The 72,089-nt window shown below is 34.6% G+C and overlaps 2 protein-coding genes across 6 annotated transcripts in view; both read left to right on the forward strand.

Annotated features, from left to right (window-relative positions):
• Positions 1 to 2,204, forward strand: part of LOC111052109 — a 23,833-nt gene extending 21,629 nt beyond the window's left edge. The window contains exon 7 of the mRNA XM_039425490.1: positions 2,082 to 2,204. The gene's annotated coding sequence lies outside the window, so the exon portion shown is untranslated. The remainder of the gene's footprint in view (positions 1 to 2,081) is intronic.
• An 8,855-nt stretch (positions 2,205 to 11,059) lies between these two features.
• LOC111059491 lies at positions 11,060 to 49,125 on the forward strand. Of its 5 annotated transcripts, none has more exons than XM_039425495.1 (7): positions 11,060 to 11,219; positions 18,301 to 18,400; positions 21,830 to 21,857; positions 30,454 to 30,552; positions 35,141 to 35,234; positions 46,650 to 46,776; positions 48,933 to 49,125. In XM_039425495.1, the coding sequence occupies exons 2-7, from the start codon at positions 18,320 to 18,322 to the stop codon at positions 48,960 to 48,962; spliced, it is 459 nt and encodes a 152-aa protein (XP_039281429.1). In that variant the 5' UTR covers positions 11,060 to 11,219; positions 18,301 to 18,319; the 3' UTR covers positions 48,963 to 49,125. The 5 variants fall into 5 exon arrangements, with proteins under 5 accessions (XP_039281429.1, XP_039281425.1, XP_039281426.1 ...); XM_039425491.1 differs by lacking the exons at positions 46,650 to 46,776; positions 48,933 to 49,125 and adding exons at positions 36,437 to 36,564; positions 39,277 to 39,469 and having other exon boundaries at positions 11,064 to 11,219; XM_039425493.1 differs by lacking the exons at positions 18,301 to 18,400; positions 46,650 to 46,776; positions 48,933 to 49,125 and adding exons at positions 36,437 to 36,564; positions 39,277 to 39,469 and having other exon boundaries at positions 11,086 to 11,219.
• The last annotated feature ends 22,964 nt before the right edge of the window (positions 49,126 to 72,089 follow it).

Consider the following 72,089-nt stretch of genomic DNA (forward strand, 5'->3'; position numbering starts at 1 on the left):
CAATTCTTTAAAATGATTGGGGAAGTACTAACAGCACAGCCCAAAACTGTTTGTTTCACGAATTTTGAATTATACACTATAAATAGTCCAGAAAGTAGGTTATTTAACATACACTTGAATTCAGGTTCAATTTTCTATTCAAACATTTGAAAACAAAACATTCATAATTTAGATTATAAACAAACCAAATTGAATAACAAAATAACACTCACTAATCACTTGAAATTGTCGAATAATGATCAACTTTGGAAATTATGATATACTCTAATTTAGGAGGATTATCATGTCATGTCAACAAATCAGATTATTGACCGAACGAAGTGGGGTCAAAGATTCAAGTCGACGGTTTGTAATTTCTCTTAATGTTTAAATGTTTATATGTTTTTATGTTGCGCATTTACGACGAAACGCGGTAATAGATTTTCATGAAATTTGACAGGTATGTTTCTTTTTAAATTGCGCGTCGACATATATACAAGGTTTTTGGAAATTTTGCATTTCAAGGATAATATAAAAGGAAAAAGGAGCCTCCTCCATACGCCAATATTAGAGTAAAAATCAGACTATAGAATTATTCATCATAAATCAGCTGACAAGTGATTACACAGATGTGTGGAGAAGCCAGTCTATTACTGTATTTGTATAAGGTATATAGTTTCAATCAATGACATTTAAGAGGTATGCATCTTCAAGCTGGGTTCACACCAAAGTTATTAACAAAATGGTTATAACTTGATCCTTAGAGATTCTATTAGATTGAACGGAAGTTGACAAACACATATTTTCATCATGTGTATGATAAGTTATGTTCAATCTAATTTAATCTAAAAGGATTGAGTAATTATCATTTTTTTAATAAATTTGGTCTAATCGCAGCTTTAAGGTCTTTGGTTTCAATATTTTGTTTGCAGTTATGGTATTATTATGCGTGCCCATCAGTATCAATATTCTCACATTCGAAAAAACTAATTTAATAGGTGAATAAAAATAAACAAATGAACTAAATAATGCTGAAGAAATTATAATATTTTTGATCAGATAGAAAGATCATCACGGAACTGGATAAATTATATCATATGAAATACAAATTCAAACGTGAACTGAGTTTGTTAACATTCAAAACAGTTGACATCTGGTACTTGTGGATGAGAATACTGCGTGAGGTCTACTGTTCACAGAACTACTAGTGTTGATCAAATCGATTAAATTGTTTAGCTAGATAAAATTTCTTGCTGATTGATTATGATTACACAGCTGGAAATAGTTCTGTCTCTTTCCCACACAGACACACGCATCTTCTGTTATCGAGAGACGACGAAATTATCATCTGTTTTCCAAGGATGAATTATCCTTTTAATGTCGTTCAGCGAGTTTTCCAAAGAATGAGACCTAGAAGTGCAATCGAACCTTTATATCATAAACCTACTATGTTCCAAATTTCGTGAAAAACGTTAGAGCCGTTTTCGAGATCCGTAAAACATAAATAACCAGATATAAAAATAACCAGATATATAAATATAGAATTTGCTCGCTTAATATAATAGGATAAATGTTTAGTAATCATAAGTGAACATTTATTTTTATAACCTGACGATCGTGTGATCACCGAAACTAGTAGTTACATTACAACTTGTATTCTTAGTTTTCAATATTTTATTAATTTTTAAGTGTATCATAAATCCATTTTATAAATACAAGAAATTAGCTCTGAATTCATACATTCTAGAAAAATTTAATATAATTTACATATTTAAATTATAGTTTAACTTGATCATTATAACTTCCAATGTTACTAAGGAAGTTAATTTAATGCATGCAATACACTTACCAGGAAGAATATTGTAAAAAGACATAATTTGAGAGGACAATCCATATAGGAGATGAATATTTTAATATGTGATTCAAAATCCATGATAGATGAAAAACGTGTAACATTTGCATTGACTGCATTGATTTGTTCTTTGAATGTCTTCCGGTTTTTATAAATGTGTAAATTGACAATCATTTAATGCACTCATACATTTTATGAATAAAAATTATTCAATTGATTGGAAGTGACCGTAATCGTCTGAATGTTCCAGATGCTGTTGAAAAGATCGATCACCTCTTGATAGATCATTATTATGAAACTGGGATTATCGCTTTGACTAAAGCAGGACAAATACCGGTATAACTCCATCTTCAAGCTTTTCATTCATGTAAAACAAAATTTTCTATTATCAGAAATCATAATATACTATGATCAGAGAATCGATACTTTATGATAAATTAAGCATGAATATAAGATACATTGGTTATTCTAAGCTATGGTATATATAATTTATTATTATACTGATAAATAATACTTTTACCCGCCAACTTATGTAAACCAACTTATGTCATAGTCCTTTAATAAATATCATATACAAAATTCCTAAACTGTTTTATTCTTTATTCTTGACGTCTTGATTGCATCATTACAGTAATGATATGAGAAGAAGGAGAAAAATCCTATGGAAGGAGAAATTTGTTGAATACACTATCAGTGTATATTTTGTCCATTCAAATTCCAACGGTACACACCACTTTTACAAATAATAGATATTCAAAAGAGAAATTACGTGCAAAAATTACGTGCGAAAATTACGTGTAACAATATAAAAAGAATCATATATCATATAATCAGTGTTCTCTTACGGAAGGCATATTAGTGAAGTGAAGTGCTAATAATGATAGTTATAAGATTGCTACCCAAGCTGGAGCGTACTACTGCCCTAAAACGAAACTATATAAACGAATGAGAGAGATAGAGATAGATTTTTATTGATTTTTATCAATTGATTTTTATTGAGTGCTAGGTCTAGTAAGACCCATTGCACTTTACAACAAAATAACAAGAATGGAGATAGATAGATAGATAGATAGAGAGAGAGAGAGAGAGAGAGAGAGAGAGAGGAGAGAGAGAGAGAGAGAGAGAGAGAGAGAGAGAGAGAGAGAGAGAGAGAGGAGAGAGAGAGAGAGTGAGAGAGAGAGAGAGAGAGAGTGAGAGAGAGAGAGAGAGAGAGAGAGAGTGGGAGAGAGAGAGGGAGAGAGAGAGAGAAAGAGAGAGAGAGAGAGAGAGAGAGAGACAGAGTGAGTGTGTGTGAGAGAGAGGGAGTGTGAGAGAGACAGAGAGAGAGAGATAGAGATAGATCGAGAGAGGCAAATAGAGACATAGTGAGAGTGAGTGCGAGAGAGAAAGAGACAGAGTGAGTGTGTGTGTGTGTGTGAGAGAGAGAGCGTTAGAGAGACAGAGAGAAAGAGAAAGAGACATAGTGAGTACGAGAGAGAAAAAGAAGCATAGTGAGTACGAGAGAGTAAGAGAGAAAGAGAGAGAGATTGATTGATTGAGTGCTTTATCTGGGGCCTAGGCTATGCCGATTACAATAACTGGTTTATACACTCGTATGAAATATCTTTTCTTAATACATTTTTAGATGAATAAACATAATATAAACTGAAGTAATAATAATTATTGAAATGTATATGATAAGAAAAAGAATGCATTAATTATTCAGAAATTTCTTTAAGAAAATATTGTTTTGTATCCTATAATATATGGTGAACTCCACGTTATAATGGCAGTAGAGAAAGATAGGGAACAACGTTGCCGATCCTCTGTCTTGTCAATACCTTCTATAGACGATAGCTGATACAGGTTTATTGATGTAATATTAACTGTTCATTTTCGTTTAAAATGATCAATTATATTTTATTAAGCAAGAAATTATACTTTTCAATAATTTCATAATTAAGATGAAATATTTTGTTAATTAATTATCAATTCTACATTGTTAAAAGACGATCTGGCAACAGAGCAAAGCGGGGAAGAGATAGCGCTATCCCCTTTGTTGAATGATAGACAAGTATAGCAATATCATTGCTAATCAAACACTGCCATTATAACGTGGACCTCACTGTAGGTGAATCCATTCTACCTGGATTCTATAGACCTTGAAATCAGATAGTACAGCCAACGACATCTATCAGTGAACGGCGGAACTACTACAACTTTGGCGGCCAATTTGATTTGAGCAATTTTCGTAGAGGTGAGCCGTTCTCCTGGTGACAATAATGATTTTGTCGGAGAAGGCTTAAGCTGCGTACACATATTCGCGCTTCCAACCCGCACCGAGCACGCTCCTCCATCGTACCGCCCTCGTACCACCATCGAACCACAGTCGCTCCGCCCATGCACCCATCATGAACGTTATGGAAGATGTTAGATCTTCTTGCGTTCCCCGGTCGAACCACTCTTGTTCGCCGGTCGATCATCAATCGCTCTGCTGGAGTGACGTTCGGTTGCGGAGCAGAGCGAAAGTCTGTACGCACCTTTAGATGTTGAAATTGTGCTAGGCCCTGAGGTCTGCGGACTTGAATCGTATCAATAAAGTGATCCTAATTCTAGTAGTTTGAGGGACTTGCGGTTGACTGACTGCTCTTTTAATAATGAAAATAATATAGAACATATTAAAAACACACCTTTACATGAATAATCAAATAATAATAAATCCGTCTTTAAGAGACCAACACAATATGTCTTTAAGAGTCCGAATACTCATGTTTTTAAGAGACCAAATTTACGGGGGGCACATCTGATATTGTAGTGGGGGGTATCAAGTACTTATCTAAGATCTGTCGTCCTCGAGTCCGGTGTCCAAAGGGTGATGGCCTCCAGGCAACGGGCTAGTGGCGTCAGATCGAAGATCGTCTTTCAGCCCCGCACGGCAAGGTCAGATGTCCGATATCACCGACCATCTCGGTCGGCGAATTCGTAAGCCCTCGTTCGACAGCAAGGCATATTTACAGCTCGATCCTCGAATGAGTATTCAAGAATACACATACACAAACAAAAAAAAAACTGCAACACAAGTCACAACTACTTAGTAATGCTAGAATGAATAACATATTCAATGAATGATTTCTCATAAAATCATCTAATGGATACAATACATAAAATTTACATTGAAAATTAAATTAACATCAGAAGAAAAATTATAGGTTTTAATTGTAGAATTTGAAATCTAAATTACAGAGTTGCAGTTGATGTACAACCAGTGAGTATTTCAAACTTTACTCACAATTACAAAATGCCAGAGATATAAAAATGACTGTATCAATAAAATAAAGAATAGGAAGATACTCCATTAAGTATAACTTTCTTGTACATTAGGATATCGTCATACATCTCAGATGTAAGACTGCAAAATTGAGTAAAATTTGATCATAGTATAATTGATTAATCCATTAAAAATAAAGATAACGAAAAATCGTTCAATCAGGGGCTTTTTCCTGATACATACAAGTAAAATTATTAAAATAAAGACAATACAACAATACTATAAAATATTCATTACTCACCCTTAAATGGGTTTTCGACTGTTACTAGTCCATAGCCTACAATAATAATAAAGTGCAGCAGTCAACCGCTCTGAATTAAATAAAATACTTCATAAATAAGTTATTGAAGAAAAGATAAGCGATTAAAAACTGATGGAATACATGATTCTCGATTATATAATTTTAGTCTTCAGGAGAGAACGAAAAACAAGAAGAGTATGTCATGATTCAAACAGACAAACATTTAGCTCAAAAACATTTCTGTACTCTACAGAATCTAAAAGCGGTCTCCTGTTCAGGTCTCCAAGTCGACCGAATCAGGTTCAAAAATAGGTATCAGGGCTAGCAATATTATAAATTAAAAATACCAAGTTATAATGGACGTGGTGGGGACGACAATAATTTCCCTCAATAGAATGAGAAAGGAATACAACTAACAAAGACAGAATACAGGAAAATTCCCTTAATCAAAGTAGAAGACTCAGCAATAGAATGGACGTTCATCTGATTTTTTATGATGATTTTGCGTCTACAACAATTCTAAATACTCAAGGAAAACGTTGGAAAACAATAGAGGAAATATTAGAATTTAATTACGTAATGCGCGGAATGTCATCATGAAACTACTCCAATTCCGTGAGAACCACAACGTTAATCCAGCACTCTAATAAAATTTTATCTTGGAAAAGTTATATTTTTGAAATTAAAATAAATTTCGGCACAGAGGACTTGAATCTACATTCATTAATTTTGAATTGAATTATTATGAAGCCTATTTTTGATTACCCTGAATTTTATGGTGATGAAATTATCATAAAAATGCTTATCATGATCTATCGACACTTGAAAATGCCATCAATACCCGAATATCATAAAAAACAGATAAATTCTCAGTGATATAATTCAGCAGTGTATTACTATCATTCAATTCATATTTACACGGCCTATTTCTTTAAAAATCAATGAGAAAAAAAGTATAGTGATGCCCACGTTATAATGGCAGTGTTTGATTATTTATTTATTTATTAGAACAGTCACAAACACGATATTTGGAAAGGGAAACAGGCAATTGCCCAAAACTTCTCCAATTCCTTGATTTTGGCACATAAATAGTAAAATAAATATTTTAAAATGTGGAATGGAACTGGCAATAATTGATATGAGGTGATAATCTCAGCTGAACCATTTGATAAAATTGATATTATGTTGAATGGAATTGATAATTAATCAATTAATTAGCAATGGTACTTTGCTATCCTTGTCGATCATTCAACAAAGAGGATAGGGCTATCTCTTTCTCGCTTTGCTCTGTTGTCAGATCGTCTTTTAACAATGTAGAATTGATGAGTAATTAACAAAATATTTCATCTTAATTATGGAAATTCATTATGAAATGATTGAATAATTTAATTTTCTTGCTTGATAAAAAATATAATTGATTATTTTAACCTTTCGGTAGTCGCGCCCTTCTCAATCACATGAGCAGTCGCATGTTGTATTTTGTACAACACCCAATTTTCCAAGTGTTATGTACTCTGTTTACTGTTTACTGTCGAAACATATCAAATAATTGTATAATTACTTTTTCCATCTTCATGGATCATTTTACGCCTATGAAAATTTGGATGATTACCATTTCATAGCCCAATAACGTTCATCAAGCAAAGCCATCAATTTTGTGTTATTGGTTCGTTTACAGTCCCCGTATACAGTCTTTCCCTATCTTATGCACAGTGCGACTCATGCACTGTGGCGACTAAATGGCACCTAAAGACTGAACCATTGCTCGGTTGATACTGCAACTCAGTGGAGTGATGAGGGAAAGTTTTGGAATGCATAGGTGACTCATTCACTGACACCACTCCATTCAATAGTTTTGTGCAGCAAAAAAATGACACTGTTGTACTTTTTACAACAGCACGACTGCCGGAAGGTTAAACGAGAATGAGCAGCATATATTACATCAATAAACCTGTATCAGCTACCGTCTATAGAAGGCATTGACAAGACGGAGGATCGGCAACGTTATTCTCCTATCTTCCTCCACTGCCAATATAACGTGGACCTCACTATTGCTATTGAAATTCTGCTCAAACTGAACTTGATTGAGAAAAATCAGTTGACAAATATAGTGGGTCGATTTAATTGATGCAAGACAAATCATCAGTTGTGAGATCTCAAAATTTAAAATTGAACAAAATCAGTTAACAAACAACATACTTATAATAGATCAAAGACATCTTTGTCGAACCATATTATTTAATTTTCAACATAAAATCCAAATTGAATCAGACTGCTATGTTCTAATTTAGGTACTATTCAAAAGTGATCATTAACAAGTAGTTAGTATTGGAAAGAAGCATTGAAGAGTATTATATCCATTTTATTAGGAAACAGGTCGTTTTGATAAGAAAATTCTCAAGTATAAGAAAGATAGACATTAAAATTATTTGCAAGCTAAGCTTTGATTGAGCAAAATCGATGCACATACAGCAGAGTTATGATAGTATAAATACCTCATATTATTGAGAAGACAAGAATACTCTTACATTGGGAATTTGGCAAAATAGTGTGAAAGATAATAAGGGAGATTGATCCAGTTTTCGATCATAACTTTTGAACGGATCAAAATAAATAAATTTTTCAGAGAACGTTTCTACCTAACCTAATACCTAATACGCGGGTTTTTACAGCCTTCCCGGCCGTTTCCCGCACTCAACACGCCATCTGCCTCTATCTCTCCATACGTCTTGTTGGATGCCCCTTCTCTCCATGGCCTCTTCTATGTTTTGCTGCCAAACCGTTCGTGGTCGTCCTCGTTTCCTCCTCTCAGCCGGAATCCACTCATATACCTTCCTTGGTATGCGACTGGGGCTCATTCTTCTGAGATGTCCGTACCACTGCAGTTGTTTTTCCTCCACCTCATCCACCACTGACCTGTCCAATTTCATTTTCTCCCTTATAACCTCATTTCTCACCCTATCTCTCAAGGTCAGCTGGCAACATCTTCTCCAGTAATTCATCTCCATAGCCAATAATCTTTGTTTTAGTCTCTTGGTTAATGTCCATACTTCCGCCCCATAAGTTACACAGCTCATCACAATTGTTTTGAAAACCTGTTTCTTTACTCTTTCAGATATATCATCCGTCCAAAGTATTGAATGTAGCTTCCTGGTTAAAACTCTCCCCTTTGCAATCCTGTATCCAATCTCTCTCTCATCCCGTCCATCATCTTTTATTGTCATACCTAAGTACCGGCATTCTTTGACATTTGCAATTTCCGTGGTTTCGTCAATGTTCAATGAATTTCCTTCTCCTCCAACCACCATATATTGCGATTTCTCTTCACTGATTTCCAGGCCACATTTTTTATACTCCTCTATGAGTTGCCTTGTCATATATGACATATCCTCTTCATCTTCAGCTAGGAGGACCTGGTCATCTGCAAATAGTAGAGTATATATATTTTCTTCATTTAGTAGTACACCCATACTTCTACACTTGCGTGACCACACCTCCAAGGCTTGGCTTACGTATATCTTGAAAAGCGTGGGTGAGATGGGGCAACCTTGTCTAAGGCCTTTATTTACAGTAAACTCTTCTGACAGCTGGTTTCCAATCTTTATCCTGCTACTACTATCCTTGTAAAGAGTTTTTATGGCATTGATGAGGGGAGTACTAATTCTCGCTTTTTTGAGAGCTTCCCATATCTTATTCACTGGAACACTATCATAGGCTTTTTTCAGATCCAAAAACAAAACATGAAGTTCTCTTCCTCTCTGTAATTTTTTCTCCATCAGATGTTTGATACAGAATAGGTTATCGGTGCATGATCGACCAGCACGGAAACCACTTTGCTCTTCTATTTCCCTCATTTCCAGTTCAAGTCTTTGTTTCAAAACACGTCCGTACAGCCTACCCATAGCTGCTGTTATGCTTATCCCTCTGTAATTTGAACACTCGGCTCTGTTCCCTTTCTTGTATATTGATGTGATCCAAGCCTCTTTCCACTCTCTAGGCACCGTTGTTGTGGAAATACATCGATTGAACAACTTTGTCAGGTATTCTAAAATGCCGCTTGGAGCAAATTTCAGCAATTCTATAGGTAAACACGTCGGAAGAAAGAAATAGAGGTTTCTTTCTCTTCTGGTTTTTTCTCCTACGGATGCATTGGAAGGAAATGAGGAATCAGCTTTGCAGTCTTCAGTAGTGCAGGTGTCTGTTCTCAAACCGCCCGAAATGTAAATTGAGCAAGATTTGCAAATTCGGTAGAGGACTTTGTGAGGAGGAACTGGAGAGGAGATTTGATTCCGACCTTTTTTTTATCTTCACAGTCTTCTCCTTGAGGAGATTAATTTCACGAGAACCAATCAGGTAAGGCCTTTTTGATAAGACGGCTTCTCTGATTGGTTCTCGTGGAATTAATCACGGTTAAAATTTAACCGGCTTTTCTGCAACCGGGCCTTACAAATCACACGGAGTACCACAAGGATCCTTCTTCGGACTTGGGCTTCAAGAATGGAACAGTATAGGGATTATTATATTGTATATGATATTTATTACAGGATATTATAGGATGAGTTGGAGTTGGGTATCCTATAAGTAATAATCTATATAAATATAAAAATCTGGTGTGGTGCACTCACACAACTTTCCTTGCCGTTATGAAAATTGATCACCTGACGCTAGTGTTCCCACGCATCTCAAGTCTAACTATTCAAAGATTTGAGCCAGCTGGTGACAGGGCAATAACGCTGGAGACATACGAGGTCTGCTATCTCTTCATAGTGAATCATTTAATAGAATCAACAGTTGCCAACAGTTTGCAATAATTGGATAATCACATTTTCTCCAATTTCGAGCTCATTTTCAATTCTATGTGAAAATGTTACTGAACATTAATAGTAGAGATTCTCATGCTCAATCTTTTCCACTCGAATGTTTCTGTTTAATTGTATCTGAAGCCTGATAATTGAGAATCTAAAATCAAACTTTGCATAGATGGGGCGGAGCTCCTGAAATTTTTACAGATATGGGACTTGTGGCAGTTGCTAGAGCTTATCGATGACTATTCTAGGTATAACTTTAATCAAAATCGTTGGAGCCGTTTTTGTGAAAATCGCGAAAAACCCTGTTTTTGACAACATTTTCGCCATTTTAGCCGCCATCTTGAATCGCATTTGATGGAAATTGTTCGTGTCGGTTCCTTATAGTGTAAGGACCTTGAGTTCCAAATTTCAAGTCATTCCGTTAATTGGGAGATGAGATATCGTGTACACAGACGCACACACACACACACACACACACACACACACACACACACACACACACACACACACACACACACACACACACACACACACACACACACACACACACACAGACCAATACCCAAAAACCACTTTTTTGGACTCAGGGGACCTTGAAACGTATAGGAATGTAGAAATTGAGGTACCTTTATTTTTTTCGGAAAGCAATACTTTCCTTACCTATGGTAATAGGGCAAGGAAAGTGAAAATCTATCTAGAAATTCCTTCAAGATAATATTTTTTTGTATCTAACTATAGATAGAACTCATTTTTCTCAACCTTCAAAAACAACACAATGACTTGAGAGGAACGTTTCTCGATCATTTCATGATACTGAATTTAGTTTGCCTAATTTGAATCCATTTTTGTACACAACTGACAACGTCAATGTTTGAAACAAACAAATCGTGTTAGGACGGTTAGAAATCATCTCAAGTAATAGAGTCGGAATGGTGACATCCAGTGGTCCTGAGAAGAAGTTGAGAGGTCCTTCCTTTGTCTGTCGATTTGCAGCCTTCAGCGGTTTCACTGCTACATCATCACCGTCCTACTGTGAGTAGACATTTATTGCTATTTTTATTTCGTAGACATCTTTGTTTCCTATTTTTGCTCTTGGTATTCTTAATTGCTAATATCGGGGCACAGAGCTTCGCTCCGGACTACAAAAGCATAGCAGCATGAAAGCATAGTTTATAATATTTATCTATTGATACACAGAACACAATTATTTCAATTGATTGGAGAAGGACCAACAGGTACAGCCTAAAACTGTGTCTTTCCCGAATTTTGATGTGTATACTATAAATACGGTAGTCCAAAAGTAGGTTACCTAATGTTCCATATACTTTTGAATCCCAATTCTCAGTTCAAACATTTGAAAGCAGAGTAGTTCGAATTTAGATTTTTCACATACCAAATTTAATAACAAAATAGGTAACACTCACTAATCACTTAAAACTGTGGAATAATGATTAGCTTTGAAAATTTTGATGTAGGTACTCTGATCTGATAAAATCTGGTGGGGCACACTCACAGATCTTTCCTTGCCGTTATGAAAATTGATCACCTGACGCTAGTGTCCACGCGCATGACAGTCTACTATTATTCAAAGAAATACGCCAGCTGGTGACAGGACAATAACGCAGAAGACACACGAAGTCTGCTATCTCTTGATAGTGAATGATTCAATAGAATCAACAGTTGCCAACAGTTTGCAATTGAAATAATAACATTTTCTTCGAATTTCAAGCTTATTTTCAATTCTAGGTGAAAATGTTACTGAAAATTAATTGTAGAGATTTTCATGCTCAATCTTTCACACTTAATTTTTTTTTGTTTAAATTGTATTTGAAGCCTGATAATTGGGAACCTAAAATCGAACTTTGCATAGATGGGGCAGAACTCCTGGAATTTTTCAGATATGAGACTTGTGGCAGTTGATAGAGCATATTAATGACTATTTTAGGATGAATTTGATCAAAATCGTTGGAGCCGTTTTTGTGAAATCGCGAAAAACCATGTTTTTGACAACATTTCCATCATTTTAGCCGCCATCTTCAATTGTGTTCGATTCAAATTGTTCGTGTCGGATCCTTATATTGTAAGGACCTCAGGTTCCAAATTTCAAGTCATTCCGTTAATTGGGAGATGAGATATCGTGTACACAGACGCACATGCACTCATACACACACACACACACACACACACACACACACACACACACACACACACACACACACAAACACACACACACACACATACAGACCAATACCCAAAAATCACTTTTTTGGACTCAGGGGATCTTGAAACGTATAGGAATCCTTAATTTTTTTCGGAAAGCAATATTTTCCTTACCTATGGTAATAGGGCAAGGAAAGTAATAAAAAAATATGGATCTTGAATGGAGTCATATCGTTGGTATATTCAACAAATCAGATAAGGTTGATTAAGTCGGTTTATCTTTAATTGCCAGATAATATCAGGACCTCCTAAATACCGGACCTGAGCAAGATGGCCGCCGTAGGTGGTGGAATAACTTACTGCCATCAACTAGGTTCCAGCTTTCTCAAATAACTTATTCCTGTTCTAAATCATTTTTAATAATAATTTAAATAAAGTTCTTATCAAAGAAGTAACTATTTGATAGGGTAACTGGACAATTTATTCTCATGCACATAAAATTCAAGTGCATTCTCATGCATGTGAATTCACATGCACATATAGCTTATAATTATCGTTATCTTATTCTAGCCAGAGTATTCAATGTTCTCAATTCTCACGACTTTGCCTGCATGGGCAACTGATTATTATTCTTCATGTTGCTTTAATTGCTCAGAAATATATTGCCCAATACCTTTACACACGACTTAATTGTGTTGTAAGGAGGCTGATTTGGAAAAATTGTAGGGAAGGCACCATCACATAGTTTTACTTTTTTCTTGGAACAGTCACATAAGAACCATCTTCACGCAAAAACTTGTCTTCTTTAATAATGTCTGATGCCAAAGCCACCTCTATTACAAGGCCCCGGCCTACGATATTGCAACGTCGCAGTGTAGGCCTAGAATCTAATAACATGATTGGTGCAAAAAATCAGCTGGTATTTTTTAGAATCTTTTCTACCTATTATGCTGATGCTCTAAAATGATTGATACACACGGCCCAATTGGTAGTGACTTTATAATCTTTCCTTTGAATTCATTGAACACTTACTAAACACTTTGGATACTAAAAAAATCTAATTTGAATCTCTATTACATCTTAAATAATCAATTATAGATTGATAATTGATCAGTTATAAAACTTGCAGATATTATAAAGCCCGTGACATTTGTAAACAAACTTCACTTGACTACAACTAAATACTAAAAACTGATGACAGCATATCAGTGTCAGCTGAGTTGAGACTCCACCACATATCGGCGCCATTTTACCTAGATTTTTACACAGGCAAGATTTAGTAGGTCCTGATGATACACTTCTCATGAGATCCGCTGATTGATTGCAAAATTTCAACAGCTGAACATAATTCTGTATCTCTCTCTCTGAGAAACACATGCACTCGCATCTTCTATTATCAACAGACGACGAAATTATCGATTGTTTTTCCAAGGATGTATAATTTTACCCTTTCATGTCCTTCAGCGAGTTTTCCCAGGGATGAGACCTAGTGCAATCGAATTTTTATATCATAAGCCTACTATGTTTCAAATTTCGTGAAAATCGTTGGAGCCGTTTTTGAGATATGTTGGACATAAATATATAACCATATCAATAACCAAATATATGAATATAATATACAGAAATTGGTCACTCGATATAATAGGATTCCAATCCATTCAATCAATCAATCATTTATTTCTTTCCAAAACATACATGAAAATGTACATGAAAAAGTCAAAAACTAAAAACTAACTTAAAGCTAAAGAGAAATTAGTGACTGTATAAAATTCATTTTTTTACAGTAAACTCGTCTATACTGTAGCATGCTAAATCAATCAAATATGCTCTCAGCAATTCCTTAAATTTTGATCTATCAGGTTCATGTCTTATGCAACCTGGGAGACAACCAATAAATTTTATTCCCATGTACGTTGGACTTTGTTTATATTTTTCCTTATTGTGTTTCTTTATTGTAAAATTATTTTTATTTCTTGTGTTGTAATTATGTATATCTACTTGGAATCTAGATTCGTTAGTTCTTATATATAATATTGTCCTATAAATGTACAGGCTGTACACCGTCATGAACTTTAACTTACTGAAGAATGGCTTGCATGATCGCTCTCTATCAAGATTTAGAATTATTCTTATTGCTTCTGTAACCGCCCTTGATGGGGGTTGAAGATATCTTATTACTACTTCAAAGGAGTCATGGGAACTCGATAGACAACAACATGGTATTACCTAAAGAATTTCTCATTTATTAGGCTATGACAATTACTTGAAATTTAAAGAATGAAATATGCAGTACATTTTATCCAAATATTATTACATCAAAAACTACCTTCCAATACGATTCTGCTAACTAGAAATTTACTACAACAATGATTTTATTAATTAGGGTCTCGGCCGGGTGAAAATGTTTTATAAGGAGCTAGAAATTTTGGCACTTACCCACAGCTATCACTCCCACCGTAATCCCAAACCACAGGACACTCACGTATATCATAATGCCGGAAAATAAACTTAACTTTTTGCAATACGGTTTGGATTTTTGATCCGCTCGATACCTCGGTTGTTTAACGACTGGAAGTTCTCTGTCCGGAAAACTTCCCCCTCTCCACGTCAGTGTGCCAGAAGGCCTAACTGCTGCTATTGGAAGAGTCGGTTCTCACGAGATTCGGCAAGTGGGTACTTGCCAGGTCTGCAGTATTCCTCTGTGAAAATATCTACAGGCTACCAAACATCCGCCTTGTCCTTGCCTCGTGGAGCCGCCTCATCCGTGAGAACTAGCAAATATCCCTGAATTTGCTGGTTCCCAGAGTCGTTTAGACATAAGTGAGCAGAATCTTATTGTCGCTGCAAAAATACTACTTACTCACTAAATTCTATATTTTCTCACTAAAGTCCAACTACAAAATTATTATTCTAATATCAGAGTCTTTTCTCCTGAAAAAAAATCTTAAATCTAAAACACGAAAAAAATTCAATCAATAAATAAGAAATCAAATTCTATCCATGTCACACTTCTTTTTGTAATAGGAGTATTTTATTCAAGTTTGAGATGCTTGTTCCTCCATATATTTCAACTCCATATGAAATGTGGGAGTGGATCATTGCAAAGTACACTGCTTTTAACGTTTCTCAGTTCAAAATTTTTGCTAGTCGTCTCAGCGCGAAAATTCCTGAGCTTAATTTTTTGAATGTGAACGGACCAACTAAGTGTGTTTTTAAGATATAGACCTAAAAATTTGATTTCTTTCTTATTATTTATGGAATTAAGCTGTTTTACCTCTGAATTTCTACAAGTAAAATGGAGGAACTTTGTTTTGTTATCATTACCTAAGTAGCAGATGTCTATGATTTAGGTACTTTTTAGTTAATGATATAGAACTGTTACATTTAATTTCTGTTGTGTTCCAGTCCTTATCAGCAATGCACATACTTATATCGTCAGCGTATAAGCATAATTTACTATTTCCAACTAAATCGCACATATATTTAGGCAACCCCCCTAAGTAGCACAGAAACAAAAATGGACCTAACACCGATCCTTGTGGTACAGAATAGTTATTACATTTTAAGTTTGATCCAATATTGTACTAATTTTTATTGCTTGTATACTTTATATTTACATACTGTTGCTGTCCTTCTAGATATGACTTGATCCAGCTAAGCTCTTTACCTCTAATTCCGAAATTTTGAAGTTTATTTAATAATAATTCATGATTCACACTGTGAAATGCTTTGGTTGAATCCAGGAATGCTCCTACAGTATTTAATCCCTCATCTAAGTTTTCTAAAATGTTTTCTATGAACTCTATCGAAGCAGTAATGATTGACCTGTTTTTTCTATAGCCATTTTGTTCTTTGTCAAGTATACCATTAGTTTCAAAATAATCAATAAAAACTAGTACACACTTTTCAAATATTTTAGATAGGGCAGTTTGGATGGCCAAAGGTCTGTAGTTGAGAGTCTGTAGATGGATCTCCTTTCTTATATGCTGGTATTACTTTTGATATTTTTAATTCGTTTGGGTACACTCCAGTTATAATTGAGGCATTGATTACGTGCAAAAGAGGTTTGATGAGTGATGACTTAGCATAGTTGATTATTTTTATTGGTATGTCATCATAGCCGGCTGACCACTTTGGTTTTATCGAATCTATTATCTTACTTAGGTCCTTCTCTTCAATTGTATTACATCTGAATGATAATTTTGTAACTTTTTCATTTTTCTCATGTTACATCACTTTTGGTTAGATAAGGGATGACATGAGTGTCAACCATCCCTACAAAATCATTGTTTAGCATGTTTGAAATTTTATACGGATCATCTATGTCTATACCATTCTCTTTAAGTACAATATTTTTAATAACTTTCTTGTCCTTATTGTTTGTTGTTTCATTGTTAACTATTTGCCATATTGTTCTGTTTACATTTGTTGATTTTTCTATTTTTGAGTCAATATAATTATTTTTTTTGTAGAGGATAATTCTTTTTAGATGCTTTTTATGTGCTTTTATAGTTTTCTTTAAGTTTATATTACTTTGGTCTTTCCTGTATCGCTGATGCATTTCAATCAGCCTTTTATGTTCGTCTTTTATGTTCCATTAATCATCTGATTTGTTTGTTTGGTTTTGTGTTCATGAGATCAGCGGGCTCGCTTTGCTAGCCTGCATTTTTTATTTGAGCATGCTTCATTCCATCACGAAGTCAAACTACTGAGAAAACGCAGAAAAAGCTGAGAAAAACGTTGGAAAAACGCTGATTTGGAGATTTTGGGTTTGAGGAAAACGCGTATCTTTGATGAAATATTAAACTCACCTCATCACAAAATTTCGAGACCTCTGTACCAAATTTGAACATTTTCTGTCTATTACTTGATTGAACTGAGAAAACGCAAAAAAACCGCTAATTTTGGGCGTATCTTTTGCGTTATTTCAAATTCCTTCTAACACAACATTATTACACCCTAGCTTAGCTTCTGTACTGAATTTGAAAAATTTCTGTTCATTTGTTCTTGATAAATCTGAGAAAAAGCGAAAAAAACGCTGATTTTGGGCATATCTTTGACGTTATTGCAAATTCCTCCTAACACAACATTATTATACCCTAGCTAAGCTTCTGTACTAAATTTGAACAATTTTTGTTCATTTTTTCTCGATAAAGCTGAGAAAACGCTGAAAAACGCAGATATTGGGCGTATCTTTGGAAATTTTTCCAAATCCGTTCTTAATGCACCTCTAAAAGGCCAACTGAGCATACCTACCAAATTTGAACGTGTTTGGTCCGGTAGATGTTCAGTTCTGCGAGTGAGTGAGTCAGTGAGTGAGTGCTATTTCGCTTTTATATATATATATATATATATATATATATATATATATATATATAATATGCGTATATGAAGAATAATATATAATATATGTATATATATTATATACATTATATATATATATATATATATATATAATATATATATATATATATATATATATATATATATATTATATATATATATATATATATATATATATATATAATATATATAGATAAATGTATGTCATGTTGCAGCGCTAGATTTGTGGTAATGGAAACGAGGGTTTATGTGGGCAATAACTGGATCGACTCTCTGGAGCCCTCAAATATGCATTATTTCAAATAAATAAAAAATAATTGGCTCAATGAGAAGGCTTGTCATGCATGGCCTCAATGTACTCCTGACCAAACGCAATACAATTTTTGCGCACTGGTACCAGACATCATAACTGTTTCAGTTGTTTTTTCACTTGACATAAAGCCTTTAACTGTGAGATCATTTCCACAAATATTATATGGTGAGATCAACACGTTATAATGGCAGTGAAGAAAGATAGGAGAACAGCTATGCCGTGTCCGTGTGTTATCGTGACACAGACTGCTGTACACACCTTTTTAAATAAATAGATGTTTATTGTTTTTCATCACAGACTTTCGAGGGCTCCAAAAATGATGATGCAAATGATTTGCATTGCTGTGATGTCTCTCCATTGCTTCTCCCTTACAAGTGCTTCTGCTACATTAACACCAGTAAGTGCAACAATGAATCTCATAATTTATCCATTGTATTAACCCCTATAATAATTTGTAACGTATCAAAATCTGATGGGTAAATGAAATCCCTACTTGAAAGAAATTTATAGGTCTAAAGTGGAATAATAGTCCAGTATCGCCAAATGCGATAACGTTTTTAGAGATTAGACAATATCAGGTATCATGGCTAAATTTAGAACAGCCGAATAGAAATAGAAATAATTTGCCACTAATATAATATTATAATATTAAGTATTGAAAATTTGAGGATAGGTGTAAAATATCTATTGATCGGCGACATAATGATCGATTGAGTCGCATAACGTAAAATCTATCCAGACACCTTGGCAGAAATTTATTGTAACTAAATGGTATGCAACTAGAGGAACCAAAAAAGCACATTGCTAATTGTTATAAAGTGAGAAACAACCTATAAACATTAGAAAATTGTATTGCATGTAAAAAATGTACTAAAAACTCAAGATAAAAATAAATTAATGTATTGAAGAAATAGGAGGTTCAGAGGCGCATGTATACTGTAAAAAATTTGCATGAACCAATCAAATGGTAGCAATCGATGGGCGGTAATAGTGAGCTGATTCAAATGTATTTGTATATATTTCTATAAATGATGAGAGTTTATGGATTATTGTTGTTCAGTTTATGTATTGGATATGGCCCGAAGACAGATAAAATATCAGATGGGTGACATAAGTGATAATTTAATAGATTGGCATGAACTATTTGAGCCTTGAATGGCGTAGTAACGAATTATTTAAATTTTATGTAAATTTGCAAGTCTGAAATGAAAATTGTGAAAAGAAAGTAGAACTTGCCCACTTGCCTGCCAACCACTACCATGGAATGTCACACAAAATTTATAGAGCACAATATCTTTTACTGTACATTTTTAATGACTTAAATTTTAATCAAATTATTAATTTCCTATAAGACTTTGTGATGCTATAGTAAAGCAAAAGTCATCCAAATATTTTCAATCCCTTGGAAGAGACGACTTCGGCCACCAACAATCCAGGACTACCAGGAATTCGGATCGCCGCCAGCAACTTATAGAAATTCAGCACGTGAGTGATAAATAGTCAAAGTAAAATTAGGGTGCCCTCAGTGCTTTGAGTGAAATAAAAAATAAAAGCTAGCTTGTCGGAAAGGTTTTAAATATTAAGAAATTAATAAAAATACTTGCACAAGTCTTAAAGTGGTATAAGAAATATTTTATTGAATAGGAATGAGTCAATTTATATATCAAGGGATACACCAATTAAAAGAATATTAAGTTCTAAGCTAGTGATACTAATGTTCACATGATCATTGATTTTATAATATAATTTGTAATAATATAATGAAGCTCTGGTTCATTGGATAAATTGATTTATCTATTTCCATCAGGTGCCGAATCTTGCACCCTGAGAGATATATAAATTTATTGGAAATTATAAGAAATGATATATTTATAATTATTGATTCATCAATTAATCATTCTCTGATTTAAGAAAATATATATAAAGGGAGATTACCTAAATCGACAGGCAACAGCAAGTCGATACTAAGCTACATGCAAATAAATGCATACTATCAATGAATCAAAAAGCACATGGTAAAGTTTCGTGCTATAGAACTGAAAAATAGTACTGATCTGTGATATTTTATTTGATTTCGTTCTTGTTTCATTGTATATTTTGTTGCTCTATATATTTTCTATATTGATCTGACTTTGATTGCTTAAGGGATTTGATTCGTGATTGATTAATGTTTTGTTTAGTTCACTGATAACGATTGATGATTTGATTAAGAATTGGGTTTACCTTATTGAGAATTAAGGAAGTTGAATATTGTTATGTTAATGAAATTCCATTTGATGGAGCGCGTCCAGAATTGATTGGAAGGGGAAGACTGAGGATAACAGTCCTGTTAGGTTAATGGTTAATTTTCATGGTTTCCTTGTTTAAAAATATATTTGTTGAGTAAAAATACTGTTGTTTTATCGATATGAAAGTGATATTGTTATTTTGATTATTTACCGCTAGTAGTGTAATAATGGGGGTTCTAGGACCAGAAGTTGATTGTTAATTTGTATGGTTAGAGTTTGTCATTTTCGAGTCTTTTGATTATTGTTATACTGGAATTATATATTTACTTATTTTATTAAGAATTAGAACTTATTCTGACGATGACTAATTCCAAGTGAACTTTTGTTAGAGGAGGTACCTAGTGAGGTCCTGAATAGTAATTATAGACTTTACAAACTAGAAATATGAAAAGCAATCAAAATATAGATTTTGATTTGAATTTGCAATTATGATGATTACTGTAGCGGGTATCGAATAGGTGTCAGTAGTGTTGCTAATAATTGGAACTTTTACGTTTATGATGGTTAATAGAATTTTATCTTTTTACCTGCATTTGTGTAATTTTTATTGATTTGGTGGTTGTAAGACCTTGATTGTAAGGGTAGCCTTGAAGGGTTCTGCGATGGTTACAATACTATCAATGAATCAAAAAGCACATGGTAAAGTTTTGTGCTATAGAACTGAAAAATAATACTGATCTGTGATATTTTATTTGATTTCGTTCTTGTTTCATTGTATATTTTGTTGCTCAATATATTTTCTATATTGATCTGACTTTGAGATTATTCGTTTAATATATGTATCAAATTTTTCATGGTGTACCATTCATTTTATTCCCCAATACCTTAGGGTACAAATTATATATATATATTTGTTAATTATCAGTATTAAATTATTGTGAGAGCTCCTGAATGAGCCTATTAGGATTTTTAGTGAAATTATATCCTAGAAAACCACGACCAGATTTTATAGTTATTAATTCTCATGCTCTACTGATTGACGCCAAGCAGGAGGCAAAGCGTTATTCATTATAAAAAATAATGTTATAAATTGAACGAGTGTTTGCGAGTTCTCACTTTTGACTAAAGGCCAAAGTTGTTGTCCATCTGTGGGTTTGTAAGTTCTACAATAACTTTTGAACAAGTTTATCAATTAACTTCAAATGTTGAACATATATTCTTCTTATGTTGGATAAACAAGCTTTTTTGAAATGTTGCATTTAAAGTATATTATGAAAGGAAAAGGAATCTCCTCCATACTCCGATATCACTATATATATATCATCTACACCGAAGATAGGATTAATCAGACTATAGAATTATTCATAATTGATCAGCTGACAAGTGGATTATTCATTACATGCATTACACAGATGTCTGGAGAAGCCGGTGAACAGGTGACACCAGATACTTGTGGATGAAAACTGCGTGAGGTCTACTGTTCACAGAACTACTATTGAAAAAAGAATTTAGAATTACTATCGAAATAACAGTGATTCATATCAATAATAATATAATATTTATAACAATAATTTATTAAAAACATTTTAATTTTTCAGGCCACTGATGCAATGAAAGGTTGGACAGGTAGGCAAGAGTACAAAAGTGTCATTATTGGTTGAATGAGAAGCACTGTTTGCTAGTATTAAGATATGCTGACAGATTGAAGTGAATCATAGGCTATTTCTATATTTTTCACTCACAGTCTAAATTCTAAATTCTACTACCTATTCCACTCAATTCTTATTAGGGTGAGAACATGTGTGGCGTTTTCACATGAGTCGGCAGGGCAGGAAGCTCTCAGATTCGTGATATTAATCAGCTGATTATCAGCTGATTCCCAAGCATCAACCCAATCGGTCCTTTGGAGAGCTTCCTGCCCTGTGCCCTGCCGAATCGCTTAAAAACCGTCTAATATGGTCTCGCCCTTATAGCATGAATAAGTTCATTCATGAACTATTCATTCAATGGGAACTGATAATGCAAATAATCCGAAAAAGTTTTGGAAAATAATAAATGAGTACAATGGAACTAAAGTAAAAAAACAGCAACTCCCCATACAACTTTTTCTTGAAAATATTGAGGATGACAGAGAAGAGAGCATAGTAGAGGTGGCAGATGCTTTTAATGAATATTTTTTAAAAGTAGGAAGTAAGTTAGCTGCAGAGTTGCCTCCCCCCTCACAGGAACAACTTCATGAAGGCACTTTGTGTAACAATCCCAATTTACAGTTTCAAATACAGCCAGTCACGGAAGGTCAGCTCTTAAAGATTGTAGGAGATATGCGAGGTGGCTCGGCCCCAGGTTTTGATGGGATTAGTACAAGTTTAATTAAAGACAATATTCATATTTTATTGGTCCCATTGAATCACCTTATAAATCTGAGCCTGAAAACTGGTGTATTTCCTGATGACCTGAAAGTCGCCAAGGTTATACCAATTCACAAAACCAGAAGTAAAGATAATATGAACAACTATAGGCCCATATCCCTGCTAAGTGTAGTGTCAAAGCTATTGGAAAAATGTGTCAAGGTGCAACTGCAGAGCTATTTGGAGGAGAACAACTTGCTCTCTAATGCTCAGTTTGGCTTTATAAGGAGTAAGAATACCTCATAAATAAATAAATAAGTAAATAAAGCCTTTATTTAGTCTCCAGACAACGTTTTTCAATACATCATTGGAAAAAACAATATTTACAATTTATTACAAACCATTCATCTTCAGTTTTCAATATACTAGAGAAATTCTTCTTTTTTATATAAATACATATATAAATCTTCAAATGAAATAGAGTCCGTACAGTCGTACAAATTTAGTTTTTACTCCTGTTATACAGGAGTTTTTTTTTTTTTTTCCTTCCTCGAGCAAAATGAAAAATGATAGTTTATGAAATTTAATGAAATCGAAGGAATAATATAATATAAAGAAGAATATAATAAAACAATAATTTCCTCTTCCAATACATAAATTTGATAATTTCTCTGGTAACTAGGCCCACTAGCGGGCATAGGCCTCCCCAGGTTTTTCCATCTCTGCCTGTTTTTCGCCGTCTCCATCCAGTTTATACCTGCAGTCTTTACGATATCATCCTTCCATCTGGCTTTCTGTCGACCTACTCTTCTTGTTTTCCACGTTGGCTCCCAACTGGTGACTTTTCTCGTCCATCTGTCGTCTTCTAATCTTGCGATGTGGCCAGCCCATTTCCATTTCAGCAACTTCACTGTTTTTGTCACATCCTCAAGGTTTGTAATACTTCTTATAAAAGAGTTCCTGATTCTTTGTTGTCTTTTTATATTCAAGATGCTTCTTTCCATTGCTGTTTGAGTGACTTGAATCTTTTTCAGCGACGTTTTCTTACAAGCCCAGGTCTGTGCTCCATATATAAGTGCTGGCATTATACATGATTTTATCACTTTGGCCTTTGTTGAAATATTGAGCTCTTTATTTTTCATAATACACTTCAAAGCCCAATACTTCTTCCATGCTATGTTGCATCTTCTCTTCACTTCATTTTGTTCCCTTGTTGCAAATGAGAAGCTTTGACCCAGATAAACCACTTCGTTTGTCAGACTCAACATTCTACCCCCAATCTGTATTTCACAGTTTTCTCTGTTGGACATTATGAAGGTTTCATCCGGATTGATGATGAGTCCAGCCTGTTCACTGGCGCTTGCGAGATCCTCCAACATACCCTGCAGCTCTCGACTTGACTTGGCAATAACCACGATATCATCAGCGAAGCGAAGATGATTTAGATTTTCTCCATTGATATTGATGCCGAATCTCTCCCATTTTAATAATTTGAAAACCTCTTGAAGAGCTGCGTTGAACAGTATCGGTGATGCCGGGTCGCCTTGCTTCACTCCTCTTTCTAGCTTGAAATAATTGCCTGGTTTTTCAAGAATTACCCTTGCAGTACTGTTTTCATAATAGTGCTCCAGTATATTCGTATAAATCTCCGGAACACCTTGATTTCGAAGGGCTGTGAACAAGAATGCATGGCTTATACTATCGAATGCTTTTCGGTAATCAACAAATGCCAAATATAGACCAATTTGATACTCCGAACATTTTTCAATGAGTTGATTGACGACTTGGATATTATCAAGTGTTGAAAATCCTTTTCGGAAACCAGCTTGCTCGACAGGTTGTTGTGTTTCAAGTATCGGCTGGATGCGGTTTGTCAACAATCTCATAAACAATTTTCCTATAGATGACGTGATGCTGATTGGACGGAAGTTATTGATGTCATAGATGTCTCCTTTTTTATATAGAAGTATCATATCGGCTGATTTCCACTGATGAGGGATCTGCTGTTCTTTCAATACTCTATTGAATATGTTCACTAATAAGGCTATTATCACGGGAGCAAGAGTTTGAATTATTTCGTTTGTGATTTTATCGTTACCAGCCATTTTGTTTCTTTTTAGTGATTTAATGCAATCCATTACTTCCTGCACTTGGAAATCTGGTATAGTATCTGTGATGGACGCAGCGTTTGAGATTTCGAAAGTCGCATTCCCAGTACATTTGAATAACTCTTTGTAGAATTGTGTCGCTTTTCCAATTATACCTTGTCTTCTTCTATCTATTTTTCCATGTATATCTTTCAACCCTGTGTTCCATTGAAGACCGTACGATATTTTTTTTTCATTTGTTTAATTGAGCTAGTTGACTCTAAGGCTTCTGATATGATTCGATCTTCATGAATTTTTAGGTCATTTCGGATATGGAATCTCGCTAATTTGCATAGAAGGTTATACTCAATTTTTTCCTCTACAGTTTTTGGATTTTTCCTCTTCATAGCTTCTCTCGAACAAATTATATTTTTCGTGCTCTGAGAAATTTTTGTTGGTCTCGTCGATGCTGATTGTTTGAAAGAACTCACAACCAGAGATTCCATCAAATTGTATGATTCCTGCAGTGTCAGGTGCGATTCATTTTCAATTATATGTCGTACATTTGCCGCTAATTCATGTGTCTCTGTTTCATTAAGTGACAGCATTTTAACAACATTTTTATTCCATGTACGCCTCGGTCTCAATGAATTCCATCCTTTAGACAGTATGATAGTTATCAGTCTGTGGTCTGTGAAGAATTTAATTTTTCCGGTGACGTCGAACTGTTCCACGAGGCCTCTATACGCTGTCAAAACATAATCAATTTCACTTTTTGTTTGCTGTTTCGGAGAGATCCATGTCCACTTTCTTCCCCTTCTTTTTTTGAAAAATGAATTAATCACCTTCAACCCTTGTTGAAAACAGAAATCAACTAGCATTTGGCCTGACTCGTTTCTCCTTCCATATCCATATTTACCTACGACATTCGCCTCGTTTTCTTCCTGAAATCCAACTTGTGCATTGAAATCTCCTAGTATTATCGTAGAGTTTTTCCAATTATTGCTTTTATCTTGAGACAAGATCGTAGAAAGAGTCTCATAGAAAAGTTCTCGTTCAATCACATCTGATTCAGCTGTAGGGGCGTAAACTTGATAAATATTCAACATTTTACAGATTCCAACTCTCAGTCTCAACACTGCAATTCTTTCTGAGAAACCTTTGAGTTCGATTATTTTTTCTTTTAAATGTTTCTTTATTAAAAATCCAACTCCTTTTTGTCCTTGTGTCTCGCCAAAGTGGTAGAAAATGAATTCGCTTTTTCTGTATATAATTTTTTCAGAATTTCTCCTTACCTCTGCTAAACCAAGAATGTCTATATTTGTTTCTTGTAATGCTTCTTCTAATTCACAAAGTCTGTCTTCCGTACGAAGAGTTCTTACATTTAGTGTTCCTATCACTAATCCTGGGGGGTTACGGTCACAATTCCCCTCGGTGACCAACCTTTCTGGGGAAATTTTATTTCTTGAATTCCTTGCTTTTAATATCATCCCGTTTTTGTTGGTTGGCAGCCTAGTTTCCATTAAACGCTATTCATTCCTATCCAAGTTCTTATCCCTACTTTTCATCTGGAAATAGTTGTCTATAGGACCCTTTTTCTCTACACTGCTACTTTCCTTTCCTGTCTTTTCGGGTATTCTTTCCTTCTGTTTCTCATCTGATGCCCTCATTTGTTTTGCCTGGCTTTCCTCACTCGTTGGAGAAACACTTAACTCTCTTTTTTTATTTCCTTTCTTATATTCCATCACGACTAATTTATCGTACTTGATTACGGCGTATTTACCTTCTTTTCTGGCTGTTACTAGATCGTTTCTAAGGCTCTTCCTAATTTGTTGAACGTCCTCAGGATAGTCTTCAGAGACAGAAATATTAGATCCTTTCAATTTCTTACTATTCTTCAAAACTTCCGTTTTTTTCGACAGCGTTGTCAGCGCCAGAACAATTGGTCTGGCTGTATTATCTTCGTTTTTTCCTATTCTTCTGACAAAGTCCACCTCCCAGTTTTCAATTCTTACATCGAGTTTTCCTCTTATTAGTTCAATAACCAAACTTTTTAGATCGCTCGTATTATCATTCTTCAGCCCGTGTATAACTATGTTCCTCTCCCTGACCTTTTTTTCCAATCGACTTATCTTCTCCTTCTGCTCTTTAAGTGTTTCGTTGATATTGAGTAGTTGTTCCTTCATAACATCTGCAACCCTGTCTGTAATGACACTCACCTTCTCATCAAATTCGGTTTTAAGCTCTTGCTTTGAATCTGCTTTGAATCTATCAAGCATACTGACGAGGTCTTTAGACTCCATTTATTGTCCTTCTTTGTACTTACAATGCTATACAGTTGAATATTTTCCTTTCCTATTCAAAGTTACTCCGTTCTTTAAGCACTCTTTGCTGTATGTAAAATTCGGAATATCTGTAAACAAGCCGTCGATAGTCGCGATAAAACTTGATTTAAGAATTGTTTCACTAACAATTTAACTAATTTTTCGAGAGCTTACTAATTTAGAACTTTTCAACTGCAACCAGTGTTGCCAACCCAGAGCAACTGCAGAGCTATTTGGAGGAGAACAACTTGCTCTCTAATGCTCAGTTTGGCTTTAGAAGGAGTAAGAATACCTCAGATGCACTTTTTTCCATAAATAACACTTTTATGGAGGCAATCAATCGAGATGAGAAAGCTCTAACAGTATTTATTGACCTGGCCAAAGCGTTCGATTCGATTGACAGGAGTATACTCTTCTCAAAACTGGAGATTATGGGGGTGAGGGACTTGGCTTTGGCCTGGTTCAAGAGTTACCTTGGTGACAGAAAACAAGTTGTCTCCATTGGGTCGAAACTAAGTGGAGTTAGTGATGTGGAATATGGTGTGGTGCAGGGCAGTACCCTGGGGCCGGTTTTGTTCCTTATCTATATAAATAATATTGACAAGCTCAATATTGAAGGAGAGCTGTTTCTATTCGCAGATGATACTGCAGTTATATTCAGGGGTGCAAGCTGGAATGAAACTTACCCAAAAGCCGAAATAGGAATGAAGAAGCTGAAGGCATGATGTGATCAAAACATTCTTACCATGAATGTGGGAAAGACAAAATGTCTGCCTATCGCACTTAGAACATCAAGTGAGCCCCCTAATGACTTGATGCTGAAACTCCATTCATGCGACTATAACTATAGCATTAAATGCAATTGCCAGACAATTGAGAGAGTAAAAAGCTACAACTATCTAGGTGTTATGATAGACAGTAATCTTAGATATGAAAATCATATAATCAATTTGCAACGTAAGCTCCGAAAAATGATCTATATATTTTACCAGCTTAGCTTCATACTAAATGAAAAAGAAATTAAGTCAGTATATTTTGCCTATGTCCAATCGATTCTTAGTTATGGTATAATTGCATGGGGTGGAGCGGCTAAAACTATGTTAGAGCCTCTGTATATTATACAGAAGCTGATAATTAAAGCAGGCTTGAAATTAGAGAAGCAGTACCCCACAGAAGCACTTTTCAATTACTCCAGATTACTGACTCTCAGACAAATATATTTAAAAAATGTACTTGTTTTTACATTCAGAAATAGGGATTGTATTGTCACAGAAGTAACGCATAATTACAATACTAGAAGCTCTGCAAATGTGGGCCTACAGGTCCCTAGAATTATTAAATCAATAAACCGCACAAACCCGTTTTATGTTTCCAACATCCTATTAAGAAAAGCCCCAAACAGAGAAATAGTTGATCCCACTGTTGGTATTCAGACATACCGTTTAAGAAGTCCCCTAGCTTTGAAATCAGGAAAAATTTTTGCCATCTGCAAAACTATAATATAAATGACTTGCCTTTTATGTACCTACCTTGATTCTTGTTTATCTCCTTTCATTGCTGCTGTTCTGTGCTCAAAACTTTTTATTTTTCCCTTTCATTTTTGAATTTTTCATTTGACACTTTCAATTTCAAATTACTTAGTATATGACGGTACTCGTCCCACACACAAGTCTATGACTCATGTGGGACTATACCTTTATTGCTGGGTCAGAGCACTTTGATTGGGTATTGTGTAGGCTATTCATTACATGTTTATTTTTATTTATTTTTTCTAATGGAGGTTTGTATTTTTTTTTATCATGTAACTTATTTAATTTACGTTTTGCAAAATAAGACCCTCAAGACTTTGTTGATTATTGGATTCTTCTGTATGTCTATCGATTTAGTCATTCAACTATAGCTATTCATGTAGTTTAGCCTAAATCAAAAAATTTTGTTCTAATCATTAATCATTGTGTGCTGAAAACCTCAATAAAGAATTATTGAATTGAATTGAATTGAAGTTGAGACTCTGATAAAATATCGGTGGTGACGATCTTGTTGTTTATTTTTTCTTTGCTATTCTACTTGAGGTTAAATTATTTTTATAATTTCTATCATCATAATTTGTAAATTTCCAGTAATTTATTAATTATTTATTGTTGTTGGTTGTTTATTCTATGTCAGAAGCCTCTCGCTGGTGACAAAACATGCATGATGACATGTGTGTGTATGTGCGCATGATAAACATGCATGTACATGCTAGTTTATCATGCATGGATGATTGGTGTAGAATAAAATGACACATGACACAAACATTTCACTGTTACAAAATGGACTGTATTACGCAAGAAGATCAATGAAACAAAGGATCTTAATATTACGAGTGTTTCACACTTTCACTCAAAAATAGTCAAATTGTCTGTACTTCATAGTTCACAACTCATCACCAACTCGCCAACACCCAGTTCATGCATAGGCAGCATGGCCAGATGGGTTTACACAGGAAGCTCTTAACAGAGCGCTCACAAAATGATACAAAACGGCGGTAACATGCATGTCCTACCTACTTTCACTTTTACAGACTTCAAACAGCTGGATTCAGAATATTGGCTTTCCGAAACGGGGTGTAGTTGCAGTCTATGTTCAAATCAAATTTCAAAAAAACTAGAAAATTGAACACAAAATGAAATTAAGATAAACTAGTGTAAGTCTCAACTATTTTGAATTATCTAGGAATGTTTCATTTCGTCAAGGAAAAACGTTTCCAATAATAATTATAGAAATGAGAGAATAAAGATTATTTCGCTGGGACTATATTTACTATGACTATGCCCTGTTTTGGAACGCCCATTTTCTGACTCCAGCTAGAGCTTGGCTAAATTCCGTGCTCGGAAACCGGCCCTAAGATACAGATATAATAAGCAGAGTATCAGTTGATTGGAAGTTGAATGCACGTGTTTGTGGCACATAAGTCTTCACGTACCTTGAGAAGAAGTAGAAATGTTATCATTCAATTATCTATTTCAATACTGCTTTTTGTAGGTTTCTTCAATACCATCTGTTTCCACAATTCATCTTTGTAGAGAATGAAAGAATATTCTGCTTATTTTTCATTCATACTGTAATAAAATACAATCAAATTCAATCAGTTCTGCTTTAGAAAATACGTTCAATTCTATTTTTGGAACATTTTCAATGTAGCTCAATATTTTACATTTTTCTACTACTTTCTGAGTGGTATTTCCTTGCTCAATTTGGTTCTCAATCTAAATAAATCAAAAATTTCATTGTTTATATCTATTGAAATCAAAAATTGAACAAGCGATGGAAGACTAAACCTACTTTTTGAACTATGTCATCACCTAAGTTTATAATATAATAACACATGTGCGGTATTGTTTTGGTATTTTATAACAATGTTTTCACATCAGTGTTGTTTATTGTTACATTAATTTTAAAGTATCATTTTTTTCATTCACAGTGGTTTTCAAACTGTTTGACCTTAACAGTAATAAATATATAAAAGAAAAGAATATCAACAATTTCTTTGCAAATTCTGAGAATGCCGAATTTTTCAATGGTAAGTGCATGAAAAAATAACGAAAATTGTTTCAGTTTCTTGGAAAAGATATCTTTACACCTTATTAAAGAGATGAAAACCCACAATGCCTATGCCTTCCCAATGATATCACTTGAAATTGAAGGCCATTGGGGTATTTTGGCACACCATTATACCATTATAACGTGGACCTCACAATAGTTACGGTACTCTTTCAGATTAGCTTTACAAGTTTTTTCATCTAGTGTGGATTTTGATTCACTGGGCAACATATTAAAATACTAGCAGGTAACCCGTGATTCGCAAGGGTCTTTCTTGAAACTTGACGTAATGAAATCTAGAAGAATTCAAAATAGGCCTATAAGAATCCTCGGTTGATTAAGAATTTATATGCTGCATTTCAAGTAAATCAGTATGACCACCTTTCAATTAAAAAAAGTAGTTGGATTCAAAATGGCGGAAAAAACTTGGGTGTGACGGAGAACCTGTTTTTATCATTCGAAAAGGATCCCCAATCATACCTATCTTCTAATTTCTCTTTTAAGAGAAATCTTCTGCTGCTTCCATACAAACTGGAAGCATGACAAATAATTGAAAACTTGACAAACTGAAAACTTGATGTTATAAAATATTTAAGAATTTAAAATTGGTCTATAACCACCCTCGGTTAAGCAAGAATCTATATGCAAAACTTCAAGTTAATCAGTCCAGTAGTTCTGACGACGTGATAATGCGTCAAACATAATTTCCCTATACTTTACACCTGTATAGGCTACGTTTATAATCCAGTTCTTTCCTTTATTATAGTATAGAAGATGATACATGGATGGATGATCATTGTTATTTTACTAAAATATATAATAAGTTGGATAGTTTCCCTTTCAGAGGGAGTTTTGACAACCCACAAAAGTCATTTTTCATTTGAAGATATAACGAAAAGGTGCATATGAGCTTATTTTTTTGCTCAGCTTGCCAAAATACCCCTCATTCCTATATCAAAATTTTCGACTGACTGTACAGTGAGTCAGTCATTCATTATCAGGGCTCGAATAATTTTGAAATTTTAATTAAATAAAAATGGAAGAATATAATTTCTTTATGTAACTAACAACAGCTTCATTCAAGTACATATTATTACTGCATGCGTTTCCATATTGTCGATACAGCATTGATGAAACTGTAGACGTTTATTTAGCACTTTGTCTCAAAAATTGTTCTAGCTGAAAAATTAATTATCCATGCCACGTGTAGGCCTAAACATTGCATCAGGAAAACTATGTTTCTCATGTAGAAAGCAATATAGAAACAGATGTTCCTTTTTCAATTTCGACCATATGATTTGGTGATTTTTCAATGAAATCGAATGTACCATTGATGAAATTTGAACATTAATTCTGAAAAATCTAGAAAGAAAATTAAAATTTGGGCTTCCAGGTGCACGAGATTGATATTTTTAGAATCTATGTGCAAAATTTGGAGATCTAAATAATTCCCGTTTTTCCGGTATGCAATCCACAAGTTGACATGTTTTGATGCGAACAAACGAACACACGAACAAACACAACCCTACTCTCTCTTATTATATAGATAATAGGCACTGGTATGCTATAATCTTAAGGTGCGTACAGATATACGCGCCGCAAACATGAGCAATTCACTTTTAATCAGCTGACTATATCAGTATTTTTACAGAAACGGTAAGATACAGATATAAAAAGCTTGGCATCAGCTGATTAGAAGTGAATTGCTCATGTTCGCGGCGCGTATATCTGTACGCACCTTTATAGGTTGCCCCCTCAATGACCGATTTAAATTCCATGTACGACACTAGCGCGGCTGCATGTAAGTCTATGCATCTTTAAGGTCTTATTTACATCACATCATTGATCTTCAAAAAGAATATATTTGTTAGATTTGTAGTGATGGCAACATTATTTGATTAGCATTAGGGCGGTTTCCGAGCTCAGGATTTAGCTAAGTTCTAGACTTTAAACAGCTGGTGTCAGAAAATTGACTTTCCGAAATGGGGCATAGTCACGTTTTTATGATAATCCTTATTTTCTCATTTCTATAATTGGAAACGTTTCTCCTTGATGAAATTGAACATTTCTAAATGATTCAAAATAGCTGAAACTTAAATTATTTTCTCTTTTCGATTTTGTGTTCAATTTTCTAGTTTTTAGAAATTCAATTCAATCGTGGACTGCTACTGCGCCCCGTTTCGGGAAGCCAATTTTCTGACTCCAGCTGTTTAAAGTCCAGAACCTAGCTCAATCCCAAGCTCGGAAACCGGCCCTAGGTGTTGCTACCCTCGTCTGTCATTCGACAAAGCCGATAGTGCTGTCCTTTTCTAGCTCTGCAACGTTGACTGGTTGACGTAATAAATTATAGGTTTTCAACAATGCATAAATATAATCAATCAACACAATATTTCAATCTCAATTCCAAAAGTTCATAATTAAATCTTCTTCTTCTTCTTCTTACAAACAAGGATTAGGCTTTAACCTGTTCCGACTCACATCTAGCCAATTATTCAAATAAACATAAAATATCCTATTATTGCCACCGCTTGCGTGGTCTGCTAACATCTCTTTTGCCTACTGGCTGATAATTATAGACTTTAAATGGTATTCTTTCAGCTGACATCCTTTGAACATGCTCCCTCAATTGATGCCGATTCTCCGTAACTCTTTCATTCATGCTGCAGATTTTCAATTCTTTCCTAATATCTTCATTCCTGAAATGATCTCTTCTGTCACATCCCTTGGTTATTCGGAGAAATCTCATCTCGGCTGCCTGCACTCTACTTTCAAGTGGCTTCGTAGTAACCCATGATTCACTACCATAGAGGAGAACTGGAGCGGCCATTACCTTATACAATTTCATAATTGTATCTGTTCTAGCTTTTTTACCCATTCATAATTAAATGATTGAAAAAATATTTTTCTCCACAAATTGTACCGTAACAAATGGCAGAAATGAACAATTCTCAATCAAATTTCTTTGCAATGTTATTATGTAAGTATCGAATAATTATCCTCATCTCATACTATTAAACGAGAGATTTTTGTTTTTATGTTTAGATGTTTAGTTTTCTGGATGTTTGGATGTTTATATGTTTGTATTTCACCGGATCTCAAAAACTGCTCCAACGATTCTTACGAAATTCAGAACATATTAGGTTTATAATATAAAAATTCGATTGCACTTGGTCTCATCCCTGAAAAAACTCGTTGAAGGATAATAATTATTCATCTCAGGAAAAACAGCTGATAATAATTATTTCGTCGTCTGTTGAAGATGGAAGTGAGTGAGCGAGCTCATGCACTACCTCCGTAAAGAAAGCCGTAGTGCATTCGTGTGACGTCAGCATAGGTAGGGCTTCTACACCAATAAAAACACTAGCTGATATGGATCAGCTGAAATCAACAAATTTTTATTGGTGTAGCAGCCCTACCTGTGCTGACGTCACCAGACTGCACTACGGCTTTGTTTACGGAGGTTCATGTGTGTGGGAGGACTGTGTAAAAATTATGACTCAGCTGTTGAACTTTTGTAATCATCCAATCAGTTACTCAGTGCCGGTTGCAAAAAAGCTGGGTTATTTTCAATCCTGATTAATTCCAATAGATCCATCATTTTGAATGGTCTTCTCTGATTTTGTTCACGTGAAATTAATCAGGATTGAAATTTAACTGGCTTTTGTGCAACCGGCACTGAGTAACTGATTGGATGATTACAAAAGTTCAACAGCTGAGTCATAATTTTTACACAGTCCTCCCACACACATGAACCTCCGTAAACAAAGCCGTAGTGCAGTCTGGTGACGTCAGCACAGGTAGGGCTGCTACACCAATAAAAATTTGTTGATTTCAGCTGATCCATATCAGCTAGTGTTTTTATTGGTGTAGAAGCCCTACCTATGCTGACGTCACACGAATGCACTACGGCTTTCTTTACGGAGGTAGTGCATGAGCTCGCTCACTCACTTCCATCTTCAACAGACGACGAAATAATTATTATCAGCTGTTTTTCCTGAGATGAATAATTATTATCCTTCAACGAGTTTTTTCAGGGATGAGACCAAGTGCAATCGAATTTTTATATTATAAACCTAATATGTTCTGAATTTCGTAAGAATCGTTGGAGCAGTTTTTGAGATCCGGTGAAATACAAACATATAAACATCCAAACATCCAGAAAACTAAACATCTAAACATAAAAACAAAAATCTCTCGTTTAATAGTATGAGATGAGGATAATTATTCGATAGTGAAGTCCTGTAATACAGGAACAGCTGATTTTATAGGCTATATTGAGCATGTGATTCTCCAGTATTACAGGACTTTTATGAAACAGGCCCCTGAAGCTTATCTTTTGTTTTATAATTATTTTATGTTGTGACTGCTTGTGTTGTCTATGGATCTCTCCTCCACACGCAGACGTTTAGTCTTTGTGGAGGAATTCCGTAATATTGAGTTTTCCATTGTAAATACTTGAAGGAATGAAAAATATTTGAATTTGAATCATCATCCATACATAATTGAATAACATAGATTCTCAGAATATTCCATGATAATAATATATCATCATCCTTGGTATTTTCCAGACATCACCAAGGAAGAAATGTACAAGCTGGTAAACACCAAAACGAAAAAACTCACTTATGGAGTGTTCATTAAATCCAGGGGAGAAAGGAACATGTAATATCTCAAAAATAGAATTCCAATACATAGCCCGGGCGCAAATGTCATGTATAAGGCACTCCGTGGTCATTTTTGAGTAACAGCCGTGGAAGATGTCTCAATTATTCCTTCGTTAGATCTAGCATAATAAGGATCGTGATGATGATAAATCGAAATCACAGGCAAACACCTCGGAAACGAGATGGCCGCAAAAATTCTCAGGGTTTTGCTATATTGCTTGTATTTCAATAACCGTTCAAGATATTCAACCGTATTTTTAGACAAAAATATTTTAAAAATTTACTTCTACAGTTTTAGTTTTATGAAATTATCCTCTAAAATACATATTTTTTAGTTATAACCTTCAAAAGCCCAAAAAAGATTTTTTTTCTAAATTTGTTCAAATTTCATTCCATAATAACTTTTTCTTTGCAAGAGATACAGAGAAATTTTGAATCTATGAAATTTAGAGCGTTTTTTCAACTTTGTAACGATATATCTTTATGCGCTGTACGTCAAAAAATGAGTTCTCCAGCGCCCTCCAAAGAAAAGCCTGCATTATTTCTGGTGCGTTTTTCCATACGCATGAGGTAACAAGCTAGAACTATAAAATCGATTTTTCATGACTACTTTGAGATAGAGACTTGCAAATGGTCTCAATCTCTTCCTTATTATGTGTAGAAAGAGAATATCCATGATGGCAATCTCAAAAATGAAAAAAACAAGATGGCAGCAAAAATATATCGATTTTCAAGAAATCGTCAGTAGCTCTAATAATGTCGAGGATATTGGATCGATTCAGCCATCTGAAAGCTTCAAAATATTCATACAACAATATCCAAAAGATTTATCCAATTCCACCAACTTTTAATATGCCGAATATAACTTCAAACTCTTGAAATTTGCAGTTACTTGCCTTACGTATTGTCTTTCATATATTGTTCACTAAATTGTATTGCTCAAGCCTGGTTTCTATTCTGTAGTTTTGAAACATCCCAACTACACGACAAGCTATGACAGCTTGTTGAGCAATTTTTACTACTTGTCCTTTTTTACAATTTTTGTTTCTATTTCGGCGCAAACTGCATGAAAGTGTGTGCAATTACAACGTAGATCCCGCTATAGAGTTAAAATCTTGATATCAATTTATAAGCATTCAGTCAAAGCTATCTTACGAATATTTACTCTCAATAAAGTCAACTTTTTTTTTCATTTTTCAGTACCACTTTGCAAGCTTTACAAAAAGCCTTTCCTGGAAAAACTAGTGTTCTGGGAAAAGATGTGAACGAGCGGTTCAATTTTTACTATTTTTTCAGATTTCATAGAAAAATAATATACACACTACAAGGTGAGAAAAAATATACAGTTGATGCTGCCTTAAGCTTTATTATTTATTATTAATTTATTCTTACAATAATTACATCATAAGAATTATAAGGAGAGGAGGAATAACTTCAATATCTTTTGAAAATAGAATTATAGTACCCTTTAAAATTGATAAAATATTGAAAACCAAGAATATAAATTGTAATGTCACTACTAGTTTCGGTGATCACACCATAGTCAGGTTATGAAAATCAATATTTAGTATTCATGGTGTCACAAAGTGAATTTTTGTGACGGATGGAGAGCCGTCGTCTAGTGTAAAATTAGCGAATTTATTCTGTTTTAGAATTAGAATAGGGTCGACGACTTCCAGATATATATTGTTGGACTTGTAGTAGTGTATGCACATCATCACCATCGTCGCCAATCCCTATGAATCATCAGCAGCGGATTCATCATAACCAGAAATTTCCAGATCTTGTTTACCACTCTGAGCGTTCTCGTATTTTGTATTGCATTAGCAGCATCCGTATCATCAAAACGATAAGCGACTACCGAGTTGAGTCGGTATCATTCTTCTTGTAATTTCTGGTGAGAAATATTGTTTACCGGCCTGATTTAGTGTAGCAATTAGTATCATTGTCATCATTAGCTGCACCCTTAGCATCAGCACTAGTGGATTCAAACCCTGTCACATGACCAGTGGCGTGATCGTCTTTTCAGACTCTCATTGGTCGGCAATCTCTTTTCCCCAGGCCTCCTAATTTTCAGCGACCCGGTGCTGCTTCAAGAAGACCTGGGAGAGAAGCAGTTGTTCGGTGAACGGGTTTGTGTACAGCTGCGTTCCAAGCGGCGCTCCTAATAGTGGTGTACTAGAGGGTTAATATTCTATTCTGTATTTTAGTGAATGGAATATTGTATGTCGAATTGCCGACTGTATTTGAAGGTGGATTTTCCTGGGGGATTCTCTGTCCTTGTAGGTCTCATTTAGGGCAGTTGTTCGGTGGTTGAGTGTGAGATTGGGTCGCAAATCTCCTCTCCTTACGACGTTACCGATACTAATTATTATTCTATCTTGTGTTAACATAGAATATTGTAGGTCGAGTTCCGAACAACACGGAGTTAGAACTCCCTTGTGGGTTTTTCTTTCTTATCAGCTATTTTTCCTAAATTCGTATCACTGGGGGTGAACGTGTTATCCTTGGTTTGAAACCTGTAAGGGATCTCAAGTTTGTGCTACAAATAGTTGAGTGGGGAATTTAGCTAGGCTCTTAAGCAGATAGAACATTTCTTGTATGGATGTTATTATAATATCTTCTTTCTTATAAATTTGTTATGCTTTTGTAGTGCAGAGCGAACGAAGCTTGGTCCCTGATATTTTTTATAACCTGACGATGGTGAGATCACCGAAACTAGTACCATTTTAATTCTTGTTTTTTTATATTTTATTAATTTTAAAGGGTACTATAATTCTATTTTATAAATACAAGAAAGTAGCTTTCAGTTCATACATTTAAAAAAACTTTAATATACCGTGGTTTACATCTTCAAAAAAAAAATCTGGTGTGGCGCACTCACACAACTCTCCTTGCCGTTATGAAATTTGATCACCTGACGCTAGTGTTCACGCGCATCTCAAGTCTACTATTCAAAGATTTGAGCCAGCTGGTGACAGGGTAATAACGCTGGAGACACACATGAGGTCTGCTATCTCTTCATAGTGAATGATTTGATAGAATCAACAATAATTTGAAATTGAATAATCACATTTTCTCGAATTTAAAGCTTATTTTCAATTTTAGGTGAAAATGTTACTGAACATTAATTGTAGGGATTTTCATGCTCAATCTACTACACTTGATTTTTTTTGTTTCAACCGTATCTGAAGCCTGATAATTGGGAATCTATCTGCATTGATGGGGCGGAGCTCCTGAAATTTTTACAGATATGGGACTTGTGGCAGTTGATAGAGCTTATCGATGACTAGTTTAGGTATGAATTTGATCAAAATCGTTGGAGCCGTTTCCGAGAAAATCACGAAAAACCCTGTTTTTGACAATATTTTCGCCATTTTAGCCGCCATCTTGAATTGCATTTGATCGAAATTGTTCGTGTCGGATCCTTATAGTGAAAGGACCTTAAGATCCAAATTTCAAGTCATTCCGTCAATTGGGAGATGAGATATCGTGTACACAGACGCACATACACTCACACACACACACACATACATATACCCAAAAACCAGTTTTTTGGACTCAGGGGACCTTGAAACGTATAGAAATTTAGAAATTGGGGTACCTTAATTTTTTTCGGAAAGCAATACTTTCCTTACCTATGTTAATAGGGCAAGGAAAGTAAAAAACTTTAATATACCGTAGTTTACATCTTCAAAATATAGTTCAACTTGATTAATATAACCACCAATATTACTAGGAAAGTGCATATCGGTACATGCACACAATACAGGACTAGAAAGAATTGTATGAAAATATAATTTAAAAAAATTAAAAGGAGGACAATCCATATGGGAGATGAATATTTTAATATTTGTGATTCAAAATCCATGATAGATGAAAAGCGTGTAACATTTGCATTGACTGCATTGATTTGTTCTTTGAATGTCTTCCGGTTTTTATAAATGTGTAAATTGACAATCATTTAATGCACTCATACATTTTATGAATAAAAATTATTCAATTGATTGGAAGTGACCGTAATCGTCTGAATGTTCCAGATGCTGTTGAAAAGATCGATCACCTCTTGATAGATCATTATTATGAAAGAGAGATTAAGTCTTATAACAAGGATGAAGAAAATCGTAAGAGAAGAGCGATAAGGAGAAAGAGAAGACAGATAACTCCATCTTCAAGCTCGTCATTCATGTAAAAACAAAATTTTCTATTATCAGGAATCATAATATACTTTGATCAGAGACTCAATACTTTATAATATATTAAGCATGAAGATAAGATACATCGGTTATTCTAAGCGATGGTATATATAATTTATCATTATACTGATATAATACTTATACCCGCCAACTCTTATGTGAGCCAACTTATTTCATATTCCTGTAATAAATACTATTTACAAACTTCATTCACTGATATGGGATTAAAGTTTTTTATAATAAAATTAGTAAAAATGTATAATACAAACAAACAAAATTATGGAATTAGTAAATAAATATTAATGTTCTATTAAGGATAATAATAAGAAAGGTTATTTTTAGAAAAATGAAAAACAGTAAAGAGTGGAATGAAGAATAAATAGTTTCAATATTTACAGTCTAACTAAATTTTCACAATTTTCCACTCCAATATCAACCAACCAGGAAAATAAACTTTTCTTGAACCTGTGTCTATTGAATTCTTCCCTAATGTAACTTGGTATTGAATTATAAATTTTTGGTCCCAAATATGTGTAGTTTCTTTGCCCAAATGTAGTGTTCATCCTTGGTACTATTGAATACGTGTTTCTCTGCCTTGTTTGATGGTTATGATCTGCCAGTCTTATGTGTTCGTTGTTTCTCCTCATTCGCGTGATGATAGCCTGGATGTAGAGTTGTCTTACACTCAGTACTTTACTGTCCTTGAAAAGAATGTTCGTGGGGAATTGATTCTCCTTGAAGCCTATTATTTTTAGTATTCGTTTTTGAAGTTTATAGAGAGGTTCAACATGTGTAAAATTCGTAGCTCCCCAGATAATTATGACGTATCTTAAAATTGATTGCACTAAAGAAAAATAAACAGTTTTTAATGTCTCATAGTTGAGGATTTTACGGAGTTGATAGAATTTGTAGAGAAGCTTCCTGATCCGGGTAATTGATAGATTAATGTGCTTGTCCCATTTGAATTTGTTGTCCACTATTGTTCCTAAATATTTTATTTCATTGACTTGTTGAATTGAAGGGCAATCACACGGGTTGTTGGTGCTTCCACAGTGATGCAGGATTATTGAAGAATCCGGTGGTCTCGTCCGTTCTGTCAGAGAAAAGGCTAAAAATTTCGTTTTTGTTGCATTTACTGTAAGCAAATTTTCTCTTAACCATTTATCGACTTTGATCAATTCTTCCTGTGCCAGATTAAAAACTTCCTCCCAGGTGTTTCCTTCAAATAGTATACACGTATCATCAGCAAAAGCTATTACTCTTCCTCTTATCTTAATTGAACATAGCTCATTTGCATATGCCAAATACAGAATTGGCCCAAGAACTGTTCCTTGGGGAATCCCAAACTTCATCGTTTCCTCTGAACTGAGATGTTCTTCAACTTTGACTTTTTGACGCCGGTCACAGAGGTATGATCTAAACCATGCTAGAGGAACTCCTCTAATTCCCATGGCTTCTAATTTCTTCAGCAGCAAACTGTGATTAACAGTGTCAAAAGCTTTTGCTAGGTCCAGGAACACTGCTGCACATTTTTTGTTATTTTCTAGCTTATCTGTGACAAAATTTGACAATTCTAATACCGCATCTTCTGTACTCCTCCCCTCACGAAAACCAAATTGATTCCTAGATAGTAAGTTGTTTTTTTCCATGTAATTCACAAGACGTTTCTTTACCAGTTTTTCCAAAATCTTAGAAATATTGCTTATAAGTGAAATAGGCCTGTAATTGGTGGCATTTGTTTTGTCGCCTCCTTTATGTAATGGTCTAACACATGTCTCTTTCATAGCTTTTGGAAAAATTCCTTTTGACAGACTTAAATTAAATATGTGAATTAATGGTTTTACAATTACATTTTTTATCGACTTCAATGTTCTATTATTGATTCCATCAAGTCCTGGAGCACTGTCATTTCGCAAACTACTAATAGCTTCAAGAAGCTCATCTTCAGTTACTGGGTGAAAGTAGATGGAGTGTAGAGTTCTTGTAACAGGTTTATATTGGGATATGATTTGGTCTAGTGGTTTTCTTAAGGAATCTATTATTGTCTCCGCCATTTCTTCACCTACATTTGTGAAAAAGTTATTCATGTGGTTGAGCACAGTTTCTGGATTTTCCTTTAGATTGAAAATCCTATCATCTATTTTAATAGCATTCAATTTCATTTTTGTTTTTGATTTAGAGTCAGTAGCATCTTTGATTACTTTCCACATTTTTTTATTATCCTTTCCAGCTTCATACAATTTCTCTCTATAGTATTGGTCCTTTGTTTCATGAATTAAAGCTGTGAGTGTATTCCTATACCGACGATAGAAGTTGGTTAAGTTAATGTTGTTTGGGTCTTCCTTTCTTCTTTTGTTGAGTAGATTTCTGGTTCTTATTGCTGCTACTATACCTCTGGTGATCCATGGTTTGATGGGTTTGTACTTCTTCTGCCGCCGATGCTGCTTGATATTATTTTGTATATGTTGTCTCAGAGTTGATAAGAAGGTGTCATAAGATGTATCTGGATTATTATCTTCTAAAACATGAATCCACTCCTCATTCAGTAGTTCATTCTTCAAGCTATTAATGTCTATTTTCTCGTTTATTTCATGTGTTCCAGTTTCATTTGCACTATTTCTCGAAATATGTTGCACTCCTAGAATTGTGGTGAAGTGGTCAGTTATTGTTGATTCATAAATGATTGGAAAAAGATTATCTCTGGAGTTGGTAGCAATGTGATCTATGCAAGAAGCAGTTTCTGTTGTAGTTCTGGTTGCTTGTTTAATGCAGAGTCTGAGCCCATGCTCGCTTAGAAGATCGCAGTAGTCATTCAATTGATGATGTGGACGAATTTGAAGGGTGTTAATATTCATGTCTCCGGCACATATGACTTGTTGCCCTCTTAATTCATTCAGGATCGATTCCAAGTCACTCAGGAAATCTGTAATATCATTGAAGGACGGTGATCTGTATATTGCAAGGATGTTCCACTTTTTGTCTGCTGCATCCAACCGAATATGTAGGACATTTGCCTGGTTAATATGTAGCTCAACACATTGTACATTTATACTATCTTTAACATAAACAACTACACCATCATTTTGTAATGGGTTGTTTATGGTGGAAAATACATCATATCCTCGAATGGACTGGAGTACAAATTCAGTCCTAATCCAGCATTCGGTTAGAATAATAACATCAAAAGAAAAATTAATGTCGCACAATTGAATCATCAGCTCATCAAAATTTCTTCTGATACTCCTTATATTGAGACAGAAGATGCTCAAATCACAAGAACTCAATGCTGCACAAAGTTGTTGACTGTTGTTGATCACTTCATCGTTTATTTCTTCAAAATAATCAAGATCCTCGAAGCTGAGCAAATTTGATAAGTTGTTGTTACTCATTATTTAAACTCTCATTAATCCCTTCCATTCTTCTTTCATTCCAGCTTAAGAGAAACTCTTCACTAACATCCTTTAGTTTTCGAATTAGGGTCAGCACTAAATCTTCTTGCCCTGTTGTGATATATCTGAAGGTTTGTGTGTGTCTGCTCATTGCTACTATTACATGTTGTGTGCTGTTATATATTCCAAGTTGTTTTTTATTGTTCCTTATCAGAACTACATTCTTGTGAGTTAAGCCCTGTGCTTCATGAATTGTATGGACTTTAACTGAAGGGTGAAGTTTTGATTGCAGCTCTTCTAGCACTGTTTTCTTCTCGAGCTGAGTGAATGTAAGAATCAGAGTGTTAGGTTCAAGTGGTCCAAGTTCTCCATTTGTTATTGGAGGTCTGACGGATAACAGGACCTCATTTTTCGTACTAATGTCCTGGTAGTAGCTGGAAAGGATGTAGCAGACGTCTATTGGACACCTTCTAGTTACTGTTTGATGGATTCTCTTCTCACAGAGAGATGAAATGTGTGACCATTCAGCTGTTAATTTACTTCTCTCTATGTAAGGTATTTGGTTTGAATCTCCTAGCAGAATAATCTCAGAAGCACCAGCGAGAGATGAGACAAATCCCACGAAACCTGCATGCATTAATACTGCTTCATCTATGAAAACACGTTTGTACTGCTTTTTTGATCCGTTTATTATAAAAGATGAAACTGTTCTATAATCCTGTTTAATTATTCTTTCATATTTATTTTTGTGAATTCTATTCACCTCTTGCCTAATTTCATTTATTCCAGCTCTTGTCTGACACAAAATGAGATCTTTACCTGGTGTATGTTGCTGAAGGATAAAGTGAGTTTTACCACACCCTGGAACTCCATCCATCCAAGTTATTTTTGGCATCTTACAATTTGTGATGTCAACTTTTAGAATATTCTTCAGCAGCTCAGCATTCAGCATGATTTGGGTGTCTCTACTGACTAGAATATACTTTTCCTTAGTTAAGAATGACTTTGTTGTTTCATTGTAGGGTACGTATTTTCCTTCATTTTCTAAACAGAAGCCCATTCGATATGTAGTGGATGTCGGCCACAGAAAGTCTTAAGTCGATTGTCGTAGATGTTCATCTCGTTTCGCCTTATCTCTTGAATACATGCTGCTGAAGAAGAGATATTACTATTCAGTGATGATAGTACTCCCCTATATAAATCCGCATTCAGAACATCATACTGTTGAATAAAGTTCCTGAGTTCTATCATACTGTTCAAATAAGCATAAAGAATAGAATCATACGGTAGGTATCCTTTTGGACAATCTTCAGAGCCATCGTTTTCATGTGGTATATCCAAGAACTTTAGATTGTTTATTCCTCTGTAATAGAATACATAATTCAGGTTTTTAGTTTTAATTACTAAACTTAAAATGTCCAAGCATGTAAACTCGGAGTCAATATCAAAAGAATCTATTCCAATCGTAATGTTGTATTTATTTATCGATGCATATTCGTCTATTACCAGTAAGAGGTCACGGATACCTAATTGAGCCTCATTGTTATTATTTTGCGCTAATATCAATGTCAATGAATTTTTAACAAGATGAAAACGAATTGAGCTATTATTTACGTTCCGTAAATAAACAGTAGGTAAGCTATTGTATTCATCTTGACTCAGCGTTTTCTTCTTGATTGAATGTGCAACGCCTTCTGAAATACGTAAACAATTTTTATTCCAGCGAGCTAATGATAAATTAAAATCTGTATATTGACCAAAGCTGAAAATCAAAGACGTCCTACTTTTCGCTGACTGTTTTATTAATTCTGTTTTTTTAATAGATGATAGGAAATCTTGAATATCTATTTTTATATTTGATGCTGTGAATTTATTTGATGATTTTGAGCTGGAAATTCTATTTTTAATCTTTTTAAGCACTTCCATAATTTGTTCGATCAATTGATTGTTGCAATGCTTTCACATAGCTGGGACACTTTAGATAGTTTACTTTGTGGTCTGAGGGTTTATCAGCTCTTTTGCAGTTAAAACATACTGGAGGTTTATCGATTGAAGGGCAGGTTTTGATGTTGTGCCCTGTGATGGAGCAATGACCACAGATATCTTCTTCCTTTTTACAATGTTTTGTGATGTGCCCATAGACTTGACATTTATAGCACCTTTGCACTGCATGATAATCATTAACTCTACATGATGTCATATCTATAAATATTTTTTTCTTATTAATTATTGCTTTCCTAATTTCGGGTTCACATTCTACTACCCAATGCACGGAATCCTTGTTTTTCGGCCCTAATTTGAATGATGGCTTGCAACCTTCTTCAAATTTTTGTTTTTCTATTCCTGAATTGACAAAATTTTTGTTATATATTTCTTCAGTTACCTCTTTGTTAGTGAGATCAGATGGAACATCATAAACAATTATCCTGGGTTTTTATTTTGGGGCTCAGTTATCTTGATTTGATCATTATTCACAGCTTTATTCTTCAATAATTTCTTTTTGTCCTCTAGAGAATCCAGAACAATGAGTAAACCTCCTCCTCTAACGGGTACTGTCTTTTTTATTTTAATGTTATCCTTTCTCGCGATGTTGGTTTTCAGTGTTCCTTTTATTTTTCACTGTCTTGTTTCTCATTACCGGTGGAATTTGAGGGTTTAATTAAGACTACCTGTTCTTTTGGAAGGATTTTCCTGACTTGATTATTGGACTGGGGATCGCTTGAAGTAGCTTTTTTCGGTAGTTGTATCATGTCTGCGTAAGTAATAGGCCTGTCTTTATTTTTAATTTCCTGAACAGATTTGCTTATGTCCTGTAATGAGTCATGAATTTTCGGATGCCCTAAAGTATCACTTATTTGGCTAATAGTAACTGCTCTCGTTTCTACTTTCACGATTACCAATGCTAATTTTTGAACTAATTCTAAGAAATTATCATATTCGGCTCTGGAAACCTTGTTTTTTTAAATTCTGACGAAGCCCATTCCTTGAATTCCGAAGAGATACTCTTCATGTTCATTATGTCTGTGTTGAATTCACTCAGCAATAATTGTTCAACAGTTTCCATTTTACCTGGTTGTTCTCGTACTTTGAGTCCTTGGTTCCCTGGAAAGTTATCCTCTTCTTCCTCCTCCTCGAATTGCGGGATCAGTCCATCCGGTGGTTTGGTTGGTGACCTCATCTATCCGACGACGATGACGTATGAAGATAGCTGCTGTATGGTTATGTTCCAGTGACCCACTTATTGATGAACGATGATTGTTTTGAAAACTATCACTACGGTGAAACTAAACTACTAAGATGTTTACTCTACGAGCGCTACTGTAAGACTTCTGTTCATATGTTTGGATGTTCAGATGTTTAGATGTTTAGATGTTTATATGTTTATATTTCACCGGATCTCGAAAACGGCTCTAACGATTCTCACGGTATTCAGAACATAGTAGGTTTACTATATAAAACATCAATTGCACTAGGTCTCATATGCCGAATATAACTTCAAACTCTTGAAATTTGCAGTTACTTGCCTTACGTATTGTCTTTCATATATTGTTCACTAAATTGTATTGCTCAAGCCTGGTTTTTATTCTGTAGTTTTGAAACATCTCAACTACACGACAAGCTATGACAGCTTGTTGAGCAATTTTTACTACTTGTCCTTTTTTTACAATTTTTGTTTCTATTTCGGCGCAAACTGCATGAAAGTGTGTGCAATTACAACGTAGATCTCGCTATAGAGTTAAAATCTTGATATCAATTTATAAGCATTCAGTCAAAGCTATCTTACGAATATTTACTCTCAATAAAGTCAACATTTTTTTCATTTTTCAGTACCACTTTGCAAGCTTTAAAAAAAGCCTTTCCTGGGGAAACTAGTGTTCTGGGAAAAGATGTGAACAACCGGTTCAATTTATACTATTTATTCAGTCTTGAAAAAAGAAAATATACACACTACAAGGTGAGAAAAAATATACAGTTGATGCTGCCTTAAGCTTTATTCTTTATTATTAATTTATTCTTATTACAATAAGTACATCATAAGAATTATAGGGAGAGGAGGAATAACTTCAATATTTTTTGAAAATAGAACTATAGTACCCTTTAAAATTGATAAAATATTAAAAACCAAGAATATAAATTGTAATGTCACTACTTGTTTCGGTGATCACACCATAGTACGGTTATAAAAATCAATGTTTAGTATTCATAAGAAAACATTTATCCTATAATATTAAACGAGCAACTTCTGTTCATATGTTTAGATGATTAGATGTTTATATGTTTATATTTCACCGGATCTCGAAAACGGCTCTAACGATTCTCACGTAATCCAGAACATAGTAGGTTTACTATATAAAACATCAATTGCACTAGGTCTCATTCCTGGGAAAACTCGCTGAAGGACATTAAAATGATGATTATTATTCATCCTTGGGAAAACAGCTGATAATAATTATTTCGTCGAGTGTTGGTGATGGAAGTGAGTGAATTTCAATCCTGATTAATTCCAGTAGATCCATCTTTTTTAATTGGTCTTCTCTGATTTGGTTCACGTGAAGTTAATCAGGATTAAAATTCAACCGGCTTTTGTGCGACTCTGGGACTTGGTGAGGGAAATTTTTGCATTCCTCTGAGAATTAATCTCAATTTACTTTGATCAGATAGAACATTTCTTGTATGGATGTTATTATAATATATTCTTTCTTATAAATTTGTTATGCTTTTGTAGTGCAGAGCGAACGAAGCTTGGTCCCTGATATTTTTTATAACCTGACGATGGTGAGATCACCGAAACTAGTACCATTTTAATTCTTGTTTTTTTATATTTTATTAATTTTAAAGGGTACTATAATTCTATTTTATAAATACAAGAAAGTAGCTTTCAGTTCATACATTTAAAAAAACTTTAATATACCGTGGTTTACATCTTCAAAAAAAAAATCTGGTGTGGCGCACTCACACAACTCTCCTTGCCGTTATGAAATTTGATCACCTGACGCTAGTGTTCACGCGCATCTCAAGTCTACTATTCAAAGATTTGAGCCAGCTGGTGACAGGGTAATAACGCTGGAGACACCATGAGGTCTGCTATCTCTTCATAGTGAATGATTTGATAGAATCAACAATAATTTGAAATTGAATAATCACATTTTCTCGAATTTAAAGCTTATTTTCAATTTTAGGTGAAAATGTTACTGAACATTAATTGTAGGGATTTTCATGCTCAATCTACTACACTTGATTTTTTTTGTTTCAACTGTATCTGAAGCCTGATAATTGGGAATCTATCTGCATTGATGGGGCGGAGCTCCTGAAATTTTTACAGATATGGGACTTGTGGCAGTTGATAGAGCTTATCGATGACTAGTTTAGGTATGAATTTGATCAAAATCGTTGGAGCCGTTTCCGAGAAAATCACGAAAAACCCTGTTTTTGACAATATTTTCGCCATTTTAGCCGCCATCTTGAATTGCATTTGATCGAAATTGTTCGTGTCGGATCCTTATAGTGAAAGGACCTTAAGATCCAAATTTCAAGTCATTCCGTCAATTGGGAGATGAGATATCGTGTACACAGACGCACATACACTCACACACACACACACACATACATATACCCAAAACCAGTTTTTGGACTCAGGGGACCTTGAAACGTATAGAAATTTAGAAATTGGGGTACCTTAATTTTTTTCGGAAAGCAATACTTTCCTTACCTATGTTAATAGGGCAAGAAAAGTAAAAAACTTTAATATACCGTAGTTTACATCTTCAAAATATAGTTCAACTTGATTAATATAACCACCAATATTACTAGGAAAGTGCATATCGGTACATGCACACAATACAGGACTAGAAAGAATTGTATGAAAATATAATTTAAAAAAATAAAAGGAGGACAATCCATATGGGAGATGAATATTTTAATATTTGTGATTCAAAATCCATGATAGATGAAAAGCGTGTAACATTTGCATTGACTGCATTGATTTGTTCTTTGAATGTCTTCCGGTTTTTATAAATGTGTAAATTGACAATCATTTAATGCACTCATACATTTTATGAATAAAAATTATTCAATTGATTGGAAGTGACCGTAATCGTCTGAATGTTCCAGATGCTGTTGAAAAGATCGATCACCTCTTGATAGATCATTATTATGAAAGAGAGATTAAGTCTTATAACAAGGATGAAGAAAATCGTAAGAGAAGAGCGATAAGGAGAAAGAGAAGACAGATAACTCCATCTTCAAGCTCGTCATTCATGTAAAAACAAAATTTTCTATTATCAGGAATCATAATATACTTTGATCAGAGACTCAATACTTTATAATATATTAAGCATGAAGATAAGATACATCGGTTATTCTAAGCGATGGTATATATAATTTATCATTATACTGATATAATACTTATACCCGCCAACTCTTATGTGAGCCAACTTATTTCATATTCCTGTAATAAATATCATATAAAAAATTCCTAAACTGTTTTATTCTTTATTCTTGAAGCCTCAATTTTATCATTACAGTAATGATATGAGAAGAAGGAGAAAAATCCTATGGAAGGAAAAATTTGTTGAATACTTGGAGCCTTAATATTACAGTAATGATATGAAAAGAAAAAGAAAAATCTGGTGTTGTACACTCACACAACTTTCCTTGCTCATTGACCTGTAAGCCTCGTTCTTAAACGAGAATAATTTAGGGGAATAACATAATGACGATTGGCGGCAACATATTTTAAACTACGATCAGACTACTGTTTATGTGTATATTATAATATTAATTGTTTTCAGAGTACTTTTTCCTTTGTGTAAATAATTGTGGAATAGATGATTTTTTAAAAGTCGTCATAACAGCTGTTCTACAGATGAAATATCTCGAATCATGTGTTCTTTTTATAAACTCTGCTCTACCCACCTACCTCAAGCACGAGAGGGAGGTTATAATAGTTATTTGTGCAACTAGTGTGCAAAGTGACAGTTTGCTGCACCGAAAGAAACGTTTACGCCCGAGCCGTAGGCAAGGGCGGAATGGCTTCTTGAGTGCAGCAGACGAACTTTGCTCACGTATTTCACATTAAACTTTTCCTACAGTTACCATTGAATATGAGAACTGGTTCGTTCGTTCGTTTGTGTCAGGTGATTATACTTGTATTATATGCCTAAATTAGAATAGTAATCCACTGTTATAGCAGCTTCGTCATTAAAATTAAAGAGGTCTTGTCGATTGCATGCTGGTGCAAGACGGCACTTTAGGAGGTGTCATCTGACTGGATGTCTCCACAGTCACAATAAGGATCATCAATCTGCCTCCAAGTAGTGCGGTTTTCTTTAGTGCAAGCACACTCTGCTCTAAGGCGGTTCAGAGTTTTCCATTTACTGTACGGTAGCTCTGCTCCTGCTGTCAGTTGCTCCCTCAGCACTGAGTCAGTGGCATCTGCACCCTCATGCCAGAGTCGAATTCTTTCTTGTGGTGCTGAGGAGCCCAGCTCCTGTGTCTCTGTTAGAAAGCTGCGACGGGACTTCAAACGGTGAATTGCAGGGGTATGGCCAAACATTGGATGCCTTTCATCATTAGCTTGGCGAGTTCGCTCGGCCCTACCTGCTATCTCTCTCCGGATTGATGGAGGGGCTATCCCACTCAGTTGGTAGAGGTAGTGAGTTTTAGTTGGTTTTAGGCAGCCAGTCACAATCCGGCAGCTTTCGTTGAGAGCCACGTCTACCTTCTTAGCATGGGCTGAGCGACCCCACACAGGACAAGCATATTCACCAGTGGAGAAACACAGGGCTAAGGCTGTTGTTCGCAGGGTGTGAGCATCAGCACCCCAGGCAGACCCAACCAGCTTGCGTAAGAGTGCATTTCTGGAGTTGACCTTCTTTTTCGTTTTTTCACAGTGAGCTTTGAATGTCAGGCTTCTGTCCAATTGAACACCAAGATAAGTTGGGTTTGCCACATGTGTCAGCTGCTGGCCAGACCAAAAGATTTTAAGCTCCCTTTGGGCTTCTTTGTTTCTGAGGTGGAAAGCACTTACTACAGTCTTTGTTGTGTTCACCTTCAGGAGATTTGCTTTGTAGTATTTGACTAACTCTGGAATGAAACTATTCAGCTTGTCTTCGACTTCTTTAAAGGTGTTTCCTTTGGCTGCTACTGCCAGGTCATCAGCATAAATGAAATGTTTTGTGCTGTCTCCAATAGGTTGGTCATTCACAAAAACATTGAAAAGGGCACTCGCGCTCTCAAAGAGTTTCACCAAAGTTTTATATTAGCAGTTGGAGAACAAAATGCAGCCATACAGGTGATACAAGAGAACTGGTTGATTATATGATTATGGGTAAAATGATGGCTGAAATCCATCAAATGTTTGTGTGTGTGTGATGCTGTTATTAATAACAACCTTAACTTAATTCATTTAAAAATTAATAATCCAATTGAAGTTGAAAATCTCAGCCAAAGTTCTCATTTTTATTCATTCAACCGTATCTGAAGCCTGATAATTGGGAATCTATCTGCATTGATGGGGCGGAGCTCCTGAAATTTTTACAGATATGGGACTTGTGGCAGTTGATAGAGCTTATCGATGACTAGTTTAGGTATGAATTTGATCAAAATCGTTGGAGCCGTTTCCGAGAAAATCACGAAAAACCCTGTTTTTGACAATATTTTCGCCATTTTAGCCGCCATCTTGAATTGCATTTGATCGAAATTGTTCGTGTCGGATCCTTATAGTGAAAAGACCTTAAGATCCAAATTTCAAGTCATTCCGTCAATTGGGAGATGAGATATCGTGTACACAGACGCACATACACTCACACACACACACACATACATATACCCAAAAACCAGTTTTTTGGACTCAGGGGACCTTGAAACGTATAGAAATTTAGAAATTGGGGTACCTTAATTTTTTTCGGAAAGCAATACTTTCCTTACCTATGTTAATAGGGCAAGAAAAGTAAAAAACTTTAATATACCGTAGTTTACATCTTCAAAATATAGTTCAACTTGATTAATATAACCACCAATATTACTAGGAAAGTGCATATCGGTACATGCACACAATAAAGGACTAGAAAGAATTGTATGAAAATATAATTTAAAAAAATTAAAAGGAGGACAATCCATCCATATGGGAGATGAATATTTTAATATTTGTGATTCAAAATCCATGATAGATGAAAAGCGTGTAACATTTGCATTGACTGCATTGATTTGTTCTTTGAATGTCTTCCGGTTTTTATAAATGTGTAAATTGACAATCATTTAATGCACTCATACATTTTATGAATAAAAATTATTCAATTGATTGGAAGTGACCGTAATCGTCTGAATGTTCCAGATGCTGTTGAAAAGATCGATCACCTCTTGATAGATCATTATTATGAAAGAGAGATTAAGTCTTATAACAAGGATGAAGAAAATCGTAAGAGAAGAGCGATAAGGAGAAAGAGAAGACAGATAACTCCATCTTCAAGCTCGTCATTCATGTAAAAACAAAATTTTCTATTATCAGGAATCATAATATACTTTGATCAGAGAATCGATACTTTATAATATATTAAGCATGAAGATAAGATACATCGGTTATTCTAAGCTATGGTATATATAATTTATCATTATACTGATATAATACTTATACCCGCCAACTCTTATGTGAGCCAACTTATTTCATATTCCTGTAATAAATATCATATAAAAAATTCCTAAACTGTTTTATTCTTTATTCTTGAAGCCTCAATTTTATCATTACAGTAATGATATGAGAAGAAGGAGAAAAATCCTATGGAAGGAAAAATTTGTTGAATACTTGGAGCCTTAATATTACAGTAATGATATGAAAAGAAAAAGAAAAATCTGGTGTGGTACACTCACACAACTTTCCTTGCTCATTGACCTGTAAGACTCATTCTTAATCGAGAATAATTAAGGGGAATAACATAATGACGATTGGCGGCAACATATTCTAAACTACGATCAGACTACTGTTTATGTGTATAAATATATGATATTAATTGTTTTCAGAGTACTTTTTCCTTTGTGTAAATTGTGAAATAAGATGATTTTTTAAAAGTCGTCAAAACAGCTGTTCTAAACAGATGAAATATCTCGACTAAGGCCCGGTTGCACAAAAGCCGGTTAAATTTTAACCGTGATTAATTTTACGAGAACCAATCACAGAAGGCGTTTTTGAAAAGACGGTTTCTTTGATTGGTTCTCGTGGAATTAATCTCGGTTAAAATTTAACCGTCTGTTGTGCAACCGGCACTATGTGTTCTTTTTATGAACTACTGCTCTACCTACCTACCTCAAGCACGAGAGGGAGGTTATAAAGTCCATTTCTCAAAGATGGAGTGGACCCCCCATCAGTTTCTCAGGAAGGAGACTCATGCCAGTTGATAGAGCTGATGAATACTATACAGGGTATGAATTTTATAAAAAAAATCGTTAGAGCCGTTTTCGAGAAAAACTTGAAAAACATGGTTCCTTAGTAATTATCCGCCATTTTTCTCAAGAATATTACGGAGCTCCTGTAATTTCCCTAGAAATGAGAATCAGTTGATAGAGCTTATGAATAGCTATCCATGGTATAAATTTGAAGAAAATCGTTGGAGCCGTTTTCGAGAAAACCGTGAAAAACTTTGTTGGTTAGTAATCATCCGCCATTTGTTCCGTCATCTTGAATTGAATTTTATTGAATTTCTTACTGTCGGATCCTCATGGTATAAGGACCTTAAGTTTAAAATTCTAAGTCAATCGGTTAATTAGGAATGTAATCGTGTTCACAGACATACACACCCTGAATTTTATAATAAAAATGCTTATCATGATCTATCGACACTTGAAAATGCCATCGATACCCAAATATTTTAAAAAACAGATGAATTCTCAGTGATATAATTCAGCAGTGTATTACTATCATTCAATATTCATTTTTACACGGCCTATTTCACTGAAAATCAATGAGAAATAGTTATTTGTGCAACTAGTGCGCAAAGTGACAGTTTGCTGCACCGAAAGAAACGTTTACCTCGTTTACCTCGCCTACGGCTCGGGCGGAATGGTTTCTTGAGTGCAGCAGAGGAACTTTGCGCACGTATTTCACATTAAGTTTTTCCTACAGTTACCATTGAATATGAAAAGTGGGTAATTATGGGTAAAATTGCCTGAAATGTCCATCAAATGTTTTTCTGTGTAGTTTTATTATTGATAAAAACCTTAATCCTAAAATCCTAAAGTCCTCGTTGTCCTTGGTTATAATATCTAATGAATAATAATTAGCGCGTTGTGCTTGGTTGCACCTCTGCTCACTATAGCAGCCACAGCAGTCACTGTTACCAACTTCATTTTGATTTTGCTGCACTGTTGCTCCATATAACCTACTAAGTATTTTGCGTTGCCATGTTGCAAATCTGGAGTGCAGAAAAATTTTTCCCGCACTAGAGCGGAAAAGTGATTCTTTGCGTTCTGTAATCAGTGCAGCAATGGCCACTTTTCAACGTAACTGTAGGAAAAATATATAGTGAGGTCCACGTTATGATAGCAGTTGCCCTGCTACCAATTTTGTCCAAAAAGGTTTGATAGTTTTATCCTATCACCCAAGGAAAGTCATCGGTTCCAATTATACTCACATCTTGGGAAATCATGAATGGATTTAACGCCTATGAATAAGAAGTCCAGTTCAGAGCAAATCAAATTATAATTTTCATAAAGCTTGGGCAATTGAAAACGAAAATTTATTGAACAGAACAATTTGATACTTAAAACAAAAGATTCTTACAAGCTAAAATACTCATCTGTTCATATTGAACTCATTTATTTGGCTACAGGCTTTCAAAATTACACAAAACATTCAACACAAATTGAGAAAATTATAAACATATTCAGATCTCAATTGAAACATTTTAAACTTCACTTATATAGAAAAATTTCAAGAGAACGAAAACACATCTACTACAAGCCAGCAGCCATTTTTCTTGAGAGAAGAGCCTGAAGGTTTTGGGAGACGCCTAGACATGTCATCAATTGCCAACCCCACTAATAAAGAATACAAGTTTACAATTCTTACTATCCACAGACAACGAAAGTCTCAGCTGTTTCAGCCAAGGATGAATTATCCTTTTAAAGTCGTTCAGCAAGTTTTCCCAAGGATGAGAGACCTAGTGCAATCGAATTTTTATATCATAAACCCACTATGTTCCAAATATTTCGTAACAATCCTTTGAGCCGTTCTCGAGATCTGATGAACATAAATAACCAGATATAAGAATATAAACAGATATACAGAAATTGCTCGCTTAATATAATAGGAAAGAAATTGAAATTCTTCACAAACTAAGCTTCGATTGAGCAAAATTACAGCCGAGATATGAAAGTTCAAAGACATACATCACCGGGAAAACAAAATTAGATTTCAATCTCATTCAACATTATACTCAAATTTACTCGATAAAGGTCAATTCTAAAAAAATATATAAGGATACAAAACATAGAGCTGTCAATTTTACACAAACTGATTCAAAATTTTATACAAAATCGTGTAACAAACAACATACTTATAATAGATCAACGACATCTTTGTCGAACCATATTATTCAATTTTCAACATAAAATCCAAATTGAATCAGACTGCTATGTACTAATTCGGGTACTATTCAAAAGTGATCATTAACAAGTAGTTAGTATTGGAAGGAAGCATTGAAGAGTATTATATCCATTTTATTAGGAAACAGTCGTTTTGATAAGAAAATTCTCAAGTATAAGAAAGATAGACATTGAAATTCTTTACAAACTAAGGTTTGATTGAGCAAAATCGATGTACATACAGCAGAGTTGTGATAGTACAAATACCTCATCATATTGAGAAGACAAGAGTAGTTTTCAATAAATTAGGAATTTGGCAAAAGAGATTGATCCAGTTTTTACTGTCCTTGTCCTATTACAATAGGTAAGGAAAGTATTGCTTTCCGAAAAAAATTAAGGTACCCCAATTTCTAAATTTCTATACGTTTCAAGGTCCAATGAGTCCAAAACATGATTTTTGGGTATTGGTCTGTGTGTGTGTATGTGTGTGTGTCTGTGAACACGATAACTCACAAAAAAGAACACAATAGTCGATATTTCATCTGTAGAACAGCTGTTTTGACGACTTTTAAAAAATAATCGAATTTCACAATTTACACAAAGAAAAAAGGTACTTTGAAAACAATTATATATATTATATACATATACGCAGTAGTCTGATCATAGTTTCAAATATGTTGCCGCCAAAAACTGGTTTTTGGGTATTGGTCTGTATGTGTGTGTGTGTGTGTGTGTGCGTCTGTGTACACGATATCTCATCTCCCAATTAACGGAATGACTTGAAATATGGAACTTAAGGTCCTTTCACTATAAGGATCCGACACGAACAATTTCGATCAAATGCAATTCAAGATGGCGGCTAAAATGGCGAGAATGTTGTCAAAAACAGGGTTATTCGTAATTTTCTCAGAAACGGCTCCAACAATTTTGATCAAATTCATACCTAAAATAGTCATCGATAAGCTCTATCAACTGCCACAAGTCCCATATCTGTAAAAATTTCAGGAGCTTCGCCCCATCAATGCAGATAGATTCCCAATTATCAGGCTTCAGATACAATTGAAACGAAAAAAATCAAGTGAAGTAGATTGAGCATGAAAATCTCTACAATTAATGTTCAGTAACATTTTCACCTAAAATTGAAAATAAGCTTTAAATTCGAGAAAATGTCATTATTCAATTGCAAATTATTGTTGATTCTATTAAATCATTCACTATGAAGAGATAGCAGACCTCATGTGTGTTTCCAGCGTTATTGCCCGGTCACCAGCTGGCTCAAAACTTTGAATAGTAAACTTGAGATGCGCGGGAACACTAGCGTCAGGTGATCAATCTTCATAACGGCAAGGAAAGTTGTGTGAGTGCGCCACACCAGATTTTTGATCATAACTTTTGAACGGATCACGATAGCTAAATTTTTCAAAAAACATTTCATTCAGAAGAAGAAATTTACTTTGAGATTATAATATATTTAAGAATTTCGAAACCTCTGTAGGTTTTTGTCAGTTAAGAAGCTAAAAAAATAGGAAAAAATAATTTCCAGGTGTCTTTCTCATAAATATTGTTTTTCTATAACTTCTGAAGCTTCTTTGAAACTTTTTATAGCTTCATTCTCAGCCACCTATATAGTGAGGTCCACGTTATAATGGCAGTATTTGATTAACATTGTTGTTGCTATCCTTGTCTATCATTCGACAAAGCAGGTAGTGCTTTATATCCCTTCCCAGCTCCGCAGTGTTGCAAGATCGTTTTTTAGACATTTAGAAATGTATTGTTGTTGGCACAAGGCAGCCCCCGGCGGGAATCTCTGAACAGCTGTTGTTTGTTGCCAGCTTAGTCGTTGTTTTTTTTGTCGTCACATCGAATTTTGAAACGTGGCCTCAGCTCTAGGTGGATCCATAGAACAACACCTGCTGTTACAGTACGGGTCTTGTACCTTTGCCTATCTGCAGAGTGCCACTAGACTACAATACTACCCGTTCAAAAATCTGGCGTGGCGCACTCACACAACTTTCCATGCCGTTATGAGAATTGATCAACTGACGCTAGTGTTCACGCGCATCTCAAGTGTACTTATGAACAACCAGCAGGTAACCCGTGCTTCGCAAGGGTCTATATTAAAACTTGACGTAATGAAATCCAGAAGAATTGAAAATAGGCCTATAAGAATCCTCGGTTGATTAAGAATTTATAAGCAGCATTTCAAGTAAATCAGTCCAGTAGTTCAGACGTGATGATACGTCGAACATAATTTCCCTATCCTCTACACGTGTATACGTCTTTAAGCCAGTTCTTTCCTCTATTATAGTATTGAAGATGATAGATAGATGGATATATCATCCATTTATCTATCATCCTCTATACTATAATAAAGGAAATGAATGAGAATAAATTTTGAAAGGTTTGAGATATCGATGTGCGGTTTTCACCATACTTTTTCTCTGGAAATCCTGTATCGGTATCATGTATCATATGACCACCTCTCAATTAAAAAAGAAGTTGAATTCAAAATGGTGGTTCCAAAATGGCGGAAAAAATTTGGGTGCGACGGAAAACCTGTTTTTATCATTCGAAAAGGATCCCCAAATCATACCTATCTTCTAATTTCCCTTTTAAGAGAAATGTTCTGCTGCTTCCTTACAATAACTGAAAGTATGACAAATAATTGAAAACTTGACAAACTGATAAATTGATGTGATCAAATATTGAAGAATTTAAAATAGGTTTATAACCTTCCTCAGTTAAGCAAGAATCTATTTTATGCAAAATATCAAGTCAATCAGTCCAATAGTTCAGACGTGATGATGCGTCAAATATAATTTTCCTATACTACTTTACACCTCTATACGTGTATTAATAATCCAGTTCTTTAATATAATAATATTTTTTAATTCCGACCATATGATTTGGTGTTTTTTTTACTTTCCTTGCCCTACTACCATAGGTAAGGAAAGTATTGCTTTCCAAAAAAAATAAGGTACCCCAATTTCAAGTTTTCTATACGTTTCAAGGTCCCCTGAGTCCAAAAACATGATTTTTGAGTATTGGTCTGTGTGTGTGTATGTGTGTATGTGTGTGTGTGTGTGTGTATGTGTGTGTGTGTATGTCTGTGAACACGATAACTCCATTCCTAATTAACCGATCGACTTGAAATTTTAAACTTAAGGTCCCTATACCATGAGGACCCGACAATAAGAAATTCAATAAAATTCAATTCAAGATGGCGGAAGAAATGGCGGATAATTACTAAAAAACCATGTTTTTCACGTTTTTCTCGAAAATGGCTCTAACGATTTTCTTCAAATTTATATCATGGATAGCTATTTATAAGCCCTATCAACTAGCATAAGTCTCATTTCTGGGAAAATTTCAGGAGCTCCGTAATATTCTTGAGAAAAATGGCGGAAAATGACTAAAAAACCATGTTTTTCACGGTTTTCTCGAAAACGGCTCCAACGATTTTCTTCAAATTCATACCATGGATAGCTATTTTTAAGCCCTATCAACTGGCATAAGTTTCATTTCTGGGAAAATTTCAGGAGCTCCGTAATATTCTTGAGAAAAATGGCGGATAATGACTAAAAATCCATGTTTTTCACCGTTTTCTCGAAAACTGCTCTAACGATTTACTTCAAATTCATACCATGGATCATAAGCACTATCAAATGACATGAGTTTTTTCCTTGGAAAATTGCAGGAGCTCCGTAATATTCTTGAGAAAAATGGCAGATAATTACTAAAAAACCATGTTTTTCACGATTTTCTCAAACATGACTTGACCGATTTTTTTCAAATTCATACCCTGTATAGTTATATATCAGCTCTATTTACAAGCATGAGTCTCCTCCCTGAGAAACTAATGGGGGGTCAAGCCCATCCTTGAGAAATGGACTTTGTAACCTCCTTCTCGTGCATGAGGTAGGTAGGTAGAGCAGTTCATAAAAAGAACACATAGTCGAGATATTTCATCTGTAGAACAGCTGTTTTGACGACTTTAAAAAAATGACGACTAAAAAAATCATTGAATTTCACAATATACACAAAGGAAAAAGTACTCTGAAAACAATTATATATACACATATACAAAAGTCTGATCGTAGTTTCGAATATGAGCAAGGAAAGTTGTGTGAGTGTACCACACCAGATTTTTTATTAAATCGTATGTACTATTAATGAAGTTTGAACATTAATTCTGAAAAATCTAGAAGGAAAATTGAAATTTGGGCTTCCAGGTGCACGAGATTGATATTTTTAGAATCTATGTTCAAAATTTGGAGATCCAAATCATTCCCGTTTTACTGGTATGCAATCCACAAGTTGACATGTTTTGATGCGAACAAACGAACACACAAACACACGAACAAACACAACACTCTCTCTTATTATATTATAGAAGATCTGAGCCAGCTGGTGACAGGACAATAACGCTGGAGACATACGAGGTCTGCTATCTCTTCATAGTGAATCATTCAATAGAATCAACAGTTGCCAACAGTTTGCAATTGGATAATCACATCTTCTCGAATTTCGAGCTTATTTTCAATTCTAGGTGGAAATGTTACTGAGCATCAATTGTAGAGATTTTCATGCTGAATATTTTCCACTCGAATGTTCCAGTTTGAGTTGTATATGAAGCCTGATATTTGGGAATCTAAAATCAAACTTTGCATAGATGGGGCGGAGATCCTGAAATTTTTACAGATATGGGACTTCTGGCAGTTGATAGAGCTTATCGATGACTATTCTAGGTACGAATTTAATCAAAATCGTTCAAGCCGTTTTTGAGAAAATCGCGAAAAACAATGTTCTTGACAACATTTTCTTCATTTTAGCCGCCATCTTGAATTGAATTTTATTGAATTTCTTACTGTCGGATACTTTTGGTATAAGGACCTTAACTTTAAAATTTCAAGTCAATCGGTTGATTAGGAATGGAGTTATCGTGTTCACAGACACACACACACCCACACACACATAGAGACCAATACCCAAAAACCACTTTTTTGGACTCAGGGGACCTTGAAACGTATAGAAATTTAGAAATTGAGGTACCTTCATTTTTTTCAAATGCAATGGTTTTCTTACCTATGGTAATAGGACAAGGAAAGTAAAAACATAGAACATTTTAGAAACTGTATCTTTCCTTAAGCAACAGATGCTCTTTTGTATCTCCTCAAAAACAATGTGTTGCATCCGAAAGGATAAACAAGGAGCTTTTTGGAGCTACGTCTTTTTGCACAATCTATCAGCTATAGTGAGGTTCACGTTATAATGGCAGTGTTTGATTAGCAATGGTATTGTTATCCTTGTCTTCTTCTTCTTCTTCTTCTTCTTCTGGTTCCTTCTCCTTTTGGAGGTTGGAAATCATCACGACAATTTCCACTTTATTGATTGCAGCCTTGAATAGTTCCCTTGAGTTGCAGCCATACCATTCTCTTAAACTACGCAGCCAGGATATCCTTCTTCTTCCCACACTCTCTTTTCCATGATCCTTTCTTGCAATATAAGTCTCAACAGCTCATACTTTTCACCCCTCATTACATGACCCAAATAATGCAATTTTCTTCTCTTTATAGTCGCAACAACTTCACATTCCTTTGCCATCATTAACATTACATCCCTATTTGTCACTTTTCTTATCCATGGTATTCTCCACATCTTTCTATAGCACCACATTCCTAATGCCTCGATGTTTTTACTTCCCTTGCCCTATTACCATAGGTAAGGAAAGTATTGCTTTCCAAAAAAATTAAAGGTACCCTAATTTCTTGTTTTCTATACGTTTCATTACTTTCCTTGCCCTATTACCATAGGTAAGAAAAGTAGGCTATTGCTTTTCAAAAAAATTCAAGGTACCCCAATTTCATGTTTTCTATACGTTTCAAGATACCTGAGTCCAAAAACATGATTGTTGGGTGTTGGTCTGTGTGTGTGGGTGTGTGTGTGGGTGTGTGTGTGTCTGTGAACACGATAACTCCATTCCTAATTAACCGATTGACTTGAAATTTTAAACTTAAGGTCCTTATACCATAAGTATTCGACAATAAGAAATTCAATAGAATTCAATCCAAAATGGCGGAAGAAATGGTGGATAATGACTAAAAAACAATGTTTTTCACGGTTTCCTCGAAAACGGCTCTTACGATTTTCTTCTAATTTATACCCTAGATAGCTATTTATAAGCCCTATCAACTGACATGAGTCTTATTTGTGGGAAAATTGCAGAAGTTCCGTAATATTCTTAAGAAAAATGGCGGATAGTTACTAAAAAACCATGTTTTTCACGATTTTCTCAAACATGACTTGACCGATTTTTTTCAAATTCATACCCTGTATAGTTATATATCAGCTCTATTTACTAGCATGAGTCTCCTCCCTGAGAAACTAATAGGGGGTCCACCCGATCCTTGAGAAATTTACTTTGTAAATTCAAAGTTTTACTAGTTTATTCAAAAGAACACACGTCGATATTTTATTTGTAGAACAGCTGTTTTGACAACTTTTAAAAAATCCTCAAATTTCATAATTCAAACAAAGGAAAATGTACTCTGAAAACAATAGCCTAACAATAGTATAATAGTAGTTTCAAAAGAAAATATTTAGTCGCCAATCGGCATAATGTTATTCCCCTAGATTATCCTTGTTCAAGAATGAGGCTTATAGATCAATGAGTAAGGATATTTGTGTGAGTGTCCCACACCAGATTTTTGAGGTTTGAGTTTATCCTTGTCTATGATTCAACAAAGCGGATAGCGCTATCTCTTCCACGCTTTACTCTGTTGCCAGATCGTCTATTGAAAATGTAGAATTGATAATTGATTAACAAAATATTTCATCTTAATTATGAAAATTCATTATGCAATTACTGAAAAATATAATCTCTTGCTTGAAATACAAAACTAATTATTTTTAACGAGAATGAACAGTTAACATTACATCAATAAACCTGTATCAGCTACCATCTATAGAAGGCATTGACAAGACGTTGAAAAGGATCAAGAAAAGGTCAAGAAGAGGATCGGCGAGGTTGTTCTATCTTTCACCACTCACATTATGGCGTGGACTTCACTATAGACTACAATAGTACCCGTTCGAAAACATACATTTTTGAAAATGTATCATTCCATAAGCAACAAATGCTCTTTTGTATCTTCACAAATGCAACGGATTGCATCCAAAAAGATACACAGAAGCAGTTTTTCGAAGCTATGACTTTCTAGGTCAAGCACAACACATTCTATCAGCTAAACACACACGCGACCCATTAACGACACATTAACACACGACCGGAATTGATTGATTGAGTACATTATTGACCGAGCGAAGTGAGGTCTAAGATTCAAGTCGACGGTTTGGCATTTCTCTTAATGTGTTAAAATGTTTATAATTTTATATGTTGCGCATTTACGGCGGAACGCGGTGATAGATTTTCATGAAATTTGACAGGTATGTTCCTTTTTAATTGCGCGTCGACGTATATACAAGGTTTATGGAAATTTTGCATTTCAAGAATAATATAAGATGAAAAAAGAGCCTCCTTCATACGCCGATATTAGAGTAGAAATCAGACTATAGAATTATTCATCATAAATCAGCTGACAAGTGATCACACAGATGTGTGGAGAAGCAGCCAGTCTACTTCTGTATTCCCATAAGGTCTATAGTTTCAATCAGGTACTTGTGGATGAGAATACTGCGTGAGGTCTACTGTTCACAGAACTACTAGTTTATGTAGATTTACAATATATACTGGCTTATACACTCATATATGATAGCTTACGATACAAAATTATAGATGAATTTACATAATATAGACTGAAAAAAATTAATGAACTGTATTATGATGTGAAAAAAGCGATTCGGAATAACTATAGATAATATTGTAATGCAATATTCCAAATTGCTTTTTTCACGGGGGAGAGAGAGAGATAGTGAAGGAGAGGGAGAGAGTGAGTGAGAGAGAGTGATAGAGGTAGATAGCCTGATAGAAAGATTCGATTAGATTCGATGGAAAGAAAGAGAGAGAGAGAGAGTGAGTGAGAGAGAGTGTAGGGGAGAGAGAGAAAGAGAGATTGATTGATTGATTGATTATATGCCTATATTAGGGTGGAGTTAGGACTCCTGGTCCTCTCTACCACACAACCCTTTACAATAGAAGAAAAATTCACATAAGAAAACAGAGAAAATAGATTACATATTATGTAATAAGATTATATAAGATTAATATAAGTGAATAAAACTCTCAATGAAAATACAATTACATATAATAAAAGAGAATTTTAAACTAAATTTATTAATACACCTGGAAACAATATTTCAAATTCCACTAAATAAATCATATAGGAAAACCTATCAGAAATGAAGAAATGGAGATCTAATCAAGTTGCCATTCACTCACACATGCACACAAAACAACCCTATAGAGAAAGATTTTACAAAGTATAATAATTATCATAAAACAATATAAGATGAAATATTTTGTGTCTGTAGTTGCATAAAAGGTAAAAATGAGTTAAATTTATGTAGATTGATACAATGTAAATAGACAATAAAAATAGAGAGGATGGGAGAGAGAGAGAGAGAGTGAGGGAGAGAGTGAGAGAGAGAAAGATAAGGTGAGAAAAAAAGCTCGATGATGTAACAAACACTTCTCAGGGATGGAAACGGAAAGTAATGAAGCCGGAATCATTTAGGGAAACACGTCGGAAGAAAGAAATAGAGGTTTCTTCCTCTTCTGGTTTTTTCCTAGGGATGCATTGGAAGGAAATGAGGAGTCAACTTTGCAGTCTTCAGTAGTGCAGGTGTCTGTTCTCAAATCGCCCGAAATGTAAATTGAGCAAGATTTGCAAATTCGGTAGAGGCCTTTGTGAGGAGGTGCTGAAGAGGAGATTTGATTCAGACTTTTTGTTTATCTTCCCAGTCTTCTCCTTCACAATCTTCGCCTCCTCCTCCTCCTCCTCCTTCTCCTCCTTTACCTCCTTCTCCTTTCCCGGTCGTGTGTTAATGGGAAGGATATTTTATATCCTTCTAAAAGAATCGACAATTATTTGTTGAAACACCGCCTATCGTTATTCTAATTGCATTCTATATTTATTCACATTGATTAATTATTTATTCTTTGTGAATTTCGTTGAAAAACTAGCATTATCGTCAATTAATGTAAATTAGTGTATAAGCCAGTAAATAATGTAACATACATAAATAAAGAAATAAAACAAAATAAATCTTATAGCACCCTTTATTCTTTAAAAAACATTAAAATAGTTGAACAACTAGTTTCGGTTTACACCATCTTCAGGTTCTAAAATAAAATAAAATTCAATAACTGTTTACAAATTGATATCAACTATTTCAATGTTTTTTAAAGAATAAAGGGTGCTATAAGATTTATTTTGTTTTATTAATTTAAAAGCAGCCCATGTCAATAAGTATTTTATAAATAAAGAAATCTAATCTTCTCCTCCTTCTCCTCCTTCTCCTCCTTCTCCTCCTCCTTCACAACCTCCTCATGCGGCTTGAATAAAACTTTTTTCATCTTCTCCTTCTTCCTCTTCTCTCTTCTTATTCGTCTTCTCCGCTTCTTCTTCTTCTTCTTCTTATCATCTTCTACTTGTCACCTTGTTCCCCTTCTTATCAATACTTGCTCTCTTTTTTTTCTCCTCATCGTCTCATCATCACCTACATCATCTCCTCCTTCTCCTCCTCCTCCTCATCCTTCTCCTCCTCCTCGAGTGGCTGGAATGGAAATTGCAAATTCAATTTAAACAAAACGCAGATTGGGATTGGAGTCTGGCAGATATAGGTTGCAAAAGCGTTTATGCATAGACATGCTTGCCCTTACTAACATTCAACAATGATTCAAGTCACTTCACGAGCCGCTCTTATCAGTTTTTAATCTATAGTGAAGTCCACGTTACAATGGAAGTGGAGGAAGATAGTAGATAAACGTTGCCGATCCTCTGTCTTGTCAATGCCTTCTACAGATGTTAGCTGATACAGGCTTATTGGTTACCAATATTAACTGTTCATTCTCGTTTAAAATAATCAATTATATTCTATTTAGCAAGAAATTATAATTCTCAATAATTTTCTTGTAAAAATTACCATTTCCGAGTAAAATCGGATATAATTTTGAGATCTCACAACTGCTGATTTGTCTTGGATCAATTAATCGTCTAATAGTCCTAATATATCTGTTAACCAATTTTTACTTTCCTTGCCCTATTACCATAGGTAAGGAAAGTATTGTTTTCCGAAAAAAATTAAGGTACCCCAATTTCCAAATTTCTATACGTTTCAAGGTCCCCCCCCGAGTCCAAAAAAGTGGTCTTTGGGTGTTGGTCTGTATATGTGTGTGTGTGTTGTGTGTGTGTGTGTGTGTGTGTGTGTGTGGTGTGTGTGTGTGTGTGTGGTGTGTGTGTGTGTTGTGTGTGGTGTGTGTGTGTGTGTGTGTGTGTGTGTGTGTGTGTGTGTGTGTGTGTGTGTGTGTGTGTGTGTGGTGTGTGTGTGGTGTGTGTGTGTGTGTGTGTGTGTGTGTGTGTGTGGTGTGTGTGTGTGTGTGTGTGTGTGTGTGTTGTGTGTGTGTGGTGTGTGTGTGTGTGTGTGGTGTGTGTGTGTGTGGTGTGTGTGTGTGTGTGTGTGTGTGTTGTGGTGTGTGTGTGTGTGTGTGTGTGTTGTGTGTGTGTGTGTGTGGTGGTGTGTGTGTGTTGTGTGTGTGTGTGGTGTGTGTGTGTGTGTGTGTGTGTGTGGTGTGTTGTGTGTGTGTGTGTGTGTGTGTGTGTGTGTGTGGTGTGTGTGTGTGTGTGTTGTGTGTGTGTGTGTGTGTGTGTGTGTGTGTGTGTGTGTGTGTGTGTGTGTGTGTGTGTTGTTGTGTGTGTGTGTGTGTATGTGTATGAGTGTATGTGCGTCTGTGTACACGATAACTCGTCTCCCAATCAACGGAATGACTTGAAATTTGGAACTTACGGTCCTTTCCCTATAAGGATCCGACACGAACAATTTCGATCAAATGCAATTCAAGATGGCGGCTAGAATAGTAAAAATATTGTCAAAAACAGGGTTTTTCGCGATTTTCTCGAAAACGGCTCCAACGATTTTGATCGAATTCATACCGAGGATAGTCATTGATAAGCTCTATCAACTGCCACTAGTCTTATATCTGTAAAAATTTCAGGAGCTTCACCTCATCTATGCAAAGTTTGATTTTAGATTCCCAATTATCAGTCTTCGGATACAATTTGAATAAAAAAATCCAAGTGGAAAAGATTGAGCATGTAAATCTCTACAATTAAATTCAGTAACATTTTCACCTAAAATTGAAAATAAGTTCGAAATTCGAGAAAATGTGATTATTCAATTGCAAACTGTTGGCAACAGAACTGTTGATTCTATTAAATCATTCACTATGAAGAGATAGCAGACTCCGTGTGTCTGCAGCGCTATTGTCCTGTCACTAGCTGGCTCAGATCTTAGAATAGTGGACTCGAGATGCGCGTGAACACTAGCGTTAGGTGATCAATTTTCATAACGGCAAGGAAAGTTGTGTGAATGCGCCACACCAGATTTTTTTCAATCACAGTTAAGCTCCTGCAGAATTTCAATAGCTATAGTGAGGTCCACGTTACAACGGCAGTGGAGAAAGATAGGAGATCAACGTTGCCGATCCTCTGTCTTGTCGATGCTCTCTATAGACGGTAGCTGATACGTGTTCATTAATGTAATATTAACTGTTTATTATAGTTTAAAATAATCAATTATATTCCACCACCAAGAAACTATATATTGAATAATTTCATAATTAATATGAAATATTTTGTGGATTAATTATTATCAATTCTTTTGTTAATGTTATGTTAACATTGTTAAAAGACGATCTGGCAACAGAGCGAAACGAGAAAGAGAGAGCGCTATCCGCTTTGTTGAATGATAGACAAGGATAGCAACACCATTGCTATCAAACACTGCAATTACAACGTGGACCTCACTATAGGCATAATACAGTGTGTTCGAAAAGAATGGCACCACCTCTTTCTGACTTTGCTCTGTTGCCATATCGTCTATCAACAATGTAGAATTAATAATCAATTAACAAAATATCTCATCTTGATTATGAAAATTCATCGTGAAATTATTGGAAATAGTTATTTGTGCAACTAGGAGCTAGGAAGGGATATCACTACCTGCCTTGTCTAATGATAGACAAGGATAGCAACACCAATGTTAATCAAATACTGCCATTATAACGTGAACCTCACTATATAGGTGGCTGAGAATGAAGCTATAAAAAGTTTCAAAAAAGCTTCAGAAGTTATAGAAATTAGTTATTTGTGCAACTAGTGCGCAAAGTGACAGTTTGCTGCACCGAAAGAAACGTTTACGCATGAGCCGTAGGCGAGGGCGGAATGATTTCTTGAGTGCAGCAGAGGAACTTTGCACAAGTATTTCACATTAAATTTTTCCTACAGTCACCATTGAATATGAGAAGTGGTTGATTATGGGTAAAATGATGGCTGAAATCCATCAAATGGTTGTCTGTATAACTTTGTTATTGATAACAACTTAAATTTATTTTTAACTTTATAATGAATTTGAAAATTAATAATCGATTATTTATTCAAATTAAGAATTAAATTAATTCAATCAATTTGAAAATTTGAATAATTTTGAGTAAATCTTAATTTCTAAATCATTTTTCAACCAATCAATTTATGAATGAAAAGAATATTATTTGAAATAATGAATAATTAATAATATTCAAAATATATAATTTTATGAGTTCTCATTTCTATTTAATCGAAAATCAGAAAAAAAGGTAGAGCAAATTCGCATTCAAAATACACACCAACAATGTCAACAGCTGATTGGGATGGCTGCAAGATAATTCGCAAAGTAAAACAGTACAACAATACACAAAGTAAAACTTTGCGCACTAGAGCGGAAAAGCGATTCTTTGCGTTCTGTAATCAGTGCAGGAATGGTCACTTTTCAAGGTAATTGTAGGAAAATATATTGATTTCCTGCTATATAGGATATAATTGATCATTTTAAATGAGAATAAACAGTTAATATTGAAAATCAATAAGCCTGTATCAGCTACCATCTATAGAAGGCATTGACAAGACAGAGGATCGTTGTTCCCCTATCTTCTCCTATGCTATTGTAACGTGGACCTCACTATAGATTGAAAACTGATAAAAACGGTTCGTGACGTGACTTAGTTCATTTTTGGAAGTTTGTAGGAGCAAAGCATGCCTATGCAAAAACGCTTTTGGAACCCATCTGCCAGACCTTATCTTTCTCCACTACCATTATAACGTGGACCCAACTATAGTTGAAAATGCTTTTTTGCCCCACTTGAATGTAATGAGCTGGTTTACGTGCGTCATATGGAGGCCGAAAGTGATTGTTTTCTGACCAGGCCGGTAAAACTTTACGGCCCTAGGGCTGTAAAATGACCTTGAATAACAGCTGATCGTGTCCGATCTCACAAAAATCATAGAGATAATCTCATAACGACTGTAATAATCTATATAATTATGTATCGTGAATCGCGGTATCATGTCTATAATATATTTTATGAATTACTGTTTCATAATTTAATATTTATTATTGTGTTTTTGATATCAAACAATAGAATACGATGATATCTCCATAGCCTCAACAATATAATGTTGGCTGCATTGTCCATTGTCAGAAAGATAAGTATCGCAAGTCTTTAAAAGTGAAGAATCGGATTTGAAATCAAAGTACAATAATTGTATCAATATTTAAAAGTGAGGTAGAGTGATAATTGTTTCTTTTTTATTATCGAATTCCACTTCTTAATGCAATACAATCAACTATAATAACAAGAAAATACAGCAGAGATCTGAAGTTTAAGGTAAGCCTACTGGTGAAACTCAGCCTTGACTAAAAAGTTCCTAGTAATTTTTCCGTAATTCATTATTAAAACTTTTAGATAATTTTTCTTTGATATTGAACCATATAGAGAAAACATTAGGCCCACTCAAGATTGAATCTTCGAATGTTTTCTCTATGATTTCAGAGCAATATTTTGTTGTGAAAATGCTGGCAAACCGGCTTCAAATTAATATGCCGCTATACACTATATTATAGTAGCCTACATACGTTACCTGACTTAATTCAGAGTGAAAATTTTATTGTGAAACAGATAATAATATTAATTTTAATAATATAAGTCATGAGCCAAAGTCTGTTGTACCTTTGACTATAGAAAGAACCTTCTTCTATAGAAAGAACAACCTTCTTTCTATAGTCAAAGGTTGTACGCTTTTTAGGAGTGAAGTGAACTTTTTTAGAAGTCTAGTTTACAGTATTACGTGTATGCTAAGAGTTATCAGTCAGGCCTCTTCCTTCAACAATACCCAATAGCCGAGAGCATTAAGGCGTAATACAACTGAACTAAGCTCAGTGAATAACAAACACGATCTATGTTCGAATCTCGGTCAATGACATTTTTTTTTGTTGATGAATTTCGACTTTTATTAGCTATTTTTTATATTAGTTAACATAATTTAAATTTCAATCAATTTCTTAGATATATTTTGAGACAAAACTGTGAAATATGCAATTATATTAATTTTTTCATCACATTATTTCAAAATAGTAATGAAAAATCTATTCATCCATCTATCCATAAGATATTGCACCGGGCACAAAAGCGCGAGCTATAAAAATTCAAACAATTATTCGAAATATTAATAGTATAAAAATATGGTCACTATTGTAAATTATTAATTAGTAATATTGAAATTAATTGACAGTAAAAGTTGTCATAACCAAGATTCAAACTATCAAAATAGGCTGTTTGAATTTTATTAATTTTTCAATTTCTTATAAATATTGGGAAGTTTTTTTTTTGGTGTGGTGAAAAACAGCGTTCGCAACACGGGAAAAATGTTTCCCGGCTCTCGAACGCTTCAAGTTCTCGACTTTGTCTCGAACTTGAAAACCGCGATCTCGAGCCGGAAAACGTACATTTTCGACCCTAGGTGCGAAATATACTATTTCGCCCCACTAGAATGTAATGAGCTGGTTTTCGTGCGTCATATGGAGGCCGAAAATGACTGTTTTCTGACCAGGCCGTAAAAATAAGGCTGTAAAATAACCTTGAAGTCAGCTGATTCTGATTTGATGTGGATGTGTTTACAAAATAGTTTATGAAACGGAATCAGTTCATGCTTCTAGAATTGAATAAAGCATTTTGCAATAAGATACTATCATTCTTTCTGGATAAATGAAATACAAATACAATATTGTAAACTATTCAAATTCAATTTTCTGAGTATAATATAATCTAACCTCAAACCTGCGTTTAATCATCCTGCGTTTAATCGTTTATCACGAAACCTGGTGGATAATTTTGGAACTACTTGGGCAATATCCATGGTGCTGAACGTTTTTACAAATAGTTTATGTAACGGAATCAGTTTATGCTTCTAGAATTGAATAAAGTATTCTGAAATAATATACTATCATTTTATTTGGATGAATGAAATACAGATAAGATATAAATATTATAAACTATTCAAATTCAATTTTCAGAGTAGGATAGAACTTCTAACCTAAACTTCCGAAGTCCATGACAACAAGCATTGTTGACGTTGACATTCAGATTGGTCAAATTTCAAGTGTGCTAAAACAGCTAATCAAAAAACTTTTCATTATTTTTGTTTATTATTCAATAGTTAAAACATTTATAATAATATCATCTTATTGTCATTTGAAGGAAAAAATCATGAACTCAACCTCCCACATACTTGAACATAATATTTTAGGTTATTTATACAAATCAGAATAAAAAAGAAAAATACTTGAACAATTCCCTGATATTCAGATTATCTTAGATTCGCTAGAGCTAGACCTTCCACTTTTGCTTTTGGATGTGCTTAATAATAGTATATTTCGCACCTAGGGCCGAAAATGAGATATTTCCGGCTCGAAATCGGTTTTTAAGTCCGAGGCCGTAGGCCGAGGACTAGAAAAGATTGAGAGCCGGAAATACATTTTTGCCCATGGTGAGAACGCTATTTTTCGCCACACCAAAAAAAAACTTCCCAATATATAAGAAATTAAAAAATAAATAAAATTCAAACAGCCTATTTTGATGGTTTGAATCTTGGTTATGACAACTTTCACTGTCAATTAATTTCAATATTACTAATTAATAATTTACAATAGTGACAATATTTTTATAGGCCTACTATTAATATTTCGAATAATTGTTTGAATTTTTATAGCTTCGGCTTTGCGCCTGGTGCAATATCTCATGGATAGATGGATGAATAGAATTTTCATTACTATTTTGAAATAATGTGTTTAAAAAATTAATATAATTGCATATTTCACGTTTTTTATCTAAAAAATTGATTGAAATTTAAATTACGGTAACTAATATAAAAAAAAGCTAATAAAAGTCGAAATTCATCGACAAAAAAAAATGTCACTGACCGAGGTTCGAACCTAGATAATGTTTGTGATTCACTGAACTTAGAGTTCTGATGTCTCACGCCTTTACGCCCTCGGCCATTGCATATTTTTAATCAAAGAGGCCTGTAAGTCAGGTAACGTATGTAGGCTACTATAATATAGTGTAGCCTATAGCGGTAAACTTGAAGTCGGTTTGCCGGCATTTTCACAACAAAATATTGCTCTGAAAATAGTTAAATCATA

This window comes from Nilaparvata lugens, chromosome 4 (genome assembly GCF_014356525.2).
Source record: "Nilaparvata lugens isolate BPH chromosome 4, ASM1435652v1, whole genome shotgun sequence".
Lineage (NCBI taxonomy): Eukaryota > Metazoa > Arthropoda > Insecta > Hemiptera > Delphacidae > Nilaparvata > Nilaparvata lugens.

Excerpts from the sequence above, each read along its gene's own strand:
- LOC111059491 (XM_039425491.1), top strand. The coding sequence starts at position 18,320 with ATGATGATGCAAATGATTTGCATTGCTGTGATGTCTCTCCATTGCTTC. Across the intron at positions 21,858-30,453 it reads TGCAATGAAAGGTTGGACAG|TGGTTTTCAAACTGTTTGAC; the intron begins GTAGGCAAGAGT and ends TTTCATTCACAG. Across the intron at positions 36,565-39,276 it reads AATAATATACACACTACAAG|ATGCTGTTGAAAAGATCGAT; the intron begins GTGAGAAAAAAT and ends TGAATGTTCCAG.